General features: G+C 29.3%; 1 protein-coding gene across 1 annotated transcript; it reads right to left on the minus strand.

Moving 5' to 3' along the window:
- Nucleotides 1–3,024: 3,024 nt before the first annotated feature.
- LOC105254557 (adult-specific cuticular protein ACP-22) lies at nucleotides 3,025–60,375 on the minus strand. The gene is made up of 3 exons (XM_011263315.3): nucleotides 60,122–60,375; nucleotides 5,552–5,792; nucleotides 3,025–3,431 (listed from the first exon to the last, which is right to left on the minus strand). Exons 1-3 carry the CDS (start codon nucleotides 60,176–60,178, stop codon nucleotides 3,289–3,291), a joined length of 441 nt encoding a protein of 146 aa, XP_011261617.1. The 5' UTR covers nucleotides 60,179–60,375; the 3' UTR covers nucleotides 3,025–3,288.
- Nucleotides 60,376–72,089: the final 11,714 nt, after the last annotated feature.

The following is a 72,089-nucleotide window of genomic DNA, read 5'->3' on the forward strand; positions in this document are numbered from 1 at the left end:
AGCGTAAAAAGACTTGAAGAACGCAGTCGCGTAAAAGTTCTGGCGCGTAGAAACTTCCCGTTCACACGGGAATTTCGTTTACTATCGTAATTTGCGGTTACTAGTGAAGAGGCCTGTGACTCTCATTCGCGTTTATGCAATCGCGAGCCGTGACATTTAAATAAGAAGAAGGGAATATAATTGATACATACCAGGAATGCATCTTAGCGTGACTTTTAAAGCATGAACAGAGCTGTGCGACTTTATTTTACGTAAGTCAGCATTTATATTGGATTCCCATCCATTTTCTGACAAAGCATCGAAATCACAAGGAAGTTTATTTGCAATACTTTTTTTACGCATGTTAGAATATTTCACAAAAATGTTAAATTAGTAACAGTTTATATCAAATAGCAAATAACTGATGCAAGTCATATCTGGTTATTCCGAATCGAGATTGAAATAGTTTGTTTGTATCGATAACAGCGTTTGTTACTTTTTATTGCTCTTATATATATAAATTATTATAAATTATTATATAATAAAAGTATAATGATTAATTCTTTTTATTATATTTCTACTTATTACGTTCCACAAACAGACCATTTTTGCATGCGTTTTCTTTTTATAGAGTCTATGTAAAAAAAATAAAAAAGAGCTGTTATTATAGATGAAATAAAAACATGATTAAAAATTTTTTAAATTTTGTTACAAAATTAAATTCCAAAATTTATAATAATATTTAATTAATCACCGTAATTTTATACGTGTTTCATACATTGTAGTCAATTTAGAAAATACAAATGCAAAAAAACAACAAGCATTGTTCTCAAAATTCGATATATTTACAATATTCCATTTTGTGTATTTAAAAGCTACGTTTTCATTCGATGTTTCGTTCTGAAAATTATTCATACTTTGTATTATAATATTATGTGCACGCCAATAAAAATATTACATAAAATATTTTGGAAACCTTATATTATTTTAGGAAAGAAAGGGAATTGTAAATATTTTACTTTTTACTGAAAAAACCAACGAGCTTCAAATTTCTTCGATAAAATGTTTCTTTCATCATATCTCTTTCTTTCCCCACAATGTGCAGTAACATCGTTATTTTTTATTGTTCCGGATCTTGTAACCTTGCTGTAACTCAACTCCGGAAACATCATAAAGCAGGTAGGAGTTACTTCGTAACCGTCGCGATGCTCGTCGCGTTGAATAACGCCATTTAACTTTCGCGATTCAGTAATCGGATGGAGACGCATTTATGAATATAAAATGTGCGCGTGTACCTTCTCTCCAAGGAACTGAAAATTACACAGCTTTTCTACAGCGCGAGCGAGTTTTTGGATTTAAATGGCTATTACATAGAAATTTACAAACGGCGAAATTTATAAAAAAATACTGAACAACTAACTTTACTAATTCAGGATTTTTAATATTATGCGCCAATCCAAGATTGATGAATAATGCTATAATATTATTTTGCGATGCTGCGCTATTATAACATTAAAATATGATCTAATCTTTGTATTCTTAACATACACTTGTTTTATTATTACATTATAATTTCCTTTTCTAACATTTTCATATCATTCGTATTTTCAGTTTTTATATTTTTGACATATTTTCCTGTTATCTGTTATTTTTATACTATTTCACATTTGCCGTTTAAACACACATGTACAGAATAAAAATGTCAATATACGCACGATTAAAACAATATTTTTACTCTGCGTACGTATATTGAAATAAGAATGAAAAAAAAAATACTAAGAATAAGGAAAGATGGTTATTGAATTACGTATATAGAAGTTCTACTATAATATTGGCGCAAGTGTTCATTTGTTGGTCCAGTGGTTCGATGGTATAATAGTAGTGGTTCACAGTATTCTGACTGTAGATACGATAAGAAATTGTGACATAAGGAGAGATAGGAAATTTTCCTACTAATCTTATCAGTTGTGATGACTTGCATTATTTTGTATTGTTAATTAATTTTAAATAATCGAGTATTTTTTTCTAAAAATCTTATATTAATCCCCTTCTAAAAAAAATCACTTTGTGTTTAATAACAATGATTGACGAAATCTAAACGGTAAGATAAAAATAATGCATTGTATATTATTTAGATAATTATTGTACAGTTGTTGAGAACCGTATGGTGATGTATGTGACAGATGCAGACTATTGTATTGAAATGCAATTAAGCTTGTCTCATTCACTCTAGTTCGGAATTTGATTTATGATGTACAACGTAGGATACCGTCAATTAACGATGTATATGTTTCAAGATTAGCAAGTTTACTATTTTCTATGACTCTGTGTATGTTACGGAAAGTGCGTCATCAGGTGTTTATTACACGACTTTTTTCAGTCGTGTTTCATGATTTATCGTGTGCGCCGAATGTAAATTACATGTGGACATATCGAAAATGGAATATCGACATGAACGGACCTTTATTGTATTTTGGAAAGATGCGGTGTATATGCTTTATACATGTGAAAAGAAATTATGCGAAGAAACAGCATATTATATATCTTTTCAAATACGTATATTTGTGTATATACGCTATATTTTTAAAAATGCTTTAATATATTACTGCACATTTATATGTATAATGCTTTATATGTATAAGCATTTTTATTATTTGTATATTTTTAATTATTATTAATGATTTATATAATTACAGATTTTTATAATTTATAAATATAGTCAGTTCCTTGAGAAAATATATCAAATATCGTTTAATCAAATATTCTCTAACAGTAGAGTTTAGATTATAATTAGAGAGAAATATAACAAATATAACTAATTACAAATATAAAAAGTAAATTATACATTTTAAAAAAATTATTTTATTGAAAAACTTCAAATAATTCTATCTAGAAATTGAATTAATATAATATAAAATTCAATGTTGTCGGTTACAATCGACTGGATTTTCTTAGAAGAAGTAATTATTTCTTCCAAAGAAGAATTCAGTTCGATAATTGTGCGATTGATCAGCTTTCACAACAGCTTCAAAGTCATTTTGTAATATTGAAAGGCAATTTATAAGTCTATCATGAAAATAGCCGTAAATCTTCGTTAAAAAGATGGAAATTGAAACAATTAAGGTACTTAACTATTCTTTTAATGAGTGTATATAAATTAAACGTTTATTAACGATATTCAATGTCAAAAACAATGGATATAAAACAACTAAATACATACTAATACGTAACTAAGTTTTTACATACGTAAAAATAAGTTCGAATAGAATAAGGCAAAGTTTGATAGAAAGTAATATTGAGCCGCGTGGACTAACGATGATCATGATTATGATGATCCTTTCGGTGGCTGTTGTACACTTGAGCATGAAATCCGTCCTTGCCCGCCTGATACTTCACTATTCTGATATTGCCATCTGGTTCCTTTACAGTATACTCCCCGAACACTTCTGTGCCTGCAAAACGTCGACGTACAAGTTATTTGTCTCACGCTGCTTCATGCGAAGCTGGTACACTTGAGACACGCGTTATCGTTTCTTCTTATGAAGACAAATTGAGATTTACACGAATACAACGGAATATAAAACATTTTCACTCCTCTTAGAGATCCATAATCATTTACATTCATCATTTCGCTGCATATGTTTTTCACACGATTATATACAGAAACTTAAAACATTCAACTTAAAAAAATGAAAGTCTTAGAAGTCAGAGAAAAAGAGAGAAAAAAGTGATTATTTTGATAAATCTACTATTATATACTATAAACTGTATACTATAAAGATGCAAGAATTATTAATAATGTATTTTAAGAATGTTTCCTTAAATATCTTACTTTTATTTTATTAAAAAGTTAATAACAATAATTGTATGCTCATACACAGCACACTTTGTTCGTTAATATTTTTATGTATATTTGAAATCAATTTTAACAAAAGTAGAAAGTTAGAGAAGTGCAATATTCATAATTATGTGTAATTAATAATTAATAATCTTCGATATTTCTAACAATAATACTGCTAAATTTGTAATTTTTTTTTCTTATTTTGTGTGACATAAATATTATTTAATATAACTAATATTTAAATGTAGAAATATCTCTTATAAAATATTAAAAATATTCTAGTTTATTTAAAGAAGATGCATTAATCAAATATAATAATTGATAAATCATAATTTAATGTATTTACATTCGTTTAATCAATCGCAGCATATTTCAATGCATATTATTAAATTTAGATTAAAATTCTATTTTGATAAAACGCAACTGAAATTTTATATAATTTATCTTAATTATTCTAATTAATTTAATGTTTGTGAGGGAGGATGGGAATGATACGCTCGCAATTGCTCAGAGACTCTTCTATCAATAGCTGCTATCTAAGCTTTATATGGTTATAAACTTTTCAGCCGGTGCGCGTCTGCCTTTGAAGGTAGAAATACTGAAGCGTGGTTTTTTAGCAGCACTTTCATCGTTCCTAACTTTTCTCTCGGCGCGTTGCTACGAAATCTCTCGCTCTAGTTAAAACTTGACGACGCTCGATGATCTCGGTTTATATAAAAAAGAGTTATGTTTTGTGAAAATATTATAAAATTATATCAATGAAAAACTGAATCATTAAAAACATTTAAAATATTTATTTCGACATACGTAAAAATATTTTATTTTGGCAACGTAAAAAATATTTATTTTGACATTACAAAAATTTTAGTTTTATTCTGACAAAATTTATTTATAAAGGAATTACAAATTATTTATAAATTTATTTATAAAGTATTATATTGCAATTACACACTATAGTGGCATATGTCTCTACTCGTAATGTGAGATATACTAATTATAAGAAGAAAGAGTGAATGAGAGTATTGTAAGATTTAATTGTAAGATTTATTTTTAAATATTTATTGACATACGATTGCGATTTAAATAAATTTATTATTAAAAAATTTATTATTATAAGAATTGCTCAAAGCATAGATTTTATTTAAAATCTATATTTATTTATATAAAATCTATATTTATTAATATATATTTGTAAAAGAATATAATTTTTTAAATTTAAATTATAGAACTGAAAAAATTAAAAAGAAAAGAATCATATCAAGATAAAATCATATTTCAAGAACTTTTTTTTATTTAAATGGCAATATTGAAAATAGTTTTTTAGTCAAAACAAAATTATATATATTCAAATTTTCTTATTTCTTTAAAATCGTTTCTAAAATTGTATGCATTACTAATAAAATATTGTTAACATCACTTGACGAATGATAAAGCATATGTAAGTCAAGTTAAAAGAATTACCGTGTCGTGGCTTTCCATTGAGTATTCTAAGAGCAACATTATAAAATTGCTCAAGCAAAGGTCACGTTGCCACTTTTATTCGCACAATCAGTCTGTCCTACGTTCACCTCGGTACATTTGTCAGCTTTTTCTCCCTCAGAGCACGGCATCGCGATTCCGCGTACGTAAGTAGGTTATTCTTATTCTTTCCGCTCGCGATACGTACGAGAAGACGAGAAGGATCCTCCTAAAGCAGAGGAGATTAATCTCCATTCAAACTACGTATCTTACCGTCCCTATGCTCCTTTTGACCGTGATAATCGCCTGTATGGTGGTCCTCGACCCCGTATGAAAAGGTATAATGGGGATGAGCGACATAGTCCTCGTGGTGACGTCCATGATCATCGTTCCAGGTGACTTCATGTTCGTCGCCCATCACTGGCCCGTGAAAATGTTGGAAAGAGTGTGCATATCCGTCTGGTTTTGCATTGACCAAAAGCAAAGTCGAAAGCACCAATACGAATAGAACAAACTTGACAAGAAACACATTGACTAGATTAATAAAATTCTCCTGAATTAAGTGTTAGCATTCAAATATAAGGTAGAATTCAAAAGACAAAGTGTTGAGATATGTAAGAATATATTAGGATAATAAAGAAAATATATATAGCTAAGAGAAAAAAATAAAGCAATTTGAATAAAATTCTTGAAGAAAAAGAGGTCTGTAGAGAGATTTATGAAAATGCAATAAAATGTGATATTGGCTGAAAGAAAATACGAAAATAATGTAAATTATTAAAATAACAAAAAAACAGCTAAATAAAGATTTACAACTTTAACGAAAAGAAAAAATTAAATTAATTATCATATAATAAAATATAGTCTTTACATGAGAAAAGTAGTAAGAAATTTTCAAACTGTTTTGTTTTTAACTAAATATTATGAAAAAATTCAAAATTAATGAAAATAGAAATCTTAAGAAGAATCTATTGTTAGAATATTATATTCATTTTCAACTTTATGTTTTATTTTTTTTAAATAAGTTTTATTAATCTTATTTAAAAGCATCTTTTTTTTAAAGTCAAACAATTAAGAAAATTTTATATATTCTAATTTGTGCATATTAATACAAAGTTATATTATTCTTAGATACACTTTGCCTCTATTTGTTTGTGTGATTGTTTATTTAGTTGTATCAAATAGCTTCTTAATTTTTATCACATTTTTAAAAAATAGTATAAATAAAATATATAATAATAGTATAAATAAAAGTGATATAAAATTTTATTAGCATTTTTAAAAAATTGTAAATTTTATATTTAAATTTTTAATAGCATATTTAAAACAAAATATAAAGCAAAACTGGAAAGATAAAAACTTATTTTAATCGCAAGATTAACCCATTCAACGATTACAATATTTGATACAGGTAGTTTCAACGCTTCTCTACGAAGGAATGTTAAAGTTGACGATTGGTTCAGAATTGACTAGAATATGTCACGCAATATGCACTCACTTCGGAGATCATGACGTTAATTAATGTTCGAGAATCCTATCCCCCTTTCCGCAAAAGCCTAATCAATCCGCGTGACCCGCGATCGTCCCAAAAACTGTGCGATTCGCCTGGTGCCATTGTTCCTTTTATAGGTTTGCTTTTCACAAGTTTCCCCTTTGCTTAATTCTTCTTTGGATGTATGCCCGAGGGAGTTCAACTAAGCGCTCCCGCGGACGTTGCAAAACACAATTATTCAACCGGTCCAGCCGGCACAAAAAGTGTCGCGGTGCTCGCTCGAGCGCATTAGCCAATCTCGAACTAATGGAGCCCGCTCGTTGCGGAAGGAGAGCGAAAAAATGGATCGCTGGACTCGCCCGTTTCTTTCGTTCTGCGACACGCGCGTATCGATCAGGATGGCCGCGATCGATAGCATCGAAAGCCATCACGTCGCGGGACAACGCTCACGTCACGATGCTGGATTTTCTTCCGGTGTACCAAAAAACATTACCTCCTACGGTTCATTTCTCTTAATGCGTCCTTCCTTATGCAAGTTCTCGTCTGATATATCCGGGAGTCAAATCGATATAGATAATATAGCAACAGAAAAGAGATCGGGACAAAGAAATCGAATAGATATCACTTTCAGATCAACAGAAAGACCAATTGAAAGCGCTTGTCGTTCTTTGACAGCGACTATTTTCAGTGATATAAATAAATGTTAATAGTAGTATACACTAATATTTTATATATTAAATATTAATTAATTAGTTTTTTAGTTAAATTATATTTTAATAGAAATAAAATATTATTATATAACTATATACATATATAAACAAATCCATTTAGTAAAGCTTAAATAAAATATACCTTTTTTGATATGCCTATCATATGTTGTAGCACAGTAAAAAGTATATTACAATAGTTTATTTTTTTTAAACTTTTCTCAAATTGCTTGAAATAATAATATAATTTTGACAATATTTTGGAAAAGAGAATTCCACATTGTAAAATTATGGAAACGCAACCAACTTTTTTAGTTCTAACTAAAGCTATTTGTTATTGAATTTTATTTATTTTATTTATATTATATTTCATCCGTTTAAGAGTTTTTATCTAACTCATAACAGTATAACTCATAACAGTTATGACTTTATATAACTTTATACACTACATTACTATATTTTTTATATAACTTTATATACTAATTTGTATATTTGTAAATTTCATTAATTTTATTCAATATTGAATAAATCAAGTAATTTCTCTTGATCAGAAAATATCAGAAAATTCGATGAAAATTTTCAGCATGGTACTTTTTATCATGCGGATGAAATAGAGATATGCTGAAAAAATTTGCAGAATGCTTGATACTAACCCGAATGTCCTCTCGCATATTAACAAAAAACGGAAGACTCCATTTGCTCTCTCCATGCTATAGGAAGGAATGAAAGGATGGGTAAAATGTGTGAGAGAGAGATGGGATAGGTGAAAGAGAGGTGGGTCGGAGCAGGGACAACGAGAGGACAGATTCTGGCACACGATGTGCTGGAGCGGCGGAAGTACTCGAAGAGGCGCTCAGGTTTTGAGTTATGACACTTTTTGAGTCGAGAAGTCGCATTGTGAATGGCGCATCCGGGTCCGGTGTAATATCCCACCTCGATCTCAGTGCCGAGCCGGCGATAAATCTGCCTTAAATAAGATTTGCCGGCGACACTCCGGCGAAATAAAAGGAACGGAGCGCGGATGACGGCGCGGGATGCAGGATGCCGGCTTGTTATTTCTTCGACTTTAGCTCGTTGATGCGCTTCGTTCGCTAGTTTATGCCAGAGTTAATGAGCAGCCTGAAGTCTTCGTCTTCGTCCTAATTGCAAACGCGTTGCCATACAGCAGCAGCAACAGCAGCTTCTTCGCTCTCAATTTCTCGTCTACCATGATGACTCTTACAGCCCTTATAAAGGAAATGACGAAGTGCACTGACGAGTTTCCTTTTTACGAGCCTTTACATTCGAAGCTTATCTCCAGCGGGTAAGTTATACACATAAATAAGCGATAATGTTAATTCCAAGAATGCTACTATTATCATAATAATACTAATAATATTAAAAATACTATTGTTATTACATATTGTAATAAAATATATGTGTATATACATACATACATATATATATATATATATATATATATATATTTTTATTTTATTTTATTTTATTTTATTTTATTTAAAATATATATATATATATACATATATATATTTTAACATTATTAGCATTAATTATAAAAGTTATTTACGACGCTTTTTATATTAATAATTTTTGCTTGTTATTTTTATACCCAAATAATATGTATATAATATAGTAATTAGATTATATTAATTATTGTTAATTAACATAAATTTATTATCTCTGTACCACACATATATACATTTATAATATTGGATATTATATTATATATATGTATTTCTCTTGTACAAATATGTACAAATATGTACAATGCAAGTGTTTGCTCATTTCTACTACTTATTATTTTATAATAACAATTTTTATTAAAGAAAATGTCAAGGGAAATCATTTTCCATTCAAGCAATTTATTTTACTAAGGAATATGATTTTGACATCTACTATTTTGTTATTAAGCTTAATGTACCTTTTATTTTTAATCTTTATTAACTTTACTATATATATATATAGCAGTGTATATATGTATATATATATATATATATATATATATATATTTTATTTTTTTTTCTTGAGAAAAAATTAATTTAGAATTGGCCAAAGATAAGACTGTCAAGAAAAGTAAAACGTCCTACAAACGTACTTTTTTACGTTATTTTTTTTCAATCTATTTGTAACGAATATGTTACAATAAATTAATTAAAAGTTTATTTCTGAATAATTATATTCTCGTTAAATAAAGTAATTCAAACAGCTGTATAAAACAAAAAATTATTATAAGAATATCCAAGTAAATGTTGCAGAACGAAAATGATTGCGAATTATATGTATAATTTTTAAGTTTTATAGTCTCTTGAAATTATGAAGTTGCATAAAGAGACGGCAATGAATTAAACTCAAGATTAAATTGCAGAAAATATGATTTGTTATTGCATGAAACAGAAGGCACACGAAATAAAAATTCCATAGTTTATATTTAAATTTAAATTGATGAATTTGATGTATGTATTTTCCACAATAACGGTTAATGATTTGCTTTAGGTTTTTATAATTTCTTTGCTCTAGAAATAATATTGCAATAGAATTAGAAAATTATTACAATTTAAATTTTAATTATTTATAAATAATTGTCTTTTTCTTTTATCTATTATCGTATTATATATTTAAAAAACTCTTTCTTTTTTGTTATAATATTAAAATATTGAATCACATACAGAAGAAATGACAAATAATCGAATTACAAAAGAAAAATAAATAAATAAATATATATTTGTTAAAATGGGGTGAAATATACTAAAATAATAATTATATAGCTTTGCTACTAATTTATTTTAACAGAAAACTAATACTAAAACTAATACTTCACTTTACGTTAAATGTATTAACGGTGCCGGTTCGATATGATTTCATGCTACCGAACAAATAGAAAGGTCTTGTCTATTGATTCCGATAATTGTCATATCATTTGGTGGACAATTATTGGCGTATCTTCGGTGCAGACATGTCAGCCACACTCATGTGTGTGTAATCCGCAGACATATTTTGTAATTCCATTGCACGAGTACATTGCCTGGACTATGCAATCCGTGTTTTCTGCATCCTGCGGGATAGATTCTCACGACACGAGACAGTTCACGCATGGAAGATGAACAAATTGGCATGCGCATACGTTAGACAATAAATCATTATATTTTATTTTATTTTACTCCTTTCTCTCCGGAAAAATCTATTGTCCGTTTTTTTTCATTTTCAGCTGTATGTTATTTTGCTTTTTAGCTTTCTTCTAATATTGTAACAAATTTATCTGCGTGTTAAACAATCATTGCTTTTCACGCTCACTTGACAAACCATTCTTTTATCTATTCACAATATTCAAAATTTTATATATATATATATATATATATATATATATATATATATAATGCTTTTTAATAAACTGCGGACTGTTATTGACAGTATTATTAATGATCATTGCCGTGCATTTTTGTGCGGAATGTAAAGTATCAAATATTTTAATGTTTTAACGAGAATGTATACTGTAAATATTCACGCAAGAATGAGATAAACTTAATGGAACTGTCAAATAACTTGCGAAATTATCGCGTCATGAAATAGATAAAAGTTGCATGTGCTAACTATTAAATATAAAATTATTAATAGAAAATATTAAATATTTTGAAATTTATATTTACACACACACATGTACATATTATTGTTGTACATATTATTGCATTGTATGTACATATGTGCATTTTATGTACATATGTACATTATATGTATATATTATTGCATTAATAATTACAATTATTATGCACATATATATTTACATATTTAATAAATTCATATGTTTGCTGGGCATGATTTGCTGTGACAAATAGCTTTTTATTCCAAGACATTTTTCCTGCGATAATATGTCTTACCGAATTTTTGTCAAACTAATCTTTCTATCTAATACATATATGATGTCTCTTTTTCTACTATTCATTTTTATCGAGACACAATATTTATCTAATGCTTCTATATTTTTATTGACAGCAAGTTTTTCAATCTTATACTCGTCCGTTATTATTGCAATTTTTAATATTTCTATTCAAAATATTTTTACCTGCACTATTAGACTGGAAATGAAACCTTTTGCTAGTCAGATATCGGCTTTTTCAATAGACTAAGCTGTCTATATCTCCCTCATATCAAATGCACGCATTCTTATCAAGAAGACCGAAAACGACAAGGAAGTTACAGAAGCCGATGAATTCGTGGCAACACGAAGCCGTAAGAAACTTCCCCCGGGATAAATCCCGGAGATTACGCGACGTCGAGATTCCTCCTTTTATCCGCGGCCGCGCACGCGCTAAGGCATCGTAACTATTCCGCACGCCGGTGCAACTGCAGTTGAGAGTGTCTCCGGGATAAATTCCAAGGAAATTGTTCCGCCCAGAGAAAGACGAATAGTTCTGTTTGTCCACGAATTTCAAGCCGTTCTCTCCACCAGCGACCCTCTCCATGCGTCGTCGTCGCGCTTTCGAGGACGCTCACCCATTTATGGGTCGGGATCTTGCCTCAACATCAGCTGAAGATGTAACGCGATGCAACGTCGTGGCTCGGCGCGGCTCGGGACACCTCCTTGACCCCTATTTGCGGCTCGGAATCCCAAAACAACTCAAGCATCCTTGTATGCGCCACAGAGTTGCCGGCAGATATTCGCCCGAAAGTTTTCGCGTAATTGTGCGGAGATAGAAATGCGCCAAGAATAGGAGAAAAGATGGGAAGCTATAGGGTGAGCTAGCTCCGTATCGTACAGATGCGGGTGGATGCTTGAAAACACGAAGAGACGCGAAAATTCGATAGAAATATCACGGAAAGATGTTGCAGAGTGAACTCTCTTCGCGCGCGAATCAAAGGCTTCGCGTAAATTGCCTGCGTGTTTCGTAACTAGATGTTTGCATATTTCGCAACTTCATTCGCCTCTCTCTGTGTTAACGAATCTTGCATATAGTTTGTAGAAATATTATCATAAATTTATGTGTATCAAAAAAAATTTTTTCATAGAAATATTAATTCAACTTGATATCATACAAAATCCAGAACTTACGATAATAGTGTGTAATTAATTTTAAAATTGCAATTGATCGGTCAATTATTGATAAAAAAATTCGATTTGTCAGTTTTAAAACCTTGTCGTACTCAATCAATCGAATAATATCGCGATAATGGTAATTTTATAATAATATTGATTTGTGTGTGGAAAGCGACCATGTAATTTCAAGTTTCAGACTCGCATAAAGAAAGAAGGTAATTCAGTATAACGATAGAATTCTGATCGAAATTCGAAGATTTCCGTGTAAAGTTGCTTTAACGTCATTTCTAGAAAGTTTACTTTCGAGTATACCTCGAGTGTGCTTCGGGGTAGAGTCTCGCGATGTCTGTAGCGAGGCGCTTCCGCTAATGACCAAGAGCATTTTCCGGGACCTTGCTAATTTTCCAAGTGTCCCGATTACGGTGGTGATGACACGGCCGGGGTCACACTGGGCGAGTCGGGTTAATTGGTTTTCACAGCGACGCTAAAGTTAATGTAGGTTTAGGAATACCCGCCGCGGATTACCATCCATTGTGTAAGTGGCACTCTCGATGCGATTCGATGGCGAAAGGTTAATACCTGGTGTTGACAACGATCGGTATTGAGTTGCATCGGCTCCTCCTCGAAAGCATTACTTAAATTGTACCGTTATTTGATTCACACCGTCTCGATTTAATCGCGGCTCATTTGCCGCTCGCGTTATCTCTCTATCTGTTTCTTATATTAATTACTTTCAGAAGAGTAACGCGCATAGGGAGGAGCAAGGTGGCAAGTGCATGATTGATCGAGCAACTGCAAGGTGCCACTGCAAGCATTGTTAGAACAAATTTGCATTTTCTTTCGTTACAACAGCGGGAGGATTGAATTTATAATTTACTTACGTGCGATAGATAAGGGTATCGTGATTATTTTAATTTACACTTTGCGACTTTATTTATTACATGCGTATTTAACACTATAATCTTAAATGCTACAAGCTTAAATATTTTTTAATGACGTTATGGTGATGATTTCGGAGATTTTTTTTATAAGAATTTAATTTTTTTAGTTCGAGAAAAATTTTTTCATTTTTAGTTTATTCTTATCGCTAGACTATCAATCCTATCAATTTTAAATAGCGAAATTGCGACTACCGGTGTTATTTTTCTATTCATTTTGTGATAATTTTCCAGCAGAATCTTTAATCCTATCTAGCTTGAATAGTAAATTAAACATTGTAAATCCATTCCGTGCGCTCCCGTAATTCGCTGAATCTCGAAATCCGGCGGGACGAGGAAGTCCCTGCGACGCCACTGTAATAACTGTCAGGATTTCTCAGGCATTATACAACCGTATCAGAATAATGAATGACTAAGTTACCATCGGTCCGCGACTCCGCATCTCGGGAGACAGTTGTATATCGTTTTTAAAGTACATCGAAGACCCTGGAACTATCAAAAAGTACGTAAACACGAATTTAGACGTGCGGCCTGCGGCAACCATTTTATGCATCAATTTCCACAATCGACCAGAATAGTAGCAAGGCTAGTAGATCTACATACATATGTATATGCATATACCAACGAGATTCCAGCAAGTTTCGTGTGTTTGGAGATGGTTACACTTGGGAACAATTAGCATTCCTTTTAAACAAGTAACTGCAAGAATGAAACTAATTTCAGTTCGACTTCCACATATGCAGTGCATTCCCAAAGAGGTATTTCGTTATTGTTCGCTGATCTCGCCATTCTTTGATAAAGTGTATGAATTTAACATAGGTAGCGAATAATTAAAGCGGTAGAAAGTTCTCAAGCTAATTTCTTGACAAGTATATTTATTAATTAGAAAAGAGAATATTTTTAATTCGATATCTATTATTTAATATTATTACATATTTCTGAAAAGAAATAAAAGAAGGCTTTTTGTATCTTCTTAATATTTCCAATATTATTTCAATAATATTTTTGTATCTTCTCAATATTTTGTAAGTAATAAAAAGTGCATATATTTATATTAAACATTTATTTTAAATGTAAAATATTATGAATTTAATATAGAATCAGAGCGTAGAATTTTTATGCAATTATATGCAGGAATGAAGATATTCGGTTATGTAATGCTAAATGAAAAGTTAAATTAAAATTTTAACCTTTGCTATGCGAATTAATGAAATATCGAGATTTATTAATAATTAAAAATATTATTAATAATTAAAAATAATTTAATTATATTATACATAACTTTTGCATAAAATCTGTAGAATCTTCTTAAAGAAATATAAATTTAAAGTAGTATTTTCTTCCTTTTTTTCTTTATGTGAATAAACTTACATTCGTTCAGAATAAAAATAATCTTTTTTTATTTTTTATCCTCGTTCTAATATGGACCGTTATAATTGCAACTTATTGATTTCTCAGTGAGAAATATAATGTGCTGGAAGCTGCAACTATCGATCAATATGTCTAATGCCATAATGTTCTGCGTTGACAATGGAATCATGTCGATAGAACGCATTGCTCTCATTTCGAATGAAGAAACATTTATCGAATTACATGTTGTTATAATTGTCGCGTACGTCGAAGGTCAACATTAGGCGCAACTGACATACGTATAGGTATATGTCAGTGATGATAAATCGATCGGGGAGCCTACGTGTCTTAGCCGAATTAGGGTTATTCCTGCGGTCTACGTCTCCCTAACGTGTAATTGGTTTACGCTCGCAAAATCGCAAACACCCCGGTCCTCCGCGTACCCCGCATGGCCTAAGTAAACCTGCGCTACTTGCCCTGGAGGAAGATTCGCTCAGCCGAAAGAGAGAGCTCACCCAAGATGCAATTTCATGACGGCTCGCGATGCGGACGGAATCGTAATTGCACCTTAATTAACCGGGTGTAATTTAAAGACGTAATAGTCGCGCATATAGTAAGTGGAAATGGAATATACTAATTTTATGTAATTTTGACTTTAGATTCGGCTTTAACAAAAATTTCATATTTAAATAGAGAAAAGATATATATATATATATATATATATATATATATATATGAGTTTCTGTTATAAATTATATGTAATAAAAGAATAGAAAAAGAGAAAGAAGATTCTTTTCTTACACAAAATAATCTAATTATCTTATAATCAGGACTAGATAAGTTACTTGGATGCATTTGTGGAATTCCTTTCTTGATACGCTTGATTATCATTTGGTTCCTCAAATCCTAGAACTATTATAGATTAAGGTTTTAAACTGAGATTGTCATATTGATGTAAATGATTTCCATTGCCTTTATTACTTTCGAAAGATATCTGATATATCTCTTTTGCTTAAGTTATAATAATAAAGTAAATTATTATTTTGAAAAAACGCCGTAATATATAAGTTTTATAAATTTGCTTTACATTATATTGGCTTTTTTCTTCATTATCAAAGCGTACCATATTTTGACATTCATTATTAATATATTTTTCATAATTTTTTTAATATGGTTCGATTAATTAACGTCAATTTCAATAAAATGTTTAGATCCTAAGCTTAAATACTGTTTTTTTCTTATAAGAAATAATATACATATAATATACAAATGAAAAAGATAGAGTAATAAAAAGAAATATAAAAAATTCCAATTATATATAGGGTCGTATGAAATTTTCAAAATTAAAAATTATGTTTATAAATTTTTGCAATGGATATTCAGATTGCCATTTTCAAAGATAAGTATACTTAGTGGACGTCAAACGTCGAATGTCGAGCGAATATCCAGTCATCTAACCGATGTCCTCAGGGTAATTCGAACTATCCAACAGTCGAGCCTGTTAACCACCTGGTCGTACGCGTCCACCTTCGGTCGGTCGGAGGTGCTAAAGGCTACAGGACCCAGCGTCGTCGACCTGTAGGGACTCCTCCAATTCATATGCAAATGTGAAAGCTCCCGCGGCCTGCTCGGCATTGTTCGCCCGCCGGAGTTTCAGTGTCCCTGGGCTTGACTTACTACGTGAATTTCCGGAAAACTCTAACGCGAGGTACCCGTGTAATTGATAATCATCCTCTCGCTCCCGGCGAGCTGGTCAACGGGTTTTACCTTTTTGCTTTTGGCTCAACTCCGACAGGAAGATAAAAAAAGATAAGAAAAAGGGAAAGAAAAAGAACAAAAAATATTAAATTCTTTTGTTAATCTGCTTGTCAATTGTGTGTGTGGTTTGATAATTTTATCGTAAAATATATAATGTTGGATTGTTTATTTATCTACGCGCTAGGTTATTTATCTTACTGTATTTCTTACTTTATTAATTCAATCATAACATTTCATTAAATTAAATTAAACTTTCTCTCTCTTTCTTTTTTTCTCTCTCTCTTTCTCTCTCTGTTTTTTTAAATAACTGAAATATTTAAATAAGTGCAATATTTTTCGTTATAGTTCATTAATTTTTTATATTTAAAATTATAATCCTTTATATAATCCTATACACAATAATGTGTATTAAAATTATTTTTATTATTATTTGTGATCGAAAAATCTGATAATTTTATAAAAAATATAAAAATTTAGTGATTGATCTTTTTAAAACGTAATTTTAAATTACATCGAAATTTTTTCTATCGAAAAATTCTATATCTTACGTGTCCCTATTATTGTCGCTTCGGAGAGAAACGAGAAGAAAGTAAGAAGGAACGAACTAGTGAAGGGAGTGATGAAGGAAGAACGCATGCGAGATCGGCTTTATCGCCTCGATACGGCTATTGTCGCCTCTTTGCATCGGTTAATGGTTCTCCGGATTCCTTTGAGCTGGTTGGTCGTCGCTTTACGACGATCGGATGCAGCAGAAAGGATGGAAAAAGCGCCCAAGGGGACGGTGGTTTGTCGATCCGAAGACGATGCCAGCATGTATCGATCAGAGTTGGCGCTTTTCTCAAGGATGCCGATATACACAATATTTACTGTACTTTAAAATGTAAATTTTAATGACACTTATGAACTCCAATAAAATTAGCTTACAAATTTATCAATAACAGTTTTTAATAAACATTTTGTTATGTCTCAATTTGTAAGTATATACTAGTACTTGCAAGATATTTTCGAGAATTTCCTGTACAATTCGAAAGATAGTCATTTTATGAAGAATTTAATTATAACTGCAAAAAATAGATATTAAATGATAATGAACTGATAAAAATCGAAGTACAGTGTAATAGTTATTTTTGAGAAATTCTTTGAGAAGAAATTGAATTCTACGATTGTCAGCCTGAAAATGAAAGCTTCGCACAGCTTTTCGATTCAATCCTCGATATTTTTCTCGCCTTGATATTTTCTCTCCTTTTAAATTCTCTTGGAATTAGTTTGAGATTGGGTAATTAGAACTTTTACATTAAAGATTTACAATTTTCAAATAGACTAGAAAGTTTGCTTCTTCGTATAATTAATTTTAGAATTATTCTTTTGGAAAGATATTATGTATTGTTATTCATGATTTTCATGCTTTTTTAAATTTATGATTATTTAATGCTGTAGCAAATATATTAGAATCTTAATCTTTAATTTAAAACAGATAATAAGTTTAGTATTAAACTTTTTATGCATTTCCTTCGTTAATATATGATAAAAATGTTCTTATCCAGTTCAATTACATTTATATCTCTATCGGTAATTACCTTACATTTTATATTTAAATTATTTCCTCGCAAAGGATAGAGAATAATGTAATCTTGATAAAAATAGAAATAGAAATTTATAATTCATAGAGAAGCAATTGAGAGTTATCTTCTTTAGGACTAAATAAGATATTATACAAAGATCTCAAAGTTTCTTAGCATTGGCTTTACCGGATCAGCTTTTTAAGATCTCTTACCTGTACTTTTAAGGCTTGAGCTTTTTATTATGTTAGTAAAGCACAACATGCTTAAATTTTCAGTATGAATTTTAGAAAAAGAACTTTATAATGTTATATGGATATTAATCCGCATTAACATAAAATTATAATTTTTGCTTAAGCCAATCGATAAATCACGTTATCATATTTCTCTATATTTTAAAGTTATAAATAAATTTATTTAAAGTAATAAATAAGTCCATTTTTATTACAAATAATATTGTATTTTTAAAAATTTATATATATATATATATATATATATATATATATATATATAATAACATATACTGTCTTTTTAATGTATGCTTAATTATTTCTAAGATCTAACTATTCTAATTTTTATTTTTTTAAGAAAATTTTAATCGTTAAATTAACATTCGGTTTAATAAAAATTAATTTAGTTATATTTTTTCCATCAATTTATTTCGCTGAAATGTACATAAAAGTGCGCGAAATCAGTTGAGTTGCTTTCAATCTTAATAGTACAACGACATTTTTAATTATATAATGTCAAGCTTATTCCTCACTGTTCACATTTCTGTCCTGTCGAGCGTGATATAACATGCATATATATATATATATATATATATATATATATATATATACATAGTCAATATATAAATGATAATAAAAACGAGGATTCTCCGCAGATTCTCCGATACGAACAAAACCACTTTGCGACTGCAAAATATGTAACGTGACATATTTTGCGCTTTCATATAGTCAAAGTTAACGCGCAAAGTTAACTTGCATATTACAAAAAAGCTTTTTACGCAATCTATGGAACTATAATTCGGATTACGTCGCGATCATTCTGTCACTAGGCTTGATGCAAATTACATATTCAACATTTTGTTTCGTATTTTCTTTTATATAAATACGAAATGTGATTTATGCATGTGCACTCAATTGAGATTAAGAGATAAAATTAGTACAAGAATGTGAATATGCAAAATAATTTTTTACTCATTTTTTTCCTTTGAGTATATTTTAATTTTTTTATTATTGAAAGACATTTATTAAAATATGCAGCATATAAAATTATAGATAAATTTTTATCTTGAATCTGTCGTGAATTACCTGAAACTGATTCTTTTTAAAATACATATATACATCTATATGTATATATGTATATATGTATATGTATGTATGTATCTATATGTATATAATACTTTTGCATGTGAAAGGTATAAATTCATATGTAGCAGTAAACACTTTAATGATAGCTATGATTAAATAAGCTAATTCTATAGAATTTTGCATATTTACTATGCTAGTTCATAAAGATACACTATGAATAAACATTTACATTAGCCAGGAGAAATTCCACAATGTTTTCAATACTAATATTTAAGCTAACTTAGCTGCATATTAAAATATAAGCTTACAATTTTCAATGACGGGTTGTTAATAGGTTTTTCTCCTTTAACAAACTTGAAGAATATTAAAATTAGACAATTTTTATAAAAGGAACTGCACGCGCGAACAATATTTTAATTTTATTAAGTAGATAATTAAGATACTTATATTTATTAATTATTAAGATGTTTATATCTATTAAGATAACTTTTTTATCATTAACTGTATCTTAACAAATAATATAAAAATTAAATATATAATGTAGAAGTTGATGTAAGATAATTTCATAAAATATGCAATATTGATAACACTATAGTCTAATAAATTATATTATCTTTTCATTAACGAAAGAGATTTAGTTACATTAATTATCCGTGTTTAATTTGACTCGTACTTTGTGCGAGCATAGAAACATAGTTTTGTTTGGTTCATCTAAATTACAAATTGTTGAATCACAATAATATAATTACATAATAATTGAATTCTATTTATCCGTATCAAAAGTAATATGTATGGTTAGTAGATAAATAATAAAATAAGTAAATAGTTAAATATTTTGCCGATTTGAGACAAGAGCAAATCATTCATTTATAGAAAGTATAGACATTCTATATATATATATATATATATATATATATATATATATATATGTATATAAAGTAAGAAATATTTTATTTTTTACATCTAACAAAAAAGATTCGTCATCTATCGTCATATTTTTTTATGATTATAGTTTAATAGTTAAATCCAATTAGTTTCAAATAATATTTCTTTTCAATAACACTATTATTTAGTATTATTAAAAGTATTGATATAAGATCTATGTACTATATTATAAATACAAATTATACATATATAAATATATATTATACTACAAATTGACTTTTCATATAATATTAATTAAGATTAAGTTTTTATATATACAGGAAGATTAATGTGCATTTTAGCCAATTTAATCAAGAATAAACGCTATGCTGTATTTCTTACTTGGAATTTATCCAATATACATTTAAGTAATACATACAAGTAATAAATTTGTCGTGTATATTTTGAAACTAATGCATATCTCAAAATTAAGTAATTTATCCGATGATTAAGTTTCATCAATTTAAATATTTCATTTTTATATCAGAAAAATATGCGTTTGACAGTCTACAAAACATTATGAAAAAGCTTTTAGCAAATAATAACATTTGTGAAAAGTTTCAATGATGGAATAGATTTGAATCAATTCGTTCCACCCGCGCGAATCTATTTTAGAAAACTTGCAACAAGGAAAAGTTTTATCAACGGCAAAGATTATCTACCGGTTCGCCGTGTCAGTAACAGCTTCATCATACCCATATCAGGATAATTGCGTTGCGACGGTGTATAATTAGAGCGTATTCTGCCCTGCGAATATATGCTGCGTGGCTATCGTCGGAAACGTTTCACCTGCTTCACTCTCGTACAATTTACCATGAAAACTCGATGTTCGGTTATAAACTCTAGTATTATCACGGACACATGAGAGGTATATCCAAGATTTATGGTCTGTGCAATAAATTAATTAATTCTTCTATCGTATGCAGTCGCAATGCAAAAAAATGACATTTTTAATATTGGGTCACTTATAATCTATTTATATCAAATTTGCAAACTAAATTTATCGAGATAAATTTTTTTTTAAAAACTGTGATATGTAGATAATTTTGATTATTTCAATTTTTTAGAAAATTGGTCTATTTCTGAATGTTTACAAAATTAGAATTTTATTTATATTGAAATGCGTGCTAGATGTTATATCATGTTAGTAACTTTCTGTCGTTCTGAAGAAGATATTCGTGTCCAGTGCGGTAAAGTTTGCAATTTGTGCAAGCAAGTTTGCATGCTGCTTCAATGGAAAGTTGAGTGATACGCGGATAAGAGGAAGTCAAGCGACGCTCAAGTCCGCTTGTACCCGTTTGCGCAAAATACCAAGCGTTATTTGCGTAACCTATGATCCCTCCGACGGGAAAATATCGTAAGTTTGTTCACTGCCTCGGGGGATACTTAAGGGGGATCGGATACTCGCGTTTTCTTTCCTACCGTTGAGGATCCACGGAGGATCCTCGCGCGATCAAAGGGACTACAAATTCTCGTAAGAATATCTCGGCGAACAGCTCCTGTTTTCTTCGCTGCGGTTCCTATAGAACTATTACTTTATCGAGGATCTTCATGTATTTGTCCCGCGAATAGTTACAGATCCGAAAATCCAAGTGTCCAAGCAGAGTTTGTTGTCGCGTGTGCGAAAGTTTAACGCGTTTGTATGTCTGAATATATAAATTTAGTTTCCATTCTTTATGTAACTAGTTGTAGAATTTGAAGTTAAAATAATGTTTAAATATATATATTTTATTTTATTTTTGGAATTTTTAAATTAAATTCCAAAGGTAAATAAATAAAGATAAAATTCTTGATAGTAATTGCTTGATAAAACTCTCAAGTAATTGCTTTTAAATGTCAACTTCAACACACTTTAGCAAAAATATTATTCAAAGTAGTTCTAGAAACTGATATAATTAAAATTAGAACAAATCGCAGTAACATCTGACAATTTTTATTAAATTTCAAAATATTAAAAATCAATTTAAAAAATTAATAATAAATAATTATTAACGTATAAATATAAACATTATTTTCTTTTCCGCAAATCAGCTTTATCCATATCAATCATTTTCAATATTATTTGATGTATAGAACAGAAAAGTATTCATAAAATGGAAAATGGAATAAACCATCGTCAGTAACCGTCAAAAAAAGCCTTAACTTAAATTAATTCTTTCTCGTGGAAATCATATCGCAAGCATAAAAGTAATATCTTAATCGTCTATCGCGAGTATAAATTAAGAATATATCAGTTCTTAAGTTTTACGATTTGCTCATATTAATCAGCAAGATTAAAATAATGCTCTGATGTAATATTTTTTTCCAACTTTTCTTCGAGGCTATGCGAGTTATTAAAATAAGCAAGCACGATTTTTAATTATCTGCATTCACAAATATCAGGCTACATCCGTAGTAGTAATTAAATTACATTCGCCGTCGCAAAATATGCCGGAGAGATTTCACATTTTCAGCGCAAAATAAAAAATTGCCGAGTTCGTTTCACGAACATCACGGATAAGAATTGTGTACCTGGTTTTTCAGTTTATTTCATGAGCGCGGCTGCCATTCGGATATCCCGAGAGCGAGAATTTAACGGAAATGAGAATGTAACGACGTACTTTTAAAACGCTCGAATGGCATTTTAATTATTAAAAATTCAGAAAATCTAATTTATCTAAATTATGAGATAAAAAGTAAAAAGACAGTTCAGAAAAAAATTATATTGCAATTCTTAATTATTTCTTTATATAATCATCTCTCTTTCTCTCTCTCTCTCTCTTTCTCTCTCCCATTCTTTTATGCGCTTTGTTTATAATTTTACTTACTATAGTAAATATATAAATAAATTTTGAAGTTATTTATCAGTGTTGCTGTCTTCTTGATAAAACAGATAACTTTCTTTATTTTTCTTTATTTGTAAACGAAATGCTTGTATCACTCAAGTTTCCACTTTTTTATTCTCATTGCGGCAACATAAACACGAATACATGCAAATGCAAATCTTCTTTTAGATACTAAGAAATCATACGTTACGATGTATGAATTAGCCGCATACGGTGAATTTTTCAAATGTCCCAATAGGACGCTTGCAGAAAGCAAATTTATCGCAATCAACTAAAAATTTACAATGGAGACTTCGGTAATTTTATAAACTTGGGCATAACGAATAAATTTGAAAAAAAAAAACGCGAGAGATTCTCAATCTTTCGTCAAATGTTGTAGCTTATTGGGTTTCTCGCTACTGTTCCCTGAATAGGTCACGAGAGAGAAGATTGCTACCTAGAAGATTTTTCTTCAAATCTTTTTAACGTGAATTTTTTTTACAAAAAGGATGGACAAAAGAGAAAGACAGCTCGGCATCATTGCTCATTCGTTCGTGTTCACGACCATTGAAAATCGTACACGTGCACACATTCGTAGTGGAAGAGTAGATGCGCGAACGAGAAGTATTGTAGAGATATTGCACGCGGGTGAATTTGCATAAGGCGAGCTTAAAACGACGGCATAAGGACGGAGGAAGGAAGGAAATGCCGATCGATCTTCCGCAACCGACGTTATTTTCGCGGCTAGTTCTGAATATTCATAAAACAATGATTTGTGGTTTATTGCCGACGCCGACGCCGCTGCTGTGCCATACCGCTGGTCACGTTCCCCTGTTTCTGATTCATTTTCTCTTTCGGCTAGTTTTTATCTGCGGTTCCTCTCCGCGATATTCGTTAACGATCGATCCAGTTCTCGCAAACGCGTCGCGTGAATTATGTTCTGTCGGTGTATTTGCATTATATTACATAGACCAGTCAAAACGTCGAGCAACAATGTGACTAGTTTTCATTTATTTAGTAAAATAAAAAAAATTTTTGAAATTTTCCAAAGTTAAAATAAAATTTTTTGGGTCATAATTATAGACAGAATATTTTTTATATAAAATTGTCTTTAACATATTTTATATTTTGTACGTTTAAACATTTTTACGTTTTTTAATAAATTAAATATTGCTATAAAAATCAAACAGAATAAAAGTTGTCATTTTTAGCTTTTGTCCCTATTATTTACGCAATAATATTAGATTTATCTAGATTTATTTGATTTAATTCATTTTGATATTAAAAGATATTTTAATCAAAATATACATCTCTCTTTGCATCCATAAATAGGATTAATTTATAATTTTTTTCTATTAAATTAAATAGATAAAAAAATATTTTTTTATCTATAGCAAGCCAAAGCATTTTTACAATCAATTATAACTCATAATATCAATTATTTTATTATAACTTTGTCAAAAAATTGCTTTCTATTTACGTACGTTTTTTTCATGTAAATTCACATATGACAGATTCGTGCCCAACAATATGCATTGTGAACATGAAGACAGGTATTCCCAAAGACTGTTATTTCCGCTGTGTTGCTCTGCATGTCATTTCATACTGTTTATACCACACTTGACACGCTTGGTTTTATTTAGCGGCCAAGCGAAAAGGTGTCTGATGTGTTGTACCTGTCTTAACTGTATTTTGCGAAGATCTATTTAAGCTCAAGTACTCAACGTAAAAAGACGCAGTAAATATATAACAATATCAAATATTTACTTGAATTGTTTCATTTATATTTGTTGAATGTACATATGGATAATGAATGCCCGACTTTTCGTGAAAACATACACGCGGGATTCATATTTTATATTGAACAAATTTGCATGCGTATACAATGATATATATTTACTTTTGAACAAGGCTTTAATGTCCATAGTTTAATGTCCTTTTGGTAATTTATGACTTACGCGTGTAATTGCCTTTTATACTCTCATATACCTTACAATGACCTACATAATATAATAACATTAAATTTAGAACTCCGTTTTGTATTTTTAAACTAATACTAAATTAACGAGCTTAACATAGTTGATGCTTGTAAAAATTTTATAAAAGAGATACAATATCCTTTGGGAAATTATGAAAAAAAAAAAAATAAAAGATATATTAAGAAAATAAAATTATACATATGTAATTATTATAATATTTGCTATTTCAAAAATAAACTGAATAGCGCAATTGTTCATATTCGTGTAGAATCATTTCTAAATTAAATAAGATTTCTTTTATCATTTATTACTTAGCACATCATTTCTAATTATTTTTCATATTTGACATCTTAAATAATTAATCAAATCACTAGTTCTTGAATTAATTTAACTTGTGCACGGTGTATTTTTTAACTTGTACAAAGAAATAAGAAATGGTTATGATAAATGATTGTATGCCGATCACCAATGTAGCGTATTATAAGATCGAACATTTTCCACCTCTCTCTCAGTGGGATTTAATTTTCAGCTATCCATAGAACTTGGCCGTAAAACTTTCGTTACTCCGTTCCATGATTTCTCTGAATAAGTTTCCAACGGTTCATATCCTCTTGCTCGATTGTCGACGAGGTTCCTTTCGTTTTATTCTCGAGAGTTCTTACCCATGGTCGACTCGTTTACCCATTCAAAGGTCAAGATAGTATTTCGCATCGATATAGCCAGATCGTTTTAAATTTTGGTTTACAAAATCTCATGTAAATTTTGCACATTTACTGTAAAAAAAAATGTTTAATATATTATAATAATATATAAATAATTTTAGAGCTTGTTATTCGTTTAACAGCCAGAAGCAATTTTGTAGCAATTATTTTCCGATTATTTTGGGGATTAAAATTAAGTATATCGATATAAAATATAAATAAACTACTATATAAATACAATAAGCTAATATTATTTATATTAATGGGATTAATTTGATATATTTACTTATATATATACATATATTCTTATTGTATATACTGAAAATACGAGTATTGTACCAACAATAATAATATCAAAGAAAACTTTTATGCAATCTCTTGCTAGAACAATGACAAAAAATTAACGTTAAACTAAAATAAATAACTTCTATCATGTGTATAAGTGTGATTCAAAATTTAGCACAAATTATCAACAGAAAAATTAATTAGAATCAATAGCAAAATGTTTGTTAAATAAAATAAATTATGAAGGAAAAGAAGAGAAAAATTATATAAATTAAAAATATAATTACAAAAGCTTTTCTTATATGTAACAAAGCCATGTGTTAACAATTGCATCATTGCAATTTTAACAATACAATGAGAAATTTTCTGGATAACATATAAATGCATTTAAATTAATACTACAAGTGGCAAGTGAGCAAACTGTATTAATAGGTAACATATAGATAAAGCTTGGCCGCAAATTTGCTGATTACAAGCGATCGTTGCAACCCTTTACTCACGATAACTTTGCATTTAGCCGAGTACGAGCTATGAGATGTAAATGCCGAAGAACTAATCCTGCATAGCGTTATCATAAACATACCGCAAAGGTAGCCACAGCGTTAATGCCGTTAGTAATTATGCTTCGTATGTACGTGCAGATTACTTCATTACTTACTTAATGCGGATCACAGACTGCTCATTGCTAGAATTTCGAGGACTTAAATTAGAAGCAATAATTTACGAATAATCATTATTTAATGTTTTTACGAATAATCATTATTTAATGTTTTTACCCGTCAAATAAAGTTATTAAAATTCTTATATTTATTAACTTAATTCTTTCTTATAATTTATTAATTTAGTTTCTTACGTACCAAATTTTGTACATATTAACAATTTTTACATCTTAACAATTTTTTAAAATTCCATGTCCATTATATATTAAATATTCTTCTTTCCATTATATATTAAAATAAAACAGCTTTATTAAATGACACATATAACGAGCATATGATTTCAATTTCAATTATTATTAAATTTACTACTTTTTAATAAAATTTAATAACTATATAAAAGAATGCTTTTTTTCGTTTGTGTATGTACGTGTTAGTGAAATTAATAAGTATTATTTTTCAATTTCTAGAAAACTTGGGTTTTTCTTTCATAATTTGCAATCAAAATTAACTAAGAATTAAATATGCTTTATAATTATAATTAAAAAATATTTCGAATTTTTTGTTCAAGTCCATATAATAAAGATAATTCCATTCTGCCGACTTGAGAATATGTTGAAGATCGACTCGACTTTTTAATTCGGTTTTTCGATATGGCATTTTCTTTCAGATAGCATCTTGACAATGCTTAGGGAGGCGCATAAAGATAAAAACTGAGAATAAGGAAATCGACTGAAAGATTCAAGGGTTTTCAGCTAGGAGGGTTACTCGAAATCGCGTTTCTGCCGTGGTTGAAAAACACCGGGGTCAAGATACTGTCTTATGGAGATTGTGAAGCAATGAATGTACCGACGAAATACGGAATGATTGTCGACGAGCGAAAGAGATCAGCTCTTATTTGTTATTCGCTGCCCGGACAAATCCACAACGTACACCACAGTTATTCGCGGAGACGAGAAACGTACTTTCTGGGTTAAGGAAAATGTAGTCACGAGCGGCGATGCACTCGAGAACGTGTTGAGGTTGGCTACATGCTGTTCCCGAGAGCGATCTGTTTTGTTCCGGTACAGAAGTTGGATTTGTCTGTAGATTTCCGCGGAGATTAAAGAGTCGTTTTATGTACCGTGTATTTTGACGAAAGTATTAAAAAGTTCGTTAATCAGAACGGGATTATACCATCGCATTTGGATAACGGGGCTACTGCTCTCTCTACAATTGAAATTTTTTTGCGAATATAAATGAAACTAGATGTCAAAGTAAAAACTATTATACTCGATTTGCACATTTTCTAATGAAAAATATTTACTTTTCTTGATATAAATCATATTTTGCTGCATATAAAATACTGTTTGTTTAGACAAACAAATATGTAAAAATAAATTTGTTATTAAAACACGAAACTTTTAAATAGAAAATAAAAACGTAAGATATAAAGATATTAAATAAAATTAGGTCGGATATATTGTTAATATATTGACAATAAATTTTCTTATTTTTACATATTTGAATATTAATTATATAAAAAAATCAATGTTTATTTAAATAATTAGGATTCCAGAGATAATTGATTTTACTATACATATATACTTTTTGTTTATCATAAAGCTTTGAATTTATGAAATGATAAAGCGATCACAATTAAAATTTCTCTCCATAATAAAGCTCGATAATAAAGCTCAATAAAAGTCGCTTTAAAAAAAGCAAATAGCTTTTTAGTTTTAAACTCTTGTTATTCCGCATATAAGTTATTATATTTGTATTTGTATATGTATATATTTTCTATTTCTTATTATTGTATACATGTAAATGAATAATATTGAATTTCAACATGCGTTATTGATATCATCAACAGATACCATCAAAGCCTCATGAGATTAATATTTGAATTAAATATTTGATGAGATGCGCGTAGATTGACAAGATTTAATTACATAGGTGAACGCGATGCACGTGGAATATTTGCGAGACAGATTCATCACTAGTAAATTCACGTGTAAAAACGGATAAAAAATGAAATATTTATTGATAACATAAATTATAAGATTGATCTCTGAGTAATGTTGACAGAAAAAGTAATTTGTATGTTGCTGTAATGTATTAATGGATATCTTGCATTTTCTTTAATATATACTGATTTAATTACTGGCTTAATATATTTTGATATATTTTTGCAATATGTGCAAAATATAAAAAACTGCTGAATTAAGATTTTATCGAATTAAAAAAATGATCTTACTTCTCTCTTTTTTTTCTCTTTCTGTAATACTCTTTCTGTGTTGTGTAATAATTATATTTTTTAACAAAATGTTTGGCTATTGGCCGAATAAATTCAAATGTAACAGTATTTGAAAAGTTAATCTTTAATAAAACCATAATTAAAACGATAAGAGAAGGACTTTGCCACGATGAGGAACGAAGCCGTAGACGAGCGAAAGAAGAATACAATAAAATTGCAGTAAAATTCATAAAGAAGGCGATGAATTTTTATTACAACCGATCGAAGTGCAATAAAAACAAAATAAACGTATTATATTGTGTTGTATGTTTGAAAAAAATACAATTAACATTAAAAGTTCATATCATATTGTAGTGTTATTAATTTTTAATGCATGAAGATAATCAAGTTTTCCGAATTATTTTGAATTTTCCAAACTATTTGAAAAATTTGAAAATCATATAAGCACATAAATATTATTTAAGCGTAGCTTAATGCAATGTAGTTTGCATTTTTTATTATAAATTACAATGCTACTAAATTAATAGGAAGATATCATGATATTTTAAAATGCTAATAAATGGCCTTATTTTGCTCGTCGACAGAGAAAGAGAAATGACATGTTAATCAAGTTAATATTCCAATTTTACAAACTGTAACGAATTTTAGTAAGCCTTGAAACAAACGTGCTAATTGTTATTGAAAATTCATCGTATAAAATGTTTCGTACAATTTGCAGCAATTGAGTTATCAGAGAATTTTCTGAGAAATTGTAAAACTATTTTCATTGTACTAAGAATACGATATATACGATATATAGATATATATATATATTCCTCGTATAATCTCGTAAATTTCCATACTTTATAAAATTATAAACATATGGTGATATGTGTGTGTCTGTGTGTATGTATTTATATATTACTTATTCTTTATAAGTATACTTTGAAAAAAGTTATTATTCCTTTGTATAGTCATTTAAGTGTAATAATTGATTATTAGTTTTCATTGAATCTTTAAAAGCCTTTAGGCTTCGCTAAATATCTTAATAATGATCCCTCAATAACTTTAACTTTATTATATCCGCACACGGTTAATTAATCTTCTACTCTGGTTACCTGTAATGCTCTACATAAACCGACATACATTGTAGCACAGTCGTTGCAATAATAATTACCGTAAGCGTATTTATAACCACCATATACACACATACATACACACATACATACACATCTGAAATGTCACATGGGAAATCTCTGGATTCTGAAATTGATATCCCAATATTAGTTTATTTACCTATACGAAGGCGCTAACCTCTATCAGTCGATAACAAACGGTGCAACTTTTATAATCTTTTACGTTATCGATGCACATTTCATTCTATATTTCCTCCTTATCATTTTATCTCTAAATATTATATAATCAATTCGATTCAATCTCTAGATATAAATTTTAAAATCTGATTATTAACCTTAATTTTCTTCTTGTCAGGAAATACATTGTAAAAATAGTATCAATTTTTTAGAGGAGAAATTAGAGAAGATATTGTTCAAAAGGTCAAAGGCCAACACTGTCATCTATAGCTGTGTAAACTAATACCGATGGGGCGCAATGCAATTAGATGCGGAGTGCAAGACGACACCTATGGCTGATGCTACGCTGCAATTATTAAAAGGGGAACGTAAAGTTAGATGTCAGTTTCTCACTAAAGTCTCGGTGAAACGCGAATATCAGCCTAAATTTACTCGAGCCTTTGTAATAACGATAACGAACCCTTTATAAATAATAATTATCATCATCATCGTTTCTTATACATAATTTACTATAATTAAATATTCATTTTACATTGGGAAATAACGAATCAATCAAAATTTTATAAGACATAATACAATGTAAAATATATATGTATTTTATTCTTTATTTGAAAAATAAAAGAAATATGTGCAACTCTTGTTACTCTTATCGAAAAATGATATTCAAATATTATATATGTAAAATTCTCTCCTAAATGTTATATAATTATATTAATACATATTATGTATTGAAAAATATCTTTATTTTTGGCATAAATACGCACGCGTGTGCATTATAATTAAAATTAATGTAACAAAATTTTTTAAAAATTCTGCTTAATAAAGATATAAATATTATTTTTTGCTTATTAAAACATCGATTACTTTTACTATTTCTATGAAGCCTTAATTTTTTTCTATGTATTAAAAGTATGTATAATATTTTTTACTTATGTCCTAAAATATTAATAATAATCTTTTTACAAATAATAAGAAGTAATTGGTAAATGAAATATTAGATTAATATTAATGTTTGCAAATTTCTACATTTCATTTTTTTTTATATTTTTATCAGTCATGCAGCATTTTCGCAAGGCATCGCGCGCTTGTATATGCGGTGGAATATTTCAAGCTGACGGAAACTTTAATCTGACTTTACACTAGATGCGTTTCTATCTACCTATCCTGCACGGTGAGAAAGCTAAAAACGATTATAAGTTTGCGTAGAACTGGTTTCAATAGGAGTCGCGCGCCATTGCGAAACGTAGAATAAATACTTTGTCAGGCGAGATGGGGTTAAAAAGGGGCAGCTCTCAGCCTTCTGTTACCAACAGATAATAACTTTGAATCCCCAACGACCCCTTTCTCGTCTCAAGATGCCCGGCTGCCCTCCGTCCAAGTTCAAACTTCTGGAGAACTTCGTCCACCGAGCTTCAGTCAACTAGCTAGGTAGCTAGGTATATCCGGAACTTGGAAAAGATGTAAGTTAGAGAGTAAAGGGGCAAATCGTGAGTCTCCTTTAGAAATTCAAGAAATCCAACTCCTTATTGTCATTTTTTTTTAAATTCTTGAATATTCCTAATCATTTACAAACATTCGCTTTAATTTATAAAGATAAAATGCTAACGTATAAAGTAATGTTATGACATAAAACGTGCACATATACGTACATGTATACAGAATGTTTCATTGAATATTAATATTTAACGTAAAGACATATTCATCGCAATATATTCATTTGATAAAAAAATTTAACATAATTTAATAGAAAGAATGCATTATCTTTTGACAGATATTTTTTAACATGTTTTAATTACTACAATATTTCGCCTATATTTATTTTAATTTTGAGAAAATAGTTTTTGAAAAATAAATTTATAAAAAGTTAAAATGTTTTAAAATAAAATGTTATATTATTTTAAAGTTTATAGCTAAAATTATATATCTAAAAATACGAGTATATTACGAGGATGTTCTTAATATTATTTATTAAATATATCAATTCATGAAGTATATGTGTACGTAAATGATCGTTCTACATGAAATAATTTCAACTTACGAACTAACTTGTGGCATGTAATATACATGTTGTGTGTTAAGAGGGATTTCTCCATCGAAAGATTTCGAAAAAGCAAATCCTCTTAGTCACGTGTCAAATCCTTATCTCTGTGGTTTATCACCTGTAGCTTTTGAATTCTAGGCATAACTTGAAATGAGAAAAATCGTATATATCGATTTATCTTCGAACATGAATATGATATTGTACAATGTTTTGATACTTAGAAAGATTTATTTAATGAGGAGTATCGATGAACAATAACAACTTTTTCTTTTATATGAATTTTTTCTTTCATATATGTGTTACAAAATTAGAGTATCTGCAATGGCGATCATTAAAACTTAAGAAACTGTTGGAAAAACGGATATAACTCCAGCGATCGTAGACAGTATCGCTTCAAAACTCGATCAACATGATGTATCGTGCCAAAGAGATCACATCGTTATATCAACTTAAACTTTAACGATAGAATCAAGAATAGAAGTTGCAATCTGATAAACATTCTAGTTTCTTATACCTCACTGCTTTATGTCGATAAAATTTATTGTAGAAATTTATGTATAATACAAGTGATGAAATGTTGTTTCTTTGAAGTTATTAATATTAATTTTAAAGAAAAAAAGATTTTCCTTTTCGAAATTTTTGTGTTATTAATGACCGAAATAGAAATATGATTTTATTTTAATCAAATATTATAATTATAATATTATAATATAATATTATAATATTATAATTAAATAAATAAATAAAATTATATACAGCATAAACAGCATTTATTTCAAAACTTGTATGTTCTTTTCATGTCAAAATTATGTGACAACAAAATTCTGCAAATATTAAATATGCATGGTATGTTCAATTTCAGGAATGCTCTGTGAAATTGTATTTTATGTTAATGATATTAAATTTCAATTAAATACGAGCCAAACAAGCGCGAGGAGAACGGAAAACTTACTCTCATCGCGACCGCATCGCAACGCACTGTCGGCAATAAAACGCATTTAATGCGATTATAACGTATAATAGACTGATTAAGAGCGCTAGCCGAGAGCGATGATATTTATCGCCCGGCCTCTGAATTTTCATGCGGACGCAATTCGCGCAATTAAAAGGCATTTAACGGAATGTGACGCGTAGGAGCGCATAGGAGCGCGACGCTAACGATCGTTGCTAGCGATACGAAGCATTAGACGACGGCGTGCATTTTAACGAAACGCAACAACGAGGGTCGAAACGCATCATTACGAACACGATCGAATGAAATGAAAACCGCGAATCCTTTTGACGCGGGTTTGATTTATGGGCGGCCTCTTATCGAAAAACATTGTTACTTCTAGAGAATTCGCGGATCGGAAAGCCGTGTTTTCGCGACCGTAGAAAATGGTTACTCTTCTCTCCCTTCAATACGAAAGGGGTAAGAGAGGGAAGGAGAAGGGGTAGGAAAGGTAGAGACGGGGGAGGGGGAGTGATGCTGACTTTATTCAAGCGACCCGAACTTTTTGCACTTTTGGCGAGGCGCCAATTTCGCGAGAGAAATTAACGCCAGATTTACGAGGTGTTACAAGGATAGGATTTACGTATTTGTTAACCCGCCACCGTCGTTGTCGCTATTACGCCCCTTCGGCGCGATATTTCACTCGGCTGCGATCGGTAACATTTTCGCCGCGCTTCCTTCTCGTAGATAGAGCGTATGAAATATTGGTTTTAGAGCCCGCCGCAATTACCGTGGGAGTGTAATTATCTCAGGGTACATTATCCGTGGCATGGGACTTGTGCCCTAAGTACACATTTAAGCAAACGTCGCTAGTCGTAATTAGTAGAATTGCCACGATTATTATTCGCTATGAATAGAATGGGAATACGATCGAATCTAACCAATTTCACCTTCATTATACATCGAAATACGACATGTATAATACGTATTCATCAATTGCCCAAGTTATTTTGGCTCACGATGTAACTGCAATCATGCAAATGATTGCTATTTCTTAAACATTAGATTTCGCTAACTAATTTCTGTTTGCCGGATATCTATTTGCCCACGTTAACGCACTATCGGCATTGACAAGGCTAAATTTCATGCTGTACGTTATCGATCCAAGAGCCCTTCATAATGGAATAGCCGCAATACCACAGCAAACACAAACACAAACGTCAAATGTATTGTTAGAATATGATTTAACATCGCGATACCCGATCGAAACTGAAACATGACTTTCTCTGTTTCAAAAGGTTAAGATAGATCCAACTTCCACTGATTCCTTCTTTCCTCGTGAAAAATGAGAGATGATCATTGAATTTTTATCGCAACGTGTTATTTATATTTTCTTATTCTTCCAACATATAACTCGATTTGAAAGATATCGGGATGTTTTATTCAAAGCGTTATCCAAGAAGATGAAGGTTCTGTAATACATCATCGTCTACATAAGACTATATAGTATATAGAAATAACGTTAGAATAGAATATTCAAACTCTCTTCAATCGTGTATTTTTAATCATGTATCATTTGGAATTGAAGAATTTAAATAAATTTAATTATGCATCTTGCTAGATTGATAACTAGATACATACTTGAAAACTAAAATGTTTTTGAAGAAATTCAAAATTATTCAAATAAAAAAATGTTATTTTTGAATTTATTATATTTAAAAAATCTCTAGTATTTAAATATATATTTTATTTAATTACACACGCACAATTGCTTCACGCACAATAACACGATGTTTCGCTATATAAATCAAAATAATGTTTGTAAAATTATCAATATAAGATTAAGTTGTAAATATCTACAAAACATCTACAAAATATTGCAGGACATTTTATGGAGAAACGGCTGTCTTGTTCTTCGAGATTTGTATGGTAGACCTACATTCACAGTCAATAGGAAACGGTCGTCGCGGTACACCGGAAGCATATCTGTGTTTGCACGTCCGCCGACCACACGGCAGTCCGCCCGTTGATTACACAGTTTTGCGCTCGGTGCATCACGTCTCTGATAGAAATCTCACTAATGCATTATGAAAATTATGCAAATATATTGTTGGTATAGAATAGCTGCATGATTAAGCGGATAATTTCTGTAATAAAATAATAATTGTAATATTTTCGAGTCGGCACAATTCTGTTCTTTTTTTTATATTCGCTTAAAATCGTCTTAAAAATTTTATCGAAAATAAATATAGATGATTGCACGATCGAAAAATTTACTGTTTCAATTGTAATGTGATCGTAATAATTTACAAAGATATTAAAATAAATAATATTCATAATAATAAATATGATACACAGCTTAATAAGAAAAGAAAGCTTAGAAAAAGAAATAATCATTATTTATAAATTTTTCATGTTTAATCTAATTTAATTAACTTAATTTTAGTTTTAGAAATTCTCTATTATATTATAATTTTGAGAAAATTAAGATTAATATTAAAAAATAAAAAGAATTAAGAGAATTAAAATAAATATTTTAAACTAATTTACTATTCGCTACCATCAACTAAAAAGTTTAGATATTAAATTTATCATTTTTAATTTTTCTTCATATTAAATTGATATTCAACGAACTGAAAATTCTTGAATTTAAATAATTGGAAGAAATATTTTAGAGATTACTTGCAATCTTTAATGGCTTAATTTATAATTTTTCCGCAATAAACCAATATTTAATTATAGAAATTATATTATATTAATTTTTTACAATTAATTTTTTTTGAAGATTAAAAGTTCTAATAATATATATCCTTAATTTTTAAATGAATAAAATAAAACTTTTCTGTTGTGATGTAACAGAATATTTTGAAGATTAGGATTGTATTTAACATTAAAAATAAAAAATAGGAAAAATTATTTCTTATTACGCTGTCATATTGTAAGATGATTGAAAAGAAAGAGAGCTTTTAACTCGTTTTCTCTTGTATCGTTTAAAAAATAAAATAATCTAACATTTCTGATTCATTTATTATATATATATATATATATATATATATATATATATATATATATAATAAATGAATCAGAAATGTTAGATTATTTTATTTTTTAAACGATACAAGAGAAAACGAGTTAAAAGCTCTCTTTCTTTTCAATCATCTTACAATATGACAGCGTAATAAGAAATAATTTTTCCTATTTTTTATTTTTAATGTTAAATACAATCCTAATCTTCAAAATATTCTGTTACATCACAACAGAAAAGTTTTATTTTATTCATTTAAAAATTAAGGATATATATTATTAGAACTTTTAATCTTCAAAAAAAATTAATTGTAAAAAATTAATATAATATAATTTCTATAATTAAATATTGGTTTATTGCGGAAAAATTATAAATTAAGCCATTAAAGATTGCAAGTAATCTCTAAAATATTTCTTCCAATTATTTAAATTCAAGAATTTTCAGTTCGTTGAATATCAATTTAATATGAAGAAAAATTAAAAATGATAAATTTAATATCTAAACTTTTCAGTTGATGGTAGCGAATAGTAAATTAGTTTAAAATATTTATTTTAATTCTCTTAATTCTTTTTATTTTTTATATATATATATATTATATATATATATATATATATATATATATATATATATATATATATATATATAGTTCCCCTTAAGCGTCTCTCTCGATGCTATAATAGGAGAATAGATTATCTTATTCCTCAAACGATCGGTCTCAATGGCATTCTATTATAAATCGATTTCCCGGACATACTCAAGCGGCCATCATTCATGGTTGGAAATTGATCCGCCACAGCCCCGTTGATCGTGAAGACACTGTATATCTACAGTGCGTTGACAGGATGTATTCTGTCCTCATGTCCGATACGGAGCTGGTGCGTCACGTACGTGTGCAGATACGAGCAAATTGGACTTACTTCCGCTCGTCGTATATATTCTATGTATTCAGGAATTCATTACGGTCTATTCTGCATTCGTGTAAGATTTGCCGGGTACAGAAGCCGTCTCAGAATGATACCGAGTACATCAGGCATTTCGAGCTCATTGAAAACGAGCTGAATTTCCTCTCCGATAGTGAAACTCGAATACGAACAGATAACAAAGAGATAAAAGGTTGGATTGATAGAGAGATCATAGATTTCTGAACTTTTCTTTTGCATATGCAAAAATCTTTTTTGCTAGTTAAGTTGAGATCGTGCGTAAATTCAACGTTTTTCTCTATTTCCGATTTAATATACACGAATGAGACAAACTATCGCCTATTACAAAATAAGTTGCACAGATATCATTCTAAATTTATTTATTATTTATGATTCTTCATTTAGGATAATTTATATGCCTATGTTAATTTGTAATAGCACTAACATCTATTATTTTTTTTAAATAGAGTTTCTTAAACATATTTAAATATCTTATATGTAGTAAACTTGGAATAGATACACACATACACATATATATGTATGAAATCTAATTTTTGAATATATGTATATATATTGTATATATATATATATATATATATATATATATATATAATATATATATATATATGTGCATGTATAAAAATGTTAACAAATATGTGAAAATCGTATTTTCGCGTAAAATAATAAAATAAGAGAAAGCAAAGTGCATTCTCTCTGGTGAATGATTATTCGAATTCCACGTAAATTGCGGATTAAGCCGGCGTCCAAATTCTCGTCTGACGTTTGGCTGATGTCTGCGAGCTATATTTGCGCGGCTGTAGAATCGGGCTTAATGAATTCCTGAATAGAAGGAATGCGCGGCTTGCAGGTACACGGTCATGGCGAGGAAGTACCAGATTCGCGCCTGCTATACAGGGTGTGTTAACAATCACGTACACCTTAGTTATAGACTCTTTCGCGAATACAGAATCGTGTTTTTCTTATCGAAAACTCGATTGAAGACCAATGTAGATGATAGCGTTGCAAATGTTGTTTTCAACATTAAACAATCTGACCTCTGAAACTTGAATTCAAGTTTCATTAAAACTTGAATTAATGTCGATTTTTAAATTTAGTGAAGGAGAGTATTTTTCAAATAATAATCATTTTTAATTTATAATCTTTATATATAAATATTAGAACTGATTATAGATCTATTTATATTTTGCGTAATATATTTTATAGTATAAGATGATTTCTCTTCAACATTACATATATAAAGTGCGCAGAAACAATTAAGAACTAATAATAAAAACTCTTAGCTTTCATGACATTTGAATATATTATTTGACAGTTAAATTTATTTTCTTGTTTAATATTGACATATTACATTTAGATCAAAAATATACATCTATTTCATATTAAAACGACTTCAATATAAATTGGTACATTAGATTGCAAAATATTTAAAGAGTTGCTATATCAAATTAATTCATATAAAATGATAATATAAATGTTTAACATTCGATATACTGAATTTATCAATATAATTTCTAAAAGCAATATTAATAATTATCTTATTTATCTTATTTCCTTTTATCTTTTTTTTATCTTTTTTTTAATCTGTAAAAATTGCCTGTAAAATAAAAAATATTTTTATTGATTATATTCTGATATTATTCTGCTGAATTTTGATTAAAACTATGTCCATTTTAGTTTAATATACAATGTGATTTCGTTTTATCGAGTGTTAAACGCGGCTCTTTGCTTACTGGTTCCTCAGATTTGATTTTTTGTTTCTTTAACAACTTTTCCTAGTTGCGAGGCAACCCTTGTACGACGTGAGTGTGCAGAAAGTTTGGGAAACGGTACTTAGCATATGAATTGTCTTCCGGAAACTTGTTTCGTCTGAAGCTTTTTTTTCTTTAAAATAATCACAAGACATACATTCTTCTTTCTTATTACCGTCATTTCACCTACTACGGCTTTCACAAAAAGCAATAACTTGTTTTTACTAGTTGCGTGTTATTTCTTTTCCTCTTCTTTATTTAAAACTTTGTCTTATGCTTTCACGTTTTATTACATAAGCATTGTATTTTTATCCATTTTATAAATTTCTAGAAATGCTATTAGAGATATTAAACATAGAAATAAACAAAATTATTTTATACAGAAAATCAATACAGTTTTATAATCCATGATTTGATATTGAACAATTCATAAAATGGAACATTATACGTGTTCATTTTTTTACAACGAATTTTTTTATCGACGAGCTGCATCAGGACTTCTTCGCGTAAGAATTGTTTGTATCGATAAAACTACTAAAATCATAAAACACTACGAAATTTATAAAAGTGAAAACACGTTTCAGCAAAACAGTTAACTCTGACATAATGTACCACCTTTCATCTTTATGTGGAAATTGTTGCGCATAAAACTATTGTATACACGCAGACTAGTTGTGTTGTATTGCTTGATCAACGGTGATTCTGACGATACCTTATATAATGAAAAGGAGGTAAATCGTCCACGATCCCATAACCCTGCCAGGGTATCTGATGATACGAAAGCGCTTCTCTAATTTTTCGACTTAGTTTGCACGGCATAAAATCGCACGCGCGTGCGATATCTAAATCATTATAAGAATATTGTCACGCCAGTACTTATATTGTTATATAATTAATTAAATATATTTCTATTTAAAGATACCAGTAAGAAATGATAAGGATACTTAAAATTTATATGCAGGTTTTTTTTACTATGTAGATGATATATTGATTCAATCAATAGCAGTTTTTGGAAAGGATATTTATTTCTTTCGATTTCTATATTTGCGTCTTTTCACGTGGTTTATTAATTTATTTAACTCAATTAATAAATTACATTAGTGTAAATCTATTTTAATTTTATCCAAAGAAATTTTTTCTATATGTTAGAAATAAATAGATTTATATTCGAATGCTTAAAATATAATTAAAAATTTAAGAATGTATTTATACCCTTTTAAAGAGAAATATAAATAGTACTTTTCATTATAAACTTAAATAATAACACAATTAAATGTACTAATGCAAGACAATAAAATAAAACGCAATGCAGTAAAAAATAAAAAGAAAAAAAAATAAAAGATTTTTTAATATTTCCACAAAAATTTTGATATACTTTTAAAGCACGGTGCATACATTTCTTAAATAGTTTTATTAATTTCTTATATATATATCTAATAATGTGCTTTTAAAAATTATAACTGTTCATGCAAATTTACTGCGAAAATAATTTGAAAATATATAAATCGGGATTTGTATAATGAGAAATCTCTTTTTATAATTATTTCGATCAATTATCTCATACACGGATTACTTATCTAAATAATTGGAAATTTATTTATTAATTGCATTATTATAATATACGTACATACGTATAAATAATTGCAATATTTGTAATTATTGTGTAATTATTGTAAGCAGATTAAAAAGATCCACTAATATAAATTCTGTTTTCATATGACATAATGTATATGATTAATATTAAGAGATGCAGCAGCGTATCAACATATTTGAGTAAATATGCTTAACAAGAGTTTTCTTACAAATTTTGAATAAAAAATTTATGTTTTTACATTTTTTCAATAACTGTAAATCGAACACAAGCTATTTTGTCAATTTTATACATTTAATAATAATCGAGTTGTGTATGAAAGTTTCTAAATTATAAATTTATGCATCAATATTGCGATATTTATTATTTATTATCAAATAATTTCTATTATTCTATTGTGCCAATAGAATCAATATATGTATATCAATAGAATCATATATAAAAAGCATTAATCATTATTGCAATAACAATATTATATATAATAATAATTATTTTTGAAAAAATATCTTTTTTCTTTTCGGAAATCGATAATGATTTTTTTTCCTATTATATTTGATTTTTCTTTCATTTTTCAAAATTTATTAAAATATAAGTTGGAATATTTTTAGAGTAGATATGTAGAGTAGAGTAGATATTTTTACACACAAAAATATATTTGTTTCAAAAATGTTATATTTTAGTAGAACTACGTATATCGTTTTTTGGATTCATATATTTAATATATATATGTTATTTTATATATGTTATATGTTGTTTTCATGTATATATTTTTTTATTTTTAGAAAATCTATTTCTTAGGTTGTATAGAGATATTGATTCTTTTAAAAAGTAATCCAGTTGTAATTGTATATGCAACGTATAGTGCAACGAGTGGAAATTTGAGCATGTTCGACATTAGAAGTCGTAATGTCGTGACCTTTTTCTTCGATCGTTAGGAGAACCGGTCGTTAAATTCGATAAAAATTCCGTTTGATTGAGAGGACATTGAGGTCTCTTTCTTTCCCTCTTCACATTTAATTCCCTTGCCATCGTCTGATGCCATTCGTCATTAAATTCCTTTTCGATCGACGTCACCGCAAAGCTCACGATATATTTAACGGTATATTTTAGCACCTGTTAAAATATTTAATCGATCATATTCAATTAAATTATAACAGGGATAAAAATATCAGTAGTATCTTTTAGCAATGTGATTGTTATTTTAACTTAAATGATCGTGCGTATAAACGGTATAAGTAAAATAATATCTTCTCTTTACTCGATAAAATTTCTTTTTATTCGAAAATATCAATATTTATATTAAATAAATATAACAATACAAAAAGCCTATTTATAAGATTAAAATACTCTTTTTAATTATTGATTAAAATGATATGATAATTTTCGTTGCAAAAACCGTGAAAAATCAACTGCATAAAAAGTTTTAAATTTGTGAAATTAAAGAGATCAATAATCTGAAAGAATTTTGAGTTTTTCACGATGTTAATTCGCGATTATGCAATATATGAGATAATTAATAGCAAACGCGTTCGCCTGAATGCAGACACGCAAAGATCGAATCATATTATGCGTAATGTAACATTACCGCCGTTAGTAACCGCATTTTGCGGTTGATATGCACTCTACGTATCATAATAATGTGAATTAATCTTAACGTGGTAATGCAATTTACCTCTCATTGAATACTCCTATCATCGAGATATCACGCATCCGCGCTAATGCGTATGCGAGTGCGTACAGACGAGCTCGCTTAATTTTTGTGTCTAGCTGCCGCGAATAATTTCATTAGATTTTCGAGTCGAAATCGCACAAAATATACCACGCTGTCGCTCCGCTAATCTCGATTAATTAAATACGTGGCAGGCGGCGAGATAGTCCTTCGGCAACTTTGACTTGCATAAAATTTCTGCATGTTCACGGGCTGATTCGATTATTCGTTTGCTGTGGCGTGCGTTTCGCCCGACGAATGCGAGCAAACTTTATTTTCGAGACATACGAATAAGCTGATTGAAGAGAGGTGAACAAAATATAGTATATATATTTGAAACAGAATAAAAAAGTATCTATAAAAGTTACTTCTTTTATTTGTTTAAAATTAATTAATGTAAAATAATGATTTATTTGTAGAGTAAAAAATTAAAATCTTACTTAAAATATTCAATCGATATTGCAAACAAACGAAATAAATATCTTAAATGTATCTTTATATATTTCTCGTTAAAGAAATATTATCAATTGAAATAATTATTTCTTTCGTTATATATATGGACAGTAAGATATGAAAATATCATGAATTTGTTACATTATATTATATTTACATTTCTCTCACACTTTGAAACTTACGTTTTATCAATGTTATTATATTAGTTATACTATTAATGTTACTGTATTAATGTGATTTTGTTAGATTGCTATACACGTATTTGTGACCTATTACTATTAATAGGAAGAGAATTTTAAACAACACACACATTTTATTTAAATAAAATTATATTTAAAAGATTATTTTCTGAATAGTTTGCATTTCAAATGTGTTCATCGCTGTCGATTGATGACGAGAGAGAAATGAAAAGGAATTCTCTCATAGTATGCGAGTTTCGACGGGAAAAGCCACGGACTTGAGAAAAGCCATGTCTAAAGTTTATCCGACGCGTCGTTTGACTTAAACTTAATTTGCAGTCGACGTGATCCTTGTCTTTAATGGCCGTATTACTTGTAGACGTTGCTTCGTCACGTATTCCGATACTACACGGCTGTTAAAATGAATAGAAAAAATATATCTGTATATTTCATTTTCATCGAAATCCTACATACAGAGAAGAAAAATTGTCGAGAGAATTCTTTTTGTTCTACTGACGAACTATATAAATAAAAGAATCTATATTATAAGCAAAGGCGAGTATTATCTTCATTTTCGCTTGGCGTGTACAATAATATTAGAGTAAGCGCAACATTGTACATGTATGCATTCGATCATTGCGCAATGGGATTCGTAACGATTGCCCTATATCGGGCTCTCGATCAGTGGGCCCAGCACCGGCGCACGTTCCATTTCATTAGCGGTTCGTTAATTGTTAATGGATTATAATGCGCTGCTGGCGGGATCGCGTACACGTGTATCCAGCAATGTGCGACGACTCAGCGCTCGTTAATCGCGTCACATTGCGCAACCCGACGGGCGCAAACGCCTCGCTTTGCTTAGCCGCAGCTATGAATTTGCAATGCAAACGTAAAAATTGCAAACAACGCAAGCATCGTTAGAAAGCATCGCAGCTGCGCTTGTTTGCTCTTATCGTGAGCGGCGAGGCATGGAATAATACGTGCACATATTTCACAGGAAATGTGTAATATTGTTTTTTTTTCCATCTTTTTGCGATCAAGTAATAGATTCATTTTTGTAGTTAAACTTTGTAGTCAAGTTTCACTTTTTTTGTGGCCTACATTGATGCGAATGTATATGTTTCTAGAACCGACAATTATAATTAAAATTAATAACGATTGTAATTATAATTTAAATTATATGCTCTATTAACTTGTGATTATTATGTTTACAAGTTTATCATGGTTTTTTTATACTTATAACAAAGTTTAAATTTTATAATGACATTAAACTCTGAGATGTGTTAACACATAGATGTATAGATAAATCGTTTTTTGAACGATTCTAATGTAACATAATCAATTTCCAATTTTCTCCTTTACTTAAAAATAAACATGCATACATATATAGGGTATTTTAATATTTTTTAAAATATAAAATTAAAATATATTATAATAGAATATATATATATATATATATATATATATATATATATACATATATAATTACTAATAAAAATATATACAAATCATTTTAATTCTGTATTTTTTATGTACGTTTTTAAGATATAGTTTGCGGCATAAATACATTTTATATCAAGATTGTTAATATAATAATAATAAATAATATAATAAATATACTGTACATAACAATAAAATAACTGCATATATGGTTCTTCAAATTGTTTATATATGATAAAATTAATAAAAACGCGATTAAAATCACGAGAAGCGGACGGTAGGTTTAAGCTTTAAAAACGCCAAAATGAATTTTATAATAAATCCTTTATTTTCAGATATGATTTTTATGATCAAATATAGATGATTTCAAATACATAACGTTTCAAATAATTGATACGTATCTGTAACGAAATGCGATTATTTTTGAAAGAATTAACATATAATACGTTCTCTTGGAAAATGTTCAGATCTTTTTCAATTTTAATCGTTTACCGGATTGAACGGCAAATCCGATAGCGGTTTTAACGACAAGTGCGCCCATTGAAATGACAGACGAAATTTGCACATGCTGTTTTCAGTCAATAATAATGTCCAGACTGACAATAATTACAAGTTTTGACACGAATATTTCTCTACGTATTGTTTAAAAATTTATAATGTGTCTAAAATGCGACGTTTGTAACATATGAACGCAATATACAATGTTTCATCAGGTACTTATAAAATAAAACTTATAACAAATAAATTTATTTAATATTTAAATTAATATAAAAATATTTACTAATGCGAGATTAAATCGTTATAAAATTTTTCAGATTAGTATACGAATGCTTTTATGCGGATAAATTATTCAGCCATGATTTTTGAAAATTTGCATTGACGCAGATCGTTTTTGCATCAATCAAAAGTCAAGATTTAATTGTAATGCATATCTCGAGAGAGATTGTCTGGCCCTATTGTGGTTGCATCTACTCGAACGGTCGCGAACAAAATCCCGCGGAAAGAGGCGCATTGAAATAAACCGCGAGGACTTTTCGCAACCTGGTCGACAGATATATTGGATTTCAATTATCTTGTGCGCGCGATAGGCGCACTCAGAGTATGTATGAGAGAACGTTCTGAATAATGTACGCGCGGCGCGAGCGACAGAAAGACGGTGGAGACGTTCTCGGTTTTATTACGGCCATTTTTTTGCGCTCGATATCAATATTACCATAACTTTACATTCGTAATTGGTTGGCATCGAGCCAGCCTGGCGTAGCCATCCCGCTCTTTCATCCTTCCTTTCTTTCCTTTTCCCTTTCCTTTTGGTCTTTCTTCGGACTTATTTTTTCTCTAGGATTTGCTTTCTTTTTTCCCCTTTCTTTTTCGTCTTTTTTTTATTGCGTTCTCTTTCTCTCTTCGTATTATCATCATTCTTTATCACGACACTTCCTCCCTCCTTCGCAGTCCTGCGATTCCGCACACTGTTCACTCGTTTTTCGTCTTTGTTCGTGACCCCGGCTATTGTTCCCCGAACAATTGTCGCGTCCGGTTTTAGGTGTCCAATGACGATCGGCGACCGCTAAAATACGTGAGACGGATGCTTAAGTGGCGCCTGGCACGTTCGTTGGCCCGAGCGTGTGAGGAGATCGTGAAGAACCAAAAGGAACAACATCCTATGGGCTGAGATGATCCTTAAAAGGCTTTCGCGTCTTCGAGAAGAATAACGATCTTCTTGTACTATTTAAAATGAAGAAAGCGCCTCGATGAGATACTTTTATTCGATTATATGATATGTACCTTTCAATGTTTCAACTCTAATAGATCTTTATCGATATAAGAAATTTATATGATAATTGCGTGCATTTTATATGCATGAAAGTAACTCTGATGGTTTTCTGACTTTTACCAAACATATAAGATTTGAAGAAGTCAAAATACTTGTCGAAAATAGTATTAAACATAATGTTAACATGCTATTTTAATTTTTAATTTGCTGTGTTTTACTTGCAGTTTACTAAAATGATCTGTTTCTAATAAATTCCGATTATATTCTATGTCGGAGAATCTATTGTATGTTATTATTTTTAAAAAATCTATTGTATGTTATTATTATAAAAACAAAGACTCAATTGTACAATAACCATAATCGATATATCGAATACATTATTATTAAGGAACGAAAATTGATGAATGTTCTTAGTAATTTTGAATCAGTCATTTAAACGATGCAAATAATGATGGAATGGACATTTTGTTTATAATTATTTTATGCAATATATGTAAAAATATAACATCGAATATGTGTGTACACACAATGCGGAAAAGATAAGTTAATATTTAATATTATCAGAAAAATCCATAATCTTCTTCCTTACTATTGAAAATATAATAGTTGGAAATTCCCGTTTCCGATCGTAAATACTTTCACGATAAGTCTCCCTGGACCATCTTAACGTATAAATACCGCCCGTCTGGAAAGGCTTACTGTGAAACCTTACGAACTTCCGCACCCTAATTACATATTAGATATTTCATAGTGCTTGTAACGTGCATGTGTAGTATATGTGTATGTGTTTTAGATTTATCGAAATATCTTATATATATATATATATATATATATATATATATATATATATATATATAAGAGTTTTTTGTCTGATACAAATATACGAAAACCGATAATTTAGTTATAAAACAATTTAACATTAAATAATTTAGTTAAATATTACTTTAATATTTAATAAATTTAACTGTAAATAATATGTATTAATTAAAATTAAAGAATTATTTGATATTTTTAACTTTTTATAGAAATGTACCCAGACATACACATGTAAATAAATATAAAAATTAGACTCAGACATACACATGCACATGTAAATAAATATAAAATTTTTTTTTCTTTCTTAATTTCAAGTAAACTTTATTTTAACAATCTTTTGAAAAAATTACTTGAAAAGAGATTATAATAATTATAAATTATATTTATGATTGAAAATTTTGAAAACCTGTGATAAATAATAACTGTCTGTAAAGTTTGCTACGTCGATCTAAAATTAATTAAACAAGAAGATGATTTATTAGATTCGGGATTATATTATATGCTATATCTATTCAAAGTACAATCATACAAATGATGAGTAAAATAAGCGAATTGCTATGTTTTTGGTTTACAGATATAAATTATCATTATATATATAATATATATATTATATATACTATATTATCATGTAATTGAACACGTTTTATATCTTAATATTAGCATAGATAACACCGAGAGAATTCCTACATAAGCACGTAGCTCATAAATCTCACACTATAAAAATTTACCAAGTGACAGCGAATTTGGTTATCGGAGGTACCACGTTAATATCGTGCAAGTACGAATGTAACATATAAATATTTGCACAATCATAACCGCATGCAATTTACTGCGCCAGCCGCAGGCAAAGGAACGCTGACTGTTAAATGTGGGATGCAAAAGACTGCATGAAATTATCACAGACGACCGTAATTAGCTACTATTTACACGCTACTGTTTTGAGAGATGAGATAGGGAAGGGAGGAGAAATTGACACGAATTTACTCTGAGCTGACTCGAATGGATCACTGCACCATACACACCGAGGGCAAGCAAACACGAAATCTAAATATAGATTTCGCAAACGGTAACTTCCACCAGATACCTAATTTATTGATCCTTACTCCAAATCAATGAGCGGATATCTCTAAAGAAGAAGGTGGTATTAAGGCCTTATTAATGAGAAGACATTTTTTTTAAATATATAACTAGAGATTTTGGGCATTAAAAGATTGCGTTATTTAAACAGCTTGTACATATATCAATGATATTTTTATATCTATTTTTTTAATAATATATAATTGAAATGTTTAATTTAATAAATACTATTTGTACGTAGATGTATATTACATCACACAAATATTAATGTGATAATACAATAAGATATATTAAATTATTTTTCAAATACAAAATGTTTTGCGCGTCTTCTTTTAATACTACATTTTAGAATGCATAAAAATAATTTGGTTGTATTTTTCAAAAACTAAAAAATTTGGCATATTAAAGAAGCTGAACATTAAAAGAAACTGTATAGCATAATAATGAATTAAATAGCAGAACATTATTAAATTATTATTGAATAATGTATATATCTAAGTTTCACAGAAAATATATTTTTAATATTTGCAACATAAAAATCTAATACAATTGATTTACGATTGAGTTACAATGATTATTTAGGTGGGCACTAATCTTTTGAAACCTGCGAGCTGAAAGCGAAAGATCGTTCTGCTAGTTTCGCGCGCAATAGAGTACATCCAATAAAATCGTTTTAGACTCAATTCATCCTGGTCTGTTTACAATTTTTTCGCGTGCCTATGTCTTTATACGCTTCTTTGAGAAAGTAAACCACGTAAAAGTCAGCGAGTGAGATTATACGGTAGTCCGTAGTCGAGCTCGACAATTTCTGTCCTTCTCTTTTCGTGTGTCCCTCAATCTCGTCATTTTCCACTCAACCAACGGAGAAAGAAGATCGCGCTTTCCCTAACTCTCTTTTGGATGTTCAATGATATAAAACAGAACAATTTATCAATGTTGTATGCAACGTCTGTCCTTGTCGTTTACATAATACACGCATAATACACGCACATGCGATATGTAAGCACACACATACGTACACACACACACACACACACACATATAGGCACATATATAGGCATATATTTATGCGTTATAGGAGCCAAGTATTGTAACACCCTTCCTGCGTTGGAACAGAAAATAATGGATCTTACGACAATGACAACTTCGATCAAGTGACGACTCATGTGTAAAGGATTTGATGGTCTTTGTTATGCTATGACATATAATAGATATCACTTTACATGTCGACGTGTAGATCCGGAAATTAATAGCAGATCTTAATATCTCAAAAAGAGATTGATAATACTGGATAAAGAGAAAATAGAATAAAATATTATATAAAATATAATATATCTACATACATAAAAAGAGAAAAGCAAAATAAAATATTTTAAATTTATTTACCATTGCAAAAAAGAGAAAAAAAATCAAAAAAGAGAGGTGAAATCCTATTTACCTTCATATTATATATTCAATAATAATTATAAATATAATATTCATTATTATATTATTAAATTGTGTGTATTGTATTTTATTTATTAAAAATATTAATAATTATTTATTTTTCTTTTTCTCTCTTTCGAGTTTAATATAAACATTATTTAAATGAAAAGTTTTTTTAAATTGCATTATATTAATTATTTTTATCCATATGTAAATTTAAAATAATAATTTATTATATCCATATTTTTGTTATATATATATATATATATATATATATATATATATGCATATACATCTGTGTGTGTGTGTGTGTGTGTGTGTATGTATGTATGTATAAATCGCTCTATCAAAATCAATATTAATTATTATCAACAATAATTATCGATACTAATTATTCAGCATAATGCTCTTTTATAATCCATGGCTTAATGTTACCCTGATGAATGTCAAATGTGTGGAAAACTATAAACCGGATTACATCACTTAATTTGACAATAGTTTTGATTCATCGGTCAATTTTACCACGTTTCTGCTAGTTGAATCAATTAAATTTATTAATCTTAAATCTATACATCTATGAGAGTTGCAAAGATAATTTTAAATAAATTTTTAAAAAATTTTAATATTTATATAAAGTTTTAAAATGTATCACTCTTTCCATATTATATATATATATATATATATATATATATACATATATATATATATATATATATATATAGAGAGAGAGAGAGAGAGAGAGAGAGAAATTTTTAAATTATAAGAATATTTTTTTTCTTTATTAATAAGATGTTATAAATATAATTTAGTTACAGATATTATTATGCATATCTATACAATTTTTCATTAAAACAAATATGTGAAATTATATTCGTAACTAGCTTCTATAAAAAAGATCTTTAATATTAATGAGATATAATACACTCAATCTATATTTTGCATGTATTATTAAAAATTAATAAATGTATTATTAATAATTATAATAAAAAATCATAACAAATAATTACAGTAAAATCATGAATATAAACTACGTTAATGAAATCATTATAACAATTTTAGAATTGTTAAAATAAATTAAAATTTTTCAATTTTTAATCATTTTAGTCACTTTAATTACTTTATGTCTTCCAATATGCAACAGAAAATTTGACAAGAAATGTAAACTTTGCATTTTTATTCATAAATTCTATATTTGTGCTGGTTAAAATAACAATAAAGTTATTTTATTGAATAAATATTTTCATTTAAACTTGAAGAAATTCAGATTTCTCTTTCGAATTCAGAAGTCTATAATGATTAAAAGGTATTTGCTAAATTTATATATCGCCATAAGATTTATTTACGGATAAGCTATCAAACCTGAGGCTGGCTGTACAGGTGATAGGTTCGTTAGTTTGCACCAATTCAAATATCTCCTATCGTTACGCTTGCCAAACATAGTTTGTGTACAGCCTGAGGCTCTTTCTTTCTCTTTCTTCCTTTCTCTCATTCGCCAATCACGATATAGTGCATCATCTTTTCTTTACAGTGCATTTTCTTTCTTTTTTATATACATGTGCACATTTCAATATTCTTTTTATATAAGTATGTATGTATATTCCATTCCTGTATCTCTAATCATCCATTGTTATGATTTCCAATTTCCATTCAGTTATTCTTTGATAATTTTCCAAAAAAATCGTCTGTAACGAACATTATATCTAAATAAAATTAGCAAATTATTAAGGGAAACGTAAAAACAATGGCTTTCATTCGATAAAGATTAAATTTATCTCCCACAATAAATGTAATATTTGAAAAGTAAACTTTGTAGAACGCATACAATATATGCATATATATATATGTGCATATGCACAAGCATAATATTATTTTAATTATTGTAAAAAATAATTTTTTGCTCTTATATATTTTACATTTGTCCAGATTTCATAGTCAGAAAATGTAAAATAATGTATTTTAGAGAGAAAAGTGCTGATAGCATATAGTTTTTGATATTTCAGTAGTAAATGTCAGTAATTTATAAGACAGAACATTTCTACAATCATCACTGCGCAGATAGCAGTACAGAAGCATTGTCCATGACAATGCCATAAAAATTTTTATGATCATTTTACATTTTATTTTACCTTTAAATATTAATATTACTTGTTTTATTATTAATATGCATTCCTTTTATTAACTCTGTTTTATTAAATATAGGTGGAATAAATTTATAAAATGGCTAAAACTTGAAACCAGTAAAGCTACATATAGCAAAACCGAAACAAATTTGTTTTTTATAAAAAATGAAAATTATGTAATGAAATTTATATTAAAATTATATAGTGAAAAATTATGTATAATAAGAGAAATAAAAACTGTAACAAAATAACAATCATATTTGTAGAATTATATCTTTATAAATTTTATTGATCGTTATTCAAAAGAAGAAAGACTATTTTTTTTATTCTAATTATTACTCAGTACCATTGCTTAAGTCGGGATTTGTACATATGTGTACAAAAAAGAATCATAAAAATTAAAACCAATTGTAGCAATTAAAAATGTCGTAATAATAATTGCAGTAATAATTGTCGTTTATTATGCTATAGAAATTTGTAATAATATATGATAAATATATATAAATTATGTAGAAATTTATTTTATTATTATTAAAACGAAATTTTTTAAATTTTATTGTTAAAAAAATTATAAAGTTAAAAAGAGTTATAGAAATTAATTATGCAAATAGATTTTTTAATTATTAATTTATAATTTATTTGCAAGCAAATATATATGAAATATATATAAAATATAAAATCACTGAATCAAGATAAATTATTATACAAGATAAATTATTAACACTGAAACATAGTCTATTATAATAATATTAAATATAGTAATAAATTACTATTTAATGACTACTAATAAATTACTATTTATTTATTATTGTATAATAGAAATATAACATATTATGTTTAAATAATTTAAATTATAGTTTCTGCTACTTGAATAATAAATTGATTTATCCATTTCATACAATTTATTTAATTTACTTGAACATGAATTAAATTAGAAATATATTTTCAATAATAAATGTCCTCATATAATTATTTTTGAATAATCTGTGCATTTAAATTGTACACATTGGTAAATTAGATTGAAGATAAAAAGAAAATATATATATGCGCTTGTATGTGTGAAAACCTTATCTCTTTTGAGCCAGAGCAAATTTCGTTTCTGCAAAATACATATGCAAACAGCCTTGTAGTATGGCTACTCATCAGTGCATAGTCGATGTGTTATTAGTATACGTGGGCGTATGTCTCGAGGGAGAAGGGCAGACCGCTTGGATAAGCATATAAGCATGGCCGTTAAGGTAATTAATAGCCGGGTTCACCGAAGTTATTGCTCGGCTTTATATATTGTTGACCGAGCACAGACAATGCGTTGTCCCGCGCCATATATTTATTAACAAAGTTATGTATTATTAAATTCAATATCGTCTTTTGTCTTTTTTTCTCGTTTTTGTTGATGCATGAGTAGGACGATAATATATTTATTTTTTTACAATCATTATCACGATTTTACAAACGCAAATCAATGTTGTATCTTTTATGAGTTAGCGATTAAACTTATGTACAATTTCTCTCGCAAAGAGAAATGTATTTTATTGATCAGTGCGTATGAATACTCATCTCTTGTCAACATTGTTCACAGTCTAATTAACTTTAGAGGCTCGAAGTGTGGACAAGCAGTACGTGAATAATTATTCAATTTTTCCCATTAAAATATGAGAATTTTTATACATATGATATTGTTTTAAAATTTATTAATGCTACTTGATATTTGATTGTAATGTTGATAGCTTTGAAACATCTGGAACATCTGGAATATTGTTCTCTAACAAAATATTATAATATAATGCAAAATGTCTCATTTATTTATATTGAAAATTTTAAATATTTTCTGAAAATGTGCTTCTATTTATTACTAACTATCAATTCTAATGGATCTTAAAATCCGCTCATCACTTATATACATACTACTAATGTATTATATATATATATATATATATATATATATATATATATATATATATCATTTCTCTTTGCAGTTGAACTGTATTTTTATTTAATTTTATCTTATAATCGCAATTTTCCACACAATACATTTTTGCGTGCAGTTTCACATATAATTTACCCATGTTTCCAAAATTATGCTATAACTTATTTGCATCGATATTTCTACACTGTAAAATTTTATAAAATTTCATGATATTAGCTAAAGGCAAATCGATGCATTAATTAATCTGATTCCGTTTCTTGTTTCATTCCAATTTCATTTTAATTTTATCAGAAATGTATTTTTCACGCAATGTACATATTTAATGTGCATAAATAATTAACCAAATACCAGTAAATACCAGTAAAATATCTGACAAAAGTAAAGGTTTTAGTGATGCAAAAAATTTTATCGTATAAATATTTAAACGGAAGTTTTATTCTTAAAATAAATAAATAAATAAATTCTATTCATTGATATAAAGTTGATGTTTTTAGTTGTCAATAAAAAATTTATTTTATAATACAAATTTCAATTAATTTGATGAATTATATTTATACATTAAATTTATCAATTTATGAATTATATAATCTCAATTAATCACATAAATTTATAACAACTTATTATAAATTCGATTTTATCAAACTGCACGCAAAAATGTATTGTGTGGAAGATTGTGTATAAGATCAATAAAATTAAATAGAAATACAGTTTTTAATATTTTTTACCGTGAAAATTGTTTATATAAGAGGCAAAATCTTATAAGAAATCTATTTTAATTTATTTTTCCCTAATTACATGTTATAGTTTTTTATTTCTAAATACTTAACATATTGAAAAAAGCATTAAGAAATTTATATTTTTGTGTTAGAGTTATAAAAAAGCAATTTTTTGGACATATTTATTGTGTTAGTTTTTATGATAACTTTTATAGTATAGTATTCTAAAATTCAAATTAAAATATATTATAACCTTGCAGAGTTATTTACATATTTGTTAATTTTTTTCATAGAAATCATATGTAATTAAAACAATTATTTATTGTTAAAATATATTTTTCTCATATATATAATAAGATAACTTGTAACTTAAAAAAAATTAATTGATTGAGTTTCGCAAGGGAAAAATGAACCGAAGGTTAAGGACACCTTAAGGCGCGGAATGCGCGCTTTGTTCGTCGATCAGTAGTAAAGGAGACCATATTATCAGACAATGTACCCAATTCCGAGGACGGCTTTCTTCTCACGACGATGGCGCCGATCATTTCTTCCAAGAAAGCGGCAGGATACACCGCTCATTTTCTACCGACGGATCGTTACGTCCTTCTCCTTGTTTTCTCCTTATTGCTGGGCGCTAACTTTCAATGGCAGTTTCCCCGAGTTGAAACGATCGTGCAGCGTCTGTTGCTGAGACCGTAGGAGACACGGCGGACTTTGTTGGTGGAGTTTGTGCACGCGGGCGATGAAAGAACATGGGATGAGAGAGTGAGAGAGATAGAAGGGGGGAGGGGGTTAAAAGACGGAGAGGAGCGGGATAAGAAGATTATCCGTCAGGGGCAGAGTGATAAACAAGGGATGAGGGTGCAGGCGGAGCAGCAAACTCATTGGAATCGTGCGCCGGAGATGTAGGGGGCGAAAAACGTCCTTAAACCGCGGGGGCCGACACTATCCTGTCGTCGTTACGTGTGGAGGATATCAAAACATTATTTATCACGAACATTTCTGCGCGCGTTTTCTGTTTTTCAAGGTGTTTCGTAAAGTAGGTTAGACGTCAGCTAAATTTTGTCTCCTGATATTTATAACCAGAGAAAGCGAAACTATTTTCGATGCTCCATATATTAACCGTTCTTCTGCTTCGGTTGTTTCTGACGAATGGCACGGGTTTTCCGATTTGTACATGTTGTATTTGCTAGTTTGTGTATGTGTTACAGTATCATTAATTACAAATACCAACAATATGAGACTCATTTTTGTCATTAATATGTCATTATTATATATTATCTGTATCGGGGACAATATATTATTTATCAAATAACAACGGAGGAAATTTCCAACGCTTATTTTAATCTTTTTACTGAAAAATTTTACATTTGAAATATAAAGATTTATCAATATGCATCTCATTTATACGCATTATATACACATCGTTATTTATCAGAATTATATTTATGGATAATATTAGTTACGTATAATATTTCTCTATTGTTATTTAATACTGACAATAATTTTAAAAATACCGCTTTTAATATTATACTTGCTACAGTGATGCTTCAGGTATAACGATTTTGTTTGCCAGCATTATGTTTTCTTTAAAGTATGAAGAAAAATACGTCAAAAGCGTTCGTACGAAGCCGTTTTCCGTCCGTTCTCACGACACGTTACAGATGACAGATATGGCGTCGGCGATCCTCCAAGATCCCCGTCCTCGAAAAAACATCTCCTCGAGACAACCGCGAACATCATCACGGCTCTCCGTGGGATGCGAAAAGACCACGGTTGTGCCAGCCATCTAACCACCGATTCCTTTTTTCATGTCTTTTCTAGTCGTTACCAGCGAGCGTTTACTTCCGTATAATATCAGAAACTGAGGCATTTCTTACTTCTCCCTCAGTTTTCTTTCCCTCCTCCCACCTTTCACCCTTCTTTTTCACAATTTTTCCCTCTTCTAAATCCACCGTGCCGCCCGCGCTTTTCTCGTCGCCCTCGAACGCGCGCGCGACGCAATTTATCAGCATGACCCGTATCCGCGGGCACGGCTGCGAACGCGGATTTATCGCAATTATACTCTAGACAAAGGGAGAAGGGAGGAAGGGAAAGGGAACGTGCTTATTCGCTACTCGGCGTCATTTATTCCTCGCGACTTCGCCGTAAAATCCGTGCGACGCCGGTCGCCTAACGACCGGCTCTATATAGCGAAACTGTCAAAGACACTTTTTCGCAGTCCGCTTTGAAATCGAACGCCGCCCGGCACGCCCGCTCGTCCCCGAGAATCGACCTCTGAATTTTCGCCTTATACCTCTTGCCGTCCTTTCAATCACCTGATATCGGTTCCGCCCGTTTTCTCGTTTCGCGCACTGAATACCAGAGCAAGCATCAATCTTGCATCGTTTATATTGACCTTGTATGTTCGTTACATCTCGACGTTGTTGGGTAAAATGTACATTTTGTATCCAATTCCTTCTCATGCAACTCCCTATGTTCCGTGAGTTACAATGCAGGTGAGAAGTTTGCGCTTTTTTAGCTTCTTTACTTACGTCTTGACGGCCGAAACAACTGTTCGTCCATCATCTTTTAACGCATCGATCATTTTGACAAAGTTTTGCTTCGAAAATTTTGTTATCTAGATGAATCTCTTTTATGCCTAGTGCCTTGGAGCTTTTCCAAATCTTATTACGAGTATTATTATTAATTAAACTATTGGACTTTATTTTTTTTATATTAGCTGTGTACTACAATTTATTTTTTATACGCATTATTTCTTGAAATTATATATTGTGTATGTTTATTTATAAGTTTTACTACTTTATTTGAGTAGATATAATGTAAAATTTCTTCACTTTATTATTTTATTATATTATTTTTATTACATTATTATTTTATTATTATATTATTTTTAATACCTTTTATATGTTGCATTTTCATCTATTTCACATGTCCTACTTGTCCACATACAAAGAAAATGACATTGTGTGCATGATCGAGAAATGAGATTTTATATATTTTGCTACTACATAAAGTAAGACATGTTCAAAAGTATTTCATATATATATATATATATATATATATATATATATATATATTTATTTCATATCATTTCATAACGGTTTAACCACAGTTTTTGTTTAATTTTTTGATATTTTTTCCTATTTGTCGAATCGATATGTACGCATGTAAAAAGTTTTTGGCACACTAGTGAGATAAAGCGAGGATATGCATTCGGAAATGATCAAAACTTTTTTTCTATACAAATGGAACTCTAGAAAAGGGAATTTTTAACTTTATTCAAAACTTTTATTCGGGAATTTATTCGAGGTTCTAACGAATCTAACTATATTTTACTTTTGCTACATTATTTTGGAACTAATCAGAATGAAAAATTTTATTTTTTAACAGATATCAATATATATATATATATATGTACGACATTAAAAATAAAAATGATGCTAATAATAAAAAATAAATATAAAGATATTTCAAAAAATTTAATATATTTTTTTTTAATTTTTCGATGAAGAAAATTGTTGTTGCACCACTATTTTTTATTATGCATCATCTATATTATCGAATAAAAGTAAAGTCACATTTAGCAGTAATGCATAACTAGTAATTATCAATACAATAATGATAATAATAAATTTCAATAAGCATTCTTCAAGAATAAGCATAAGAAAAAAATATTAATTTTTCTTAATAATGAATTTTTAATTGCTCTATTGTTCTATTGAAATTGTTTTGTATATCTTAAAAAATAATTTTGACAAGTGTTTTACATGTTTAGTATTTTTATATGGTTTTCAAACTATTGTGCTATACATAATAATTATAATTTTATATAATTTAATAAAATTATTCAATTTGTTGAAGAAGACTTCTATGAAGAAGCAAACGCATTATTGTCAAGTGAAGTAAAAAAAATTAGATTTATGTACCAAACTTTTTACGTTCTTTTTACAGCAACTTACAAGGCATACATAGCTACAAAATGTGATCGTAATGTAATGCTTTTCCTTTTGAATGAATCTTTTTCGACATTTTGATGTCGAAGCATTTTGCTGAACTCGAAGAGTGCTGACTTTGAATAAATCTTTTATATATACTTGTTTAGCAGAGAAATTATTATTATATCTTTTCGTCAGATTTTTCATTTTTAATGTCTTATTTTTAATAATCATTTTTTGTAATTATAAATTAATATTCAAAGTGCTATTATTCATAGATATTTATCATAGCAAGTCAATAAATAATTGTTGCTATTTTAAAATACAAGAATTATCGTTTATTAATTAAGTAGCTTTTACAAAAAGATAAAACGAAAGAATGTTTAAGTTCGTTTTTCGTACGAAATGCATATATCCTTTCGCGAAATTATATCATTATTTCCTTTAAACTTTATACGTTAATAAATTCATTAGGACATTCGTAAATCGTGCGAAACGTAGGCGAGGCGTTTATGAACGTCTTGAAGTCGCGCTGCGAATTTATGTCCCTTGAAAAGTTTGGTCGTTCCGCCAGGGGTATATGGAGCTACGTTAAGCGTCATATTCCGTGACTATGACTGTTCTAGGATCTGAGCGTGTGATATTACGTAAAAGCTTACAGAATCGCATTTTTCGATCGGCTGTTCGTAGGCTACTCGTCGACGAAAATCGGATTTTCGGATTTGCCGGATGTGCACGCTCAAAAGAATTCAACCGTGTTCGTGATCACACGCTAGCAGACGGACGATAGTGGACGTACAATTTCAATATTTACTTTATTTCCCACACACGCGAAAGAGCGACAATATATTGCGACGTAAATGGACCAGTAAAGGTCCAAAAAAGCGAGTTTTCAACGCGTTTTAAGCATTTTAACGCTGCGTTAGATCATCTCCAGTTAGGAACAGAAACGGCATTCGCGAAATGTTGTATAAGTGAAAAAATTTCGATTCAACGGAGTAGAATGATTATATGGAACGTTTCTAAAAATCTTTTAAACTAAAAAATAGATAAAACTGACAATATTTTTGTGATTGATAATATATTTCTAGATCAAAATTAATAGTAGTAGTTGATTATTCATTTTTGATTAAACTTTTTCTACTTCGGTATTAATTGCGTTTTTATATGTACATATACATATACAAAAGCTTATGTAAATATAAATAAGAAAAATTATAACAAGAAAAAAAGAAATATTTATAATTAAATAACAAGATATTTATAACAATACAAGTAATGTAAAAAATTTTACAAGTAGCTTATACAAGTAATGTAAAAAATTTTATAAATTTTATAAATAAAAAAATTTACAAGAAACATATTTTATATATGTAATATAAAATTATTAATTATAAATATTATATCAAATATCTCAAAATAAGATTTAGAATATTTTATTATAAACAAAAAATGTACGAAACATATTTTCTCTATATCCATATAAAATTATTAATTATAAATATTTTATCAAATATTTAAAAATAAGATTTAGAATATTTTATAAACGTTTTTTATAGTAAATAAAAGTGACAATATATTTCGACATTAGTATGTCAAAATTAGCGTCGTAATTCATTTTTGATTATTTTTTTTGTTTCGGTATTAATTTTGCTTTTATATGTGCACGTACATATGTAAAAGTTTACGTAAATTATAATAAGAAAATTGAAATTTATAATTCTTATATGAATAATCAAAAGGATTTTATAAATCTTATAAATAAAAGAAATATGCAAAACATATATATTTTATAGATTTACACAAAATTATTAATTAGAAATATTTTATCAAACACTCCAAAATAAGCTTTAGAATATTTTATAAATATTATAAAATATATGTAGTACAAAACACGAGCCACTATAGCGCGAATATCAGCGAGAAGTTAATTTTACAAATAATAAATTAACGTATTATTAACTACTCACTCGATAGTTGCTTTGCTGACTCTTCGATGCTTCCTCTTTTCCCCTTGCATTGCCCATCTTTTGCTGCTTTCATATACATATACACAGGATGTGTTTGTCCTTTTCAGAGCTCATCAATACTCACTCGCGAAAACAATTAATTACGATCACGCACGCACTAATTACTACAATATCACGATCGCCTGGCATTTTACACGTGGAGCACTTAATATAGTCAATCACGCACGAAATATATTTTACCTTATATTGCGCGTTGAGAGACTGAGACAAATCTTACGATTACGCGCAAAAAATAGTGACGCGCTAATCACATGACGCGCTACGTCACTAACTTGGTATGCGGCGTGCGGAGTGGGGATGCGTGCGCGTCTCGCTACGCAACACAAGCACAGAAAGAAGACACGGAGGACGACGCGCACGAAGACAGATTATTATTATTCGATTAACGTTCGTACATGTAAGACGTGTTATTCGTGTATGTTATTTATCGATGAAATTTCTGGCAACGTTTCGTAATTTTTGACACAATTTTTCTCTTTTGAAACTAATTTTACTTTACGTACTATCGTATATAACTATAAATTGTATATAACTATAACTATATATAACTAATCTATTCGAGATCCGATCGGAAAATCGCGAGATCGAATTCGCACAATGCTTGATACGCGATACTTGAGAAAATTCGTAATAAAATTTAATAATACGTGTTAACTAATAATCGCCTACGAAATGATCGCGTCTCCTGCATACGTGTCGTATTTCGAGATGCCACACATAGGTGGCATTGCATAAAGAACGCCATATTAGTTTGATGACAAGATCTTTGAATTTTGCAACATATGATGTATGAATTTCGTCGCGCAGTATGCCAGTGGTGAGCGGATTATGTGACTATAATTATATTTTCTGGATGTAACATAAAATAAAGTATGTGACTAATATGTCGGGAGTGCTCCGTAAAGTGTCGGGCGATCGTAATTAATCCTTTTCGCGAGTGAGTGTTGGTGAGCTCTGAAAAGGACAAACACATCCACATCCGAAAAGAAGAAGAAATCCGAGGAGCGACATCATACAACGACAGGGAACTTCAGAAAAGTGAGTAATTTAACTCTATGTTAATTTATTAATTAATATTCTTAAAAATAATTATGCTGATATCTTTGCAATAGAATTTTCTTTATCATTATGCAATGTTAAAGTTAGGTTAAAATATTGTAGATTTTATTTTCAAATATTTAATAAGAAATTTATGACACTAATAATATATATTATATAGATAACATTTTATCTAACGATAAAATTTGGCAAGAGCGAAGACGCGGTAAATTCAAATGCAGAAAAGAGAAACTTTTTTCTTTTTAAGAATTATTATATTCCAAATTGCATACATTTATTCAATTTTATTAAAATATATACATTAAGTACGTATTTTTTTAAATTTTTTAATGAAATTAAATATAATTTAGAAAATATATTACATATGGCAATTTACACATAGCATTTAATATAATTAATCGCACATGAAGTATATTTTATTTTATATTGGGTTAGATGTATAAAATCTTATGATTATATGTATGAAATAGCGTCTTTATTTATTATTGTTAACAGTATATCAATATAACGTAGTGCAACGCGTAGAGAGACGAAAAGATTATTATTATTCGATTAATATTCGTAATAATTGTGTCTTGGCTCTTGACAATTTTGTCAGAATAATTACTTTTAATTTGTAAATTTTGATTTTTGAATTAAAATAAATTTTTTATTAAATATTTGTTTAAATAGACAAATTATAATTTAATTGTGTGTAATAATTATTTTTGGGAATATTAATTACCTTGAACATTTTATATAATTTGCATGAATTTATATTTTAAAAATCAATATATATTCTACGATTCTATCGAGCATCATATCAGTAAATATTAAATTGTTTTTTATTTTAATTTTTAATTTTGAGATTTAATTTATTTGAGATTTAATTTTTGAGTTTTATTTTAATTTTGAGATAATCTGGAGCATTTAGTAATTAATTATATCACAGAGAGATATCCAGTATAAATAAAATTATAAAATTACAGTAATGCGATATTTAAATCATGTGAAAATATTTAAATTGTTTATATTTTAAATAGTAGTATTTAAATTAAGAATATAGAATGCCAATCCTAAATAATTTGTTTACGAGGTATGATTCTCATTTACGGTAAGATTAATGATAAATGTATTTATTATTTTTATGTATTTATTATTTTTGATTATAAAAAATCGAATTCCGATGTATGACATAATTTGAGCTATTTTGATTTTATTAAAACGTTTTTTAAATTAATTGCTCTCAAGATATACCACTTTTGAAATTAATGCTTACATAATAAATTTTTTTATTATTTTTTATTTTTTTCGGGAATAATATATTTAGAATTATATAGGATGTATTAGGATATAATAGGAGATATATTAATTCGAAAAATAATTTGACATCAATCTTAATACTTCTTATTTTTGATCATTTAATTGATGTAATGATTATATAATATTTCTGTGTGTTATATTTACATATTTATAAGATTATAGTTACATAATATTCCATATAAATTTATTTATAAAAATTAAATATTTCTTTAAGCATTAAATGAACAATTAATTCTGGTATATTTCCATTTTATATAGAATTTGCTACAATTTTGGATAATTGGAGTACTAACATAATATCAACATTCCTATCTTTCATATCAATTTCCTATTAATTGGGAAAAGCAATAAATTTGAAATTAGAGCAATAAATTTGCAGTAAATTAGCATTTAATTATGTCATACATTCGAATTATTTTTTCGTGATGGGGAGATGCAAGGAGATAGAGTTAGTATTTGCACGATGACAATCAGTGAGACGAGAATGAACTCGACCGATTCATAATTCAGCTGTATTCTGTGAAAATGGCGTGCATACGTTTGGAGACATTGTTGTCGTAACGCGACGTCCTTCTGCACTTCTCTGTCCGTTCTATAACAGGAGTCTGAAAAGCGAATAGGAAGCTGCACTCTCGAGTTCATTTCCGCTCCATCTCTTTGGCGTAAACGCGACGATCGTGCTGTCGCATCAAAAAACATCATAAAGTCGGTGCATGTACTCGTTTCAACTAACCAACTCTTTCTGTCAACTCTGCTGGGTGGTTCTTTCCAACACCTATGGGCAAGTGACCGGATCTGTTCGATTTTTCTACCCTACTTTCTTTCTCTTCTCTCTCTCTCTTTTTCTCTTTCTCTTTCTCTCTCTCTCTCTTTTTTATGCCCTTGTAATTATTCATAATCCCTTGACGCGCGCACCTCTTCGGATGCACTCGAATCTAATGTTAATCAACGGCGAATCCATTGGCCAAATTTTGATTTATTAAATTTTTACGATTCTCGATGAATATATCAAGCATTGTCTAAAACATTATATTTATTATCGATATAAATGCAAAAAAATGCAAAAAATATATATAAGGGATAATGATGTTGCGAGAGTTCTTTCGTGCACGATGAGAATAGAGAACCGGAAGATTCAATCGATATCCTCGTCTCACGTCGCTGTTATAGTATCTTTTCTGCGCGTTATAACATTTTCCGTTATCACATTTTCTCTGCGATAAGAGCAGAGAAAATAATTCTTAACAATTTTTGTTCGAAAAGAGATTTGTAGCAATTTTTTTTTATTCTTTTTTTCTCTATATTAGATATATTTTCGCTTAGATTTCGCTTTTCTTTTTAAATGAATTTTTACATAAGAATACTACATTTCAATAAAACAATAAAAATACAAATTAAGTATAATTTAATTTATAATAAACTCATGTAAACGCTTATCGCGTACAAATTTAATTGCGCTTAATAAATTTTGCATTTCACGAATTACCTCCATCATCTTATCGCATTTGCGTAGTAATTTTACGGTGCTTTCAAATTTTCATACTCATGCGACCTTATTTCGTGTGATTTGCTCACTGATTGGAGATTGAATCTTTGACAAAGTTCATCAATGCCTCAGATGCTAAATGTTGCGCATTCGCCACAAATTATTAATAGCTCATTTCCGAAACTGTATTAGGTTCGAATTAGCTATGCCCCACTTTCTCTTCTATCATTTATCGGTGTTGAATTTTAGGTATGTAGAATACATAAGTGTGTATGTGTGTATTAGATTTTGAAATCTCTATGTTTTTTAGAGTATTTAATTGCTTTCATCGATATTATCTGACACATAAATATAATGTTTATTACGTTTCAATTCAGTAAACGTTTCTCATAATCTTTTCGTCGATTTTCGTGTATTGTGAATAAAAATTAAATTTTACTCACTATTATAAAAAGTTATATATACGTATATACATATACATACCTACATATATTGTATATAGAAAGAAATTTTATTTACAGAAAATGTGAAAAGTAATTGAAAATTAGACTATTATACATTGACTTTTGAAAATTGACTATTAATATTGACTTTTTTTATATATTTTTTTTTACTTTAATATGCATTGTATTATAAATATTAAATTTTCTGTTAGAGATTAAAATTTTAGTATAAGTATTAAAAGTAAACTACTCAAACATAGTATATTCAAGCAATTCCAACTTTACAAATTTTTGATGTATATGCAAAATAATGGCCAAATGCATTGTGTATGTAATAAATCCCATTTCATAACATATAATTTCATATAATTAACATATAATTTCACAGAATTCACTTTGATGTCAAATGCAATTTAGAAAGCTTATTATTATACATACATATCACTGCCAATATATTCTCAATAATAAATATCTCATCAGTTTAGGGTCGTTAGTTAATAAATTAAATAAAATCAATTATATTTTTTTTGCAAACATTTGTTTTTTTATTATTTTATACGAAAGAGAAAGAGATTAGAAATAGGTAGTTAATATTAACAGCCACCTTAAAGATATCATTGTACATCCACATTTTGAAATGCAGTAATAACTTTGTAAGGCAGTACGTAATCGTGTGACTCTTGCCGCAGCACGGATAAAATGCAAATGCGATGCAAATGCGGTGGAGTATGCTAATACGCGCAAACGTTTAAAAATAGCGAGAGTACCTCATTAAAAGCGCGATTACATTCGAGGGCTTCTAGGATTTTATAAACGTCCCGCCCCCGGTGGTTTCGGCACCAACCACCCGTGTTAAATCGTTAATAATTTAATATTCTCGTAACAACCCTTGTGCCGAATTGTAATTTATTTTACTGTAACAGAATATAATATCGATATCTGAACAATGTTCGCTGATGTAAATGACGAAAGTCTCGATTAGCGTTGTAAATTGATAATTTGTAATATTTGTAATTTGAGCCATAATAATATATATTCAGATGAAAAGAGAGAGAAGGGTTACAATTTGTTAAATTTGCTTATTGACTATAATAACTGTAATGTGATATAAACGCAGATACATGTATTTACACAGCGATTCCAGGAATTCTCAGATTAAAATTAACATAATATCAAATTTCTGTAAAAGAATAAAGATACGTAGGTATTCAACATTTTCTTGCAAAAGGGATAATAATAATTTAATTGTAATTAATACAACGCATATTCCATGCTGAGAAGTTATAATAGAATCAATCGATTTTATGCAAGAAGTTGTCCTAGTTGCATTTTAAGTCATTAAGTTGTATTTATGTGCCATGTCAAATTTTAGCAAGTTTTCCTGATATTCCTGTTCACAAACGGTAGATTAATGTTTTATCAATTACCAACAGCTTATTATAAATGGAAGTAATTTAATAATTGTCAGCGGATATCGATAAAAGCAAAAGGTTGAACGGATGTTATATGTCTTGAGAAAGCTCGATGAAATTGGCCATCTGCCAAAGAAAAGAAACTACTGAAAAAAAAATCTCTCCTAAATCTTCGTTAACGAATACTAAATTGACGTTTTATTAATTTTGAATGTATCTTTTAAGATAGAAACAATCTAACAACGTTATTCTAACGTTGTTAATAAATATTCATAAAAGAGAAAAAGCTCTTTCGAGAAAATAAAGAATATTTCTTTCTTGAAAAATTTCGAGTAAATCTTTTTTATTTTATCGGACAGACACATTAGACATCTTTTCGATGATAATATTATTTAATTTTTTCTTTTGTTCTCTAGTTAATCCAAATATACGTATTAACAGATTTTGTTATTTTATGATATATATTTGTGAAATTACATGAGCCTGACATTACTGCAAAACATTTCCAAATTATTGCAGTCATCTAGGGTCATCTCTTTTTCAAAAATTCGGCGCACATACACACGGATTTCTCGAAGTTGCGACATTTTGAGCACGTAGTGTCACAGTTACGTGGATCGGCGATTTTTAGCGAGCTCTACTCGAGTTTCTATACCTTCTCTATGTCGTATACCATGCATATACCTGTATATGTATAAATATTTACGAGTTTTCTCCTGTAACAAAGTACAACAATAAGTATAGCGGTTTCTTTATATTTATATTTATGTCTATCTTTTACATATGATTTTTAGTATACCGAGTATTGCAAAAAATTTATTTTTCGTTTATATTTTTAATATTTTAGTAGTAACTCTTTTGTGATAAATTTATAATTAGTTCTTTTCTCTTTAGAATAATTTTAAATACAAAAATATCTTGCAAAAACTTGATTGATTTCTAGGAATATATTTCGAGAGATAAATCTTTTGTTGTATAAATTTAAGTTGAAAAATAATTATAATCAACTAATGATAGTATATATATATATATATATATATATATATATATATATATATATAAGTTAATGTCATGAGTTGAAAAAGAATAAATTTAAGAAGAATTAAATTAGGTAATTGAAAATATATTTAGAATTGCAGAATCTCAATTTTCAGAGAAAAGATATATATATACTTTTGAAGCTGATAAAGTTCTCAATCGGCTATAGAAATGATGCATTCCCGATAATCGAATTAACCGAGCTATCGTCGTGCGCTCGATATATGCATATCCCAAACTTATTGCCGGGTTAATACCGGAAATCTCTAGACATGGTTTATGCATGGCGGTAATAAATTCTGAATCTGGCGATTTGATGCCCAGCTAAGTTTCAGCCGTTTATTAAACGTATACTCGACCGCGAGGTCCGTAAACACGGAAACGTAGTCGTTTACATATACGTAGGCAATTCAGGCCAGTGGATGTTAGACATCTCCCGAGGTCTCCATTAGCATACATCCGTAACATCGGTGCTCACCCCTGACTTCGCACATCTCCACCGCGCGTTGCACCGTCCCCGTATCCCTCCAGGGAGTTAAATTAACCCTCCCTCCCTCTAGGAGTCTAACACACCTGTATGTGTCCTTTCTGTATGTTCTCTCCATTCGATGATATATATATATATATATATATATATATATATATATGTATATGCACGTATGATGCCAATTCAATTTAGAAATTATCCGAAGTGATGATAGGTTCAACGCGCGCGAGTGCATCTATCGTGTCAATTAAATTCAAAATGACCAGAGATCTATCTATCCTTCGTTTACACGCGTCGACACGTACATCACGGATCTATGCACCTTGCACCTTGTCGGAGAATACTTAATTTCGTTGCCGCGGTCAGCGGTGCTTTAATACAGATTCATTGTCGCGCATGAGAGTTGGGTCACGTGAAGCCCGGAAATGACGAGGAGATTGCGAGCAAGGTGTGTTTGAAGAGATTCTGAAACCTGAGAAAAACGAGGCGCATTATACATATTATGAGTTGTATAATAAAATACAGAAATATAACTCGCGATACAATTTCCATAAGAAGAAAATGATTTCTCATTTAAAAATAAATTGAAAATGTAAGACAAAATCTTTTTCTCGAAGCTTAGCTTTTGAAAAAGATACACTATAAGACACTTTGGCAAATTATATATATATATATATATATATATATATATATATATATATATAATAAATATTTCCACTTTTTCAGCTTGTGAATAATCTATTTCCTATATATAAGATCTGTATTGAGTGATTAAAATTTTTATTTCTATTCCGGATTTCTATTGTTATCAAGATAATTCTTGAATCAATAAATTTTCAAAGATTCAATCTTAAAAAAGAGAGAAGATATTATTCTTCAATGTCAATCTTTCTAAAAGTTTAGTAAGAAGCAAAGAAACTTCTCTACATTTTCAATCTATTTTTATACAAACATCGATTTTTCATTTACATTATGAATTATATTTACCATGTATATTGAAATATATTAAGATATGCATTAAAGTACAATAATTTTTATTAATATTTTGAAAAAGAAAAACAAATTTTGTAAAAATATGCTATTTCTAAAATGCAAATATTACTTTTAATTTTAAATATATTTATAATTGAAAGCCTCATCTTTCTCTTTTAACGTATATATTTATATGTAGTGTAATAGTATCCGTAATCATAAAAAATTGACAAATATTTCTGAATAGGATCTTCTTGCGGTATTCTTTGATAGTAAGTTTCAGCAAGTTTCATAAATCCGCAGCCATTTGTCTTGCACAGGCATTCTATTACATTGGAATCACGGCGTTTAATTTAATTAAGTTGTATCCATTAACGAATTCCGATACTTTGGACAACTTTGTCAATCGTTTCCAGCCACCGACGAGGTCAGGGCAACTGGCAATAGCTCAAGAATTTGGATCGCGTATTTTCTTTGCGCTCGGACAGTTATTAAAGTGCAGTAATGCAATAACGTTGCTCTCTCGATGCTACCATCGTCGTTGTTTAAACGCGATCTCCAATATTTTTTATTGTTTGAGATGCCGCCGACAAAAGAAACCTTTGCGTAACCGCACAGTTGGTCAATATAAGCGTCTAATGCACGGGGTGAAAAGGGAAGAGAGAGAGAGCAACGGGAGAAGGGACGAGAAATGGGTAGGGAGCACCGAGATGAGAGCATCCTCGCCAACCGCGCACCCTTTTCATCCTTTACCTATACGATGGCAACCGGTAATGGAATTGCAAATCCGACGACATTACATGCCTCTTGGCAACTTGTGATTTTGCGCCCGGTTCTCCGCCAACACACACCCCGTTACGTTCCTCGTTCCTTTCTCTGCCTGGTCGTCATGTCGCACGGCCTTGTCGTTTCACCTTCTAGTGCAAAAGTATCCGCTCTCGTCCTCGCGTTTCTACCACTCTAATTTTTCTCTAGCCTTTCTATCTTTTTCTTTCTCTCTTCCCTCCTCTCATTTACTTTCTTCTTTTATCTCCGTTTTTATTAACTTTGTTATACATATTTTTTTACCTTTTATTTTTCCTTCAGAATTCGCGACATTCTTTTTATTTTTCTTATGCATTTTATATTCCACTTGCTTTTCCTTGCAATTTTTTCTTAACTTTTCTCTCTGATTTTTCTGCCACATTTTCCGCACATTTCACATTTTCTTTTTATTTCTTTCTCCTTTATAATTAGACAACTTTCTTTTTGCCTCTCTTATCCTTTATTTGTTCACTCTTCTCATTAATTTCACTTGATCGCACTATGTTTGCTTTTACTCTATTATTAGAGGAGACTTAAGACTTCAATTGTTTCCGAAACCCTCGAACTAAGTGTGATTCGAGAACCGGACGAAAAGGACAAGATGATCACCGGACCTATCAGGCTTATCGCCCACTTGCATAAATGATCCTTTGTCATGGTCCCTTGGTACGCGGAGAATTTCAGGAATTGCAAGCAGGTCGCATACGGATGCACGTATTCCGTTCATGCTAAGTGTTGAATTTCCTTTGAGCGAAACTATAAGAATTCTTTAACAATTGAACAGATTCCTGTAGAATTACATCGTACTTTTCGTCTCTGTCCCGGTTCCAGTTTCCCAATGTTATATTGAAGGAAACTGAACTATTCGATGCAAGTCGTCTTTACATATATCCCCGAATTTCATGCTAAAATTTTATGCTAAAATTGTATGTCGTTATTACTCGGGAACGTTATCATCAGCTATATTATTTTACATTAGTCGTAATAGCTCACACGTTGAATTTTAAACAGTCGCAATTTTCTCCCACTCGACTAATCTCACGAAAATTCTGATTTCGTTCGAAATAATGTAATTTTTATGACAAAATGACTTCCTTTCTCCAGTTTTCTCGTCTCGATTAATGTCGGCTCGGAAATTCCCGGCGCAGATTTACAAATAGAAAGATTGGTGCAATTTTATCGTTTCAATCTACGCGCGATTTTACCCCGTTAAATTAAATTATCACTGTTCCTATATGTATATTTGACCAAATTGGGCAGCACGTATGCTAAATAGCACTCGTGCTCACTTTGCAGCAAAGGGTTAAGCCAAGCATAACTGCACTGACCGCGCGCATAAGTTTATCACGGAAATCGTCTTCCATATTACACACTCCATATTTATATAAGCTAACGAACCGTGTTATTGCTCCGTATATTCAGAATCATAGGAGAAACTGGACGAGCAGTTTCACAATTCGGGTAGGACCAGTACATTCAAAATGGCTGCTTTGTGTTCCCTCATCCGATTAGTTGTATCTTGATGGAAAGAGCGTATAGCGCAAGACGTTCTATACATGTTCATTCAAGATCCTTCATGTAATTGCCGAAGATTCGCTATATTCAGATCGTTTATAATGAAGATAGTCGGAATATTCGTTGGAAGTTAGTTTATATGCATAAAAGAGACGGAGAAATCTGTAATTAATTCAAATATGGTTTTAATTATATTCTTTTTAATCAAAATATCTTAATAAGAGAATCTTGAGAGAGTCTTAAAATAAGAAAAATTAATAAAAAAAATAGAAGAAATATTTTTAATATTTCTTTTCATAATAATTTTGCTGTAAAAGAGCGTATGATTTTCTTGTGCACTAATTTAAAAAGTCGGCAATTTTCAATAAAATTTCAATGTTTTTGCATAATTTATATTCGAATTGATTTGTTGGGAGGTTGTTTGCGCGTGCACCTCTCGAATTATGTTATCTCCGTGCAAAATGTTACGGCTAATAATACTGGGGGTACAACAAATGCGCCGAGAACCAAGAGGATTACAGGGGTTACGATAAATCTGGTCACACGGTAACGCCGTAAGATTTACAATCTGCCTCGGACTCTGCGCCGGATGATTTAGATTTCAGCCAAATTCGTGCAACGGGCATTATTCAATGACATTGTTACGACTTATCTTTCGCCGCCTGTTGCGCAATAACACTCGCTGTTTTTCATGCTGGTAAAAGCTGCGTCAATGTCATGCTTTAAAATTTATGGCGTCTCGCGTGTCGGCTGCATGTAACATTTCAATAACATCGATGCATTATTGAAAAAATATGTATCTCTGGACTCTCTTGTTTAGATATTTAACTTTTAACTTTGTTAACATTTTTTCATATTATTTTATTCGAGATAATTTCGTTCTAGGTGTGTATCGAGTAATTCAAAAATTTGTGCAACTTTTATAATGAGAAACGATAAAAAACTGTACGAACATTCTTGATTATCCGATAACACACGAATTTTTTATTCTTTTTTAGTGGTTCCGATTTTTTTATCTAGGTAGTTTTTTATAATATTTGTTTGTAAAGAAAAGGGATAAATTGTTAAAAATATTTATAAAAAATTTACAAAAACATTTATTTATCTTGTTTTTATCTTCTTTTTGATAGTCGTATATTTGTTTTTTTATTTTTTTATTACATATTTTATTTAATTATATATATATATTTATTTATCTCTTTTCTCTTTCCTCTCCTTCTGTTTTTATTTTATCTCTAAATTTAAAGTAAAAGAGAATAAAAAAATATTTTAAATAAAGTTCAATTTTTCTAGGATATCTCTCGGTATGTGAAAAGTTTGTGCTTATCGTAAATAATCGCGCGACTAAAGTCGAGAGCTCAGGAAACTGTGCGTGCTTTTCAGATGAAAA

Source organism: Camponotus floridanus, unplaced genomic scaffold, assembly GCF_003227725.1.
Source record: "Camponotus floridanus strain SB8 unplaced genomic scaffold, Cflo_v7.5 scaffold42, whole genome shotgun sequence".
NCBI classification, from domain to species: Eukaryota; Metazoa; Arthropoda; class Insecta; order Hymenoptera; family Formicidae; genus Camponotus; species Camponotus floridanus.

Excerpts from the sequence above, each read along its gene's own strand:
- LOC105254557 (XM_011263315.3), bottom strand. The coding sequence starts at position 60,178 with ATGGGCAATGCAAGGGGAAAAGAGGAAGCATCGAAGAGTCAGCAAAGC. Across the intron at positions 5,793-60,121 it reads GTCAGCAAAGCAACTATCGA|TTTGTTCTATTCGTATTGGT; the intron begins GTGAGTAGTTAA and ends TTTCTTGTCAAG. Across the intron at positions 3,432-5,551 it reads TCAAAAGGAGCATAGGGACG|GCACAGAAGTGTTCGGGGAG; the intron begins GTAAGATACGTA and ends GACGTTTTGCAG.